Here is a 56,081-nt window from a genome sequence, read left to right as displayed (position 1 = left end):
TGGAGTTCTTATTTATTATTGAGAATCACAAATGACAAAATGCATTTCTACCTTATAAGGAGAATTATACATTGTATGCCTCTGAAATGACTATGCATTTGTGTTTGTGTTTTGTACAGGAGGCAATATTTTGTACATGTATACTTGTAAGTTGTTAATTTCATGAATATCAGTGGAATTGTGAAAAGAGGGCAAATCCTAAATATACAAAGTGAAAGTACATACCGATGTACATGTACACTGTCCCATGTATACATGTACAAATGTAATTCATATTCAGCTCTGATTTGTGTTCCACTTGGTATTAACATCCATTCTCTGTCATGTACAGTTCATGTAAGTAACTCTGTGCGAGACGCTGGTTTGTTCCCTCAAGGTACATTAGATTTCCTTAACTTCATTGCAGGACAACAAGAAACAGAAAAAGACAAGCTGCCTCTCTTGCCCCCCCCCCCCCCCCCCCCAATCAGAGTCAATCATACAGGAAGGATGATGGAGTTTGACAACGGTTGGAAGTAACTCATCAACAATCCAAGTCAGATCAAGAAGTTACAGCTCTGTGAGGGAAGCACTACATTGTCTCAAGGTTCATTATGGAGATGGCAGATAAATATCGACGCCCAGGGGAGACAAAGCAGCAAGCTGCTGCAAGGATCCATAAGGATCTCTCACGAGAGCTCTTACCCACCCACAGGGAACTGCGAAGTGAGGGGGGCCGCAGGGAGTTCCATGAACTCCTAGCACTGCTGACAAACCCTGACAAGCCCTTGGATGACATTGACCATCTGGAATGGCTCCACCTGCTCATTGCAGGGGGCAAACCCTTTGAGGAGTTTGCCTCCAGTGTACGAGAATATGATGATGCCACCGCCTGTGGGTTGGTCTGGACTGCCAATTTTGTGGCGTATAGATGTCGAACATGTGGCATCACGCCGTGTATGTCAATCTGTGCTGATTGTTTCCATGGGGGCAACCATGAGGGGCATGACTTCAACATGTTCAGGAGCCTGGCTGGTGGTGCCTGTGATTGTGGAGATCCTAGTGTCATGAAGCCTGCAGGGTAAGGAATTACCATTGACACATGTTGCTGTTTTCAGCATGATACATTGCCAAAGTGTTGTCTACTCAATCTCCCTTGCGAAGATGCCACTCTTGAAACAAAATCCAAGATGACATTTGCGTATTTAGCTTGACTCTCAGCAATGCTGAACATTTTTAGTGCGCATTGACAAAAATAAAATGGCCGAAACAAACAAAAATGCAAACTTTCATGTACAGATGTAAGTCATAGGTATTAAGAGCAGGTCTGTGTTGTACAATTTTCTGATGCCAAATCAATTTGCAAGGAATGGAGTAGAGTATGTAATCAATTGAGAACGCAGCTACATTGTACTACCAGGACAAATATTCACTTGACCTGCTGTTCGTCTACACTATTGAAATATTTTTCATTTGTGTAGTCCATCAAATTGGCTAGATGTATACTACATCTAGATATAACACTGGGTATCATAAGATGCAATTAACAGTGTAGTGTTGTCATTAGAAGTCCAACTCAACGAATTAGAATTATTGTATTATGAGATTTTGTTACCATGAGCACTGATTTTACACAAGTGCAGACATTTACTGGTTGTGTTTGCTAGGTTTTAAGTTAAAGGGGATTACTGTTAAACTGGGTATTTCTGGTAAACTGGGTGATTACATGTTTTAAATCAGCCAATCTGACCTGTCATGCCTTTCTTCAAAACTGTGTTTCCAGATATTGTCACCGTCATGGAGGTGAAAAGCCAATTCGTAAGCAGCCGCCAGCCAGTCTGCTGCTAATGGCAAAGGAGATTGTCCCAGCCCTTCTGAAGAGGCTGCTCCTACACATGAGACTCAACTACATACCAGGTATAAGATGCTATGAATTGTTGAACATATCATGAAATCTAAGAGATCTTATCATCGTGATTCATTTAGAAATGAAACATTTAATTAATAGAGAGAGAGATAAACATACAAACAAACAGACAAAGAATGCTGGGGCATAATCTTCATTACGTTTTCAACTTCTATAGGTCATGGTTTCTCTTTTTCTAGTCATCCGTGTTGTAGACATGAGTTAAAGTTGTAATTCAAGCTTCAAAGTAGAATGTCATGGAAATACCTTCACAGTGTAAGTACTTTTTGTGCTTATTTGTAATGATGCATCATAATGAATTATTCTGTCAATTCTGTTGCTGGAGCTACCTTGTAATAGAGGTGACTGGGTTTGAAATATAAAAACCTTTTTTTAATCTATCATTCTTTGCAGAGAATTGTGTAAAGTGATTGTCAAAACTTTGAACAATAGTGGTCTGAAGATTATTTTGGTCTCATCTGGATCAAATACTGTTTACACTGCATTGTGTGGTGTTTTGAGAAAGAGCCTCGTAAAAATACCCATAGCTGAAAAGACCAGTACTATGATACTGCTATTTCCAGACCAAGAATGTGTATGTTTTTCTTCAATAACAAAGTCTGTCACAAATATGTAATCTCTTTGAAGTCATATTGTGTTGTCATCATTCCTTCAGCGAGCCAGTATATGAGATCAGGAGACATCTTCCTGACAGCCATGCGAGAAGCCGACATCTTTCTTGACCTTTTGCACGACCTCTGTAAAATGGGTGGAGCCATGCGTCGAGTCCTAACAGAGACACTCATGAACAAGGACCTATACTCCAAGATAATAGAAGGTAGCAACAACTTTTTTTTTTACTAATGTTGTAGGTGTTTCAAATAGAACTACAACGAAATTGCCCTCACAAATTGTCATATGCTCTGGCTGTGAATTATGTTTTGAAAATGTTTGTGAGTGTTGTAAAAATTTGCGATGTGTGGTTAACTTTGTGAACTATAAGTGTCACGCATACAATCTGGATATATTCATATGAGTGCAATGCCATAACCCTTTTGCTTACACATATGCGCAATATGTCATCTGCCCACATTCTTATTTGCTATGGACAGTTAAAGACAATTGAGGCCGTCGAGTTGAATAAAGCTGGGCTAATCCAGAATGATATATATATATATTTTTTTTAAATCCTTGAATCTATATCTGTGTATGATAACGCATTTCTATTTTCTCACATTTTTCTTTTACCTTTCATATGTTTGTTTCGACTACTTTTTTCTTCTCTTTTCTTTTTGTTTGCGTTACACTGTGTAAACCTACCTGCAATATTTCAATATTCTGAACAAAGTGTGAAAGTGTACTTTTTACTCGTTGCCATATCACTTTTTGGCCATTATTTTTGAACATTCTGGTAACATAATTTATTTTGTTTTTGCATATGGTAATCTCCTGCTGTTTTTACTTTTAATTTGTTAATTTTGTATCTTTTTTTACTTATGTAGATTTCACATCTTGCTTGTTTCTATGTGTTCGTTTGCTTTTTTTTTTTTTTGTTGCTGTTGTATGATGTGATTTTTACTCGCAATATGTACTATTTGTAACAGGGCTCACTTGAAAAGCAGGCTCTTGGGCCCTGAACGTGACTACCCTGTTCTTTTTTTAAATAAAACTGAATAAATAAATAAATAAATATGGAACTTATTCTCTGTGTTGTAATCATGCCAGGAAGTCACTGATGCTGATATAGCCACAAACACTTCTTGATTTCAGGAGTAAAGTACACAAAAGAAAAACAAGTTGACTTGTGGAACCTCATTATTCTAGGCAATGTAGACAGAGCATTGTAGATAAGTGAGTACATTCAAGATTGTGGATGTCCATTTCGGTGGCTAGCATGGTAATCAGGGAAGGGGGGGGGGGCATTTCACGAAGCATTTTGTCTGACAAAGTTGTTGGACAGATTTGCTGTCAGCCAATCAGATGCAAGGATTTCAGTAGCTTGTAACAGTTTCTCAGAAAAATATCTGACCAAAACGCTTCATGGAATGCGCCCCTGATGTATCGCAATGGTCAGTTGCAGTTGGGATGTATTGCACACCTTATTGCTGTTATACTATTATTTTTCCCCCTTTTGGATGGGGCTCAAATGGGGATCAAATGTATAATGAGGGAGACCACTGCATAGTCAATTGAAACCTGTACATTCATCATGTCAACGTTCAAGATGGTGGTTGCTCATTCATTACTTTCTCTCCATAAATATACAGAACTCCAGAATCATCGTAGCAACAATCTCTACCAGCATGCCCTTGGAGGGTTACCATCTCCAGACCAAAATGTTGTGATTGGATGTGAGTTTGTCATCATGTTTTAATCATTTGCTTTTCATATGAAATACTGTGTTACCATGCTAAGATGTACACATATAGTCCGACCTCGATTATCCGGCCACGTCGGGACCGGCGCTCATCCGGATAAACGAATTGGCCGGATATGGGAAACACAATGTTAATGTATAATAACAGCTGCCGTCCAAGCTGCCGTCCCAGTGCACTGGCAGCTAGGCAGGTAGTGTACCCCGCAACGTCAGTGTAATCTATGCTAGCCTGCACACAAAGTTCCCGACAGATCATGACTGCTTACTACGATGATAATGTGGTGTGCATTTATGTTAGTTCTGTCGGGAATATTGTAGGTAAATCGTGTGAGTTTTGTAGAAATTCAAATTGAGTTTAAAGTCACTGTCTTTTCTCAATTTTTGGATGAATAAAAAAAGTCCTTCACTGCGTGAACGCGTCCGGATAATAGAGATTTCTGGATAAAAGGAGGCCGGATAATCGAGGTCGGACTGTATTCTCTTTTTTTTTTCTGCCAGTAACCTTGTGATGGGTGCATTCAAGTTTTGTAAGAGAAAATATTGATTACACCAAAAATTTTATTAAAAGAATAAAAAGCAATGCTATCCATCTTCTAAGGGTTCCAACAAACTGTTAGATGAGAAGCTCATATGAAATTTCTCTGTCCATTTCAAACTGTTAAATGTTATTACCAAAAAAGTCTGTGAAGGTAGTGATTATGATTGTCCTGTCTTCAAAAAAAGAGAATAATTATTCCTAATGAAAAAATACACACAGATTGTTGAATTACTTTACACTGCTATGAGTATTTGGATACATGCTGAACATAGGAGGAGGCATAGAAACTAATGGTCGATGTATTACAAACCTATGCCTGTAAAGGTTGCAAGGTGGGGACAGCAAGTTGTTGTTTTTATGCCTCCGCCACAAAGTGGTGCCGCAGGCATTATGTTTTCGGGTTGTCCGTCCATCCTTCCGTCTGTCCGTAATGAATTTTGTGGACAGTGTATTAAAAAAACCTTTTGAGGTTACCTAATGAAACTTGGCATTACATATATGTGTATTGGGGGGTGAAGTTGTGCCTATCAACTTTTGGGTGCACATGCTCAAGGTCTAAGGTCAAAAGGTCAAGGTCAAATGCATAAAATTTCACTATTTCCACCATATCTATGCAATCCCTGAAGATATTTTCTTGAAACTTAGTGTATACATGTATTACCCAATTTAGATTATCTGGTGAAAGTTTGGGGTCATGAGGTCAAAAGTCAAAGGTCAAAAGGTCAAGCAAAAATATTAAAACTTCACTTTTTTCTCCATACCTTGGAAGTTGTTCAAGGTATCTTCATGGAACATAGTATATATACATGTACTGACTGGCAGTGATTATCTAGAGAATTTGGGGTTCATGGGGTCAAAGGTCAGGGTCAAAGGTCAAGGGCAACACTTCAAAATTTTACTATTTCCCTCATGTTTATGCAATGCCAACAGGATTATATATTTTTTTAAACACGTGGTGTATGCATGTATAGCCTAATAGAGATTCTCTGGAAAGTTTTTTTCTTTTCTTTTTTTTTTGCCTCGAAGGTCAAAAGGTCAAAGATCAAGTGAAAGTGCTGAACTAACTGTTTCCTCCATATCTCGGAAGTGGCTCAAGTTATCTTGAAACTTACTACATATTTATGCATGTTCTGCCTGACAGTGATTATCCTATGAATTTTAGGGTCAAAGGCCAGATGAAAATAGTAACAATTTACTATTCAATACAGAAATTGCACTTTTTCTCCATACCTTGAAAGTTACTCAATGCATAAACGTATGAATGGGTCAAAGTCAAGTTAAAGTCCTTAAATGCCCAAATACATGCTCTCCTATTCATCCAATTAAACCTAGGTCAAGGAAGTTGAACATTCAACATATTTGTGACAAACATGTCATTTTAATATTTTGCCAATTTTGTGAAAATGTAATCACACATTGTCCACATGTACTATCTAGACCTATTAGGAGAATCATGCATTATGGCGGAGGCATACCAGTCGCCATAGCGACATTTCTAATTTCCCAAAGACTTCAATGATGAAACTTCGTATGTCTTTATATGAAAAAAAAGTAAACTCTTCATTTTCAAGTATTCAAAGATGTGAAAACCATAATGAAAATAAATGCTCCTATTTACTCTGCTTTCCCCCTCAGCTACAACATATCCAGGTATCCCAAAGAACCTGAAGCATGAGACACTGTTGGAGGAACTCATCTTCTGGACGGTCATCTATCGCTTCCCTCAGAAGATGGTCACTTTTCTCCTCAATATGCTGCCTGACAATGAGTACAAGGTACTCGTGTCTGGTATTCCTTCTTATTCTCTCACAATATATCTTTCCCCACCAGCTCATCACTAGTTTACCCAAAAGGCAATATATGATGACATAAATGGTATCCCGGGGTACCAAATAAAGATTAGCCATTTTGTTGAATTATTATTATTTTTTTTTAGGGTTGTACCCCGGGTTGCCAAAAAGTGGGAAATTATTTTGGTGCTGGAGATAGCACGCGCTAGCCACTGCACAGCTCTGCACTGAAGCACACGCTATTGCTAGCACAGTGTACCATGCATACATAGCATGACATGCAGTGGCATGGGAATGACTATGTACACGCACACACAGTGCATGCATTTCTCTGCGGCAGTCCTCGAGTGGACATGAGGTGGCGCTACACAACGTGTGATGCATCATATATCGAAAGGATGTACCAAAAACACTTGTCTGGCTGATGCAATATGCCAGGATGATGAGTCATGTTGAAGTTTTTGAGATCAAAAGTTAAGATGAATTTTGGTGTTTTTTTTTGCCTGATTTTTTTATTATTTATGATAGATTATTAAACATTATGTAGCAGTCTGTGTACACTTTAGAGCAAAAACCGACTGTTTCTACAGTCGTATGAAGACCATGTTTTACCTTTAAATTGAAGTCAGGTCTGCACAGACTCGTGTATCCTTTTGTAACTTCGTAAGGGACTTTGCTGGACAGTTTGGAACAAAAGTGCAAAAATACTTGTTACATATGCATTGTAGTCATAATGTTAAGCAATGCATCAGTGAGGGCAGTTTCACTTCTTTGGCTTCTGTGTTGCTCATATACAATACACTGATGTCTCTCCTACTCTATACGCCGAATATTTTGTGAGGTTTTAATTTTCGCAAATTTCGCGAGTCAGGTGCTATTCACGAAATTAAAGACATGCGAAAATATTGACTCTGATCCCGATGTGAATGTGTACATTTCTCCATTCAGTACAGGACTCCACGATCGTGAATTTAACCACTCGTCAAATTATTGGGAATTCCCTATTGGCGAAAATTTAGACTCGCGAAATATATGGCGTATACAGTAATAAACTTGTGGATTATTCTTCAAATCTGCTCTGATTGATTTGTCACATAATTGACAACCCCTGTATGATATGAGATTTTATTGACTAGTTCAACAATATCACGTAAATAACAAGAACAGAAGACCATCTACTTTAATAGGATGTTAACATCACAATTGGAAACTGGACCATGTCGCGTGATGAGTTGTATTTCCATTTATTGAGGATGCATTTTTCTGTTTGTATGTGTTGATTTCTTTTTCCACAACCAAGAAATTTTGGTTCACCAGTTTAGTTACTTATATTGTAATGTGTAAAGGGTATAGGTGTCTTTTTTCAGAATCTAAATCTTTGCATTTGTGTTTAGTCTTTCTAGTTACTCCGCCAAGTTTGTTTATGTGCAAAATAATTCAAAAAGTTGTAAACGGATTTGGATGAAACTTGTAGGAAAGGTTGAGAATGACACAAGTAACATGATTAAATTGTGGTAGTGATCTGGAAATTTTTATGGATTTTATGAAGGATATCATATAATTTGGCAGGTAGGGTCAACGAACTTGGGAGTTCTAGCTGTGCATTTTTTAGGTTTTCATACGCGCACAAAAGCGCGTGCTCTAGTTTCTGCTAGAGTGAGGCGCACTGCCGAGCTGAGGGTTGATGACGAAACAAAGGCTTCTATTGGGAAAGTGGGCTATTTTCGGCATGCATGCATGAGTGGGAGAACAAGATCAGTGGTTGATAAAACCTGTTTGGTGGAGGTCTGCACTCTCAGAGTGCTTTTCTAGTCTTAGTAATAGTACCCAAAGTCTGCTCAGTTGTAAATGTTGTAAATGTAACTTCTAGATAATACTGTTTGGGTGTCACATGTTTGTATCGCATTGTAAATGTTGAAATAAAATCTCTTCCCCCAGGAACTCTTCACAAGGACGTTTGTGCAGCACTATGGCTGCATTGCTATGTCCCTGGCTGAGGAGAGATCACCAAATCTCCTGGCCAATCGTGTGGTGCACATCAGTGTACAGCTCTTTAGCAATGAGGATCTGGCACTGCGTATGGCTGAAGAGATGCATCTCCTGGAGATCCTCATCAAGTGCGCCCTCAACCTGGTCATGAAGACAGCCATGACATGCCCCATGGCAGGTGTGTTTACTTCCCTTATTCTCCTGACACTGATGTACTCCTTCATTGAAGTCAAAATATGACTGTTAGTAAAATAAATATATGACCTGTCACTACAAAAGTAGAAGAAAATCAACAAACTTTGATTTCCTGATCTTCCAGCTTTTTGAGATTCTGCAGGCTAACAAGCTTTCCAATGATGTACACTTTTGGCCCACTCAATGTCCAAAAAACTAGTGCAGAAATGTGTTACCGTGTAAGCATACTTCTGAGAAAATTACATGTTCTGGATATTGGACAATAGAGAAAAAAAAAGTGTTATTTTTAAATACTCTTTGACTGTTTTATTCAACATGAGGTGCCTTAGATAGTAAAGTTTCTTTTGTCCCCGCCGAACGAGTTCGAGCAGGGGACTATGAAACGGGCTCCGTACGTGTGTATGTCCGTGTGTCCGTCTGTCCGTCCGTGCGTCCGTGTGTGATCAAAATGTTCAAAATGCTACTCCTTCGCCATTTCTAACCCGATTTTGATTCTGTTTGCTGTATATGATAGCACTACATGGGAGCTTTGAAACTTCTATACAGAATTTCAGTTGTGACCTTTGACCTTGACCTTTGACCTATATTGTACATTTTGCTTCAAAATGCTACTCCTTCGCCATTTCTAACCCGATTTTGCTTCCGTTTGCTTTATATGATGGCACTAGGTGAGGGCTTCAAAACTTTTACACAGAATTTTGACCTTTGACTTCTTTGACCTTTGACCTTGATTTTTGACCTATATTGTACATTTTGCTACAAAATGCTACTCCTTCGCCATTTGTAACCCGATTTCAATTCCGTTTGCTTTAAGTGATGGCACTAGGTGAGGGCTTCAAAACTTCTACACAGAATTTTGACCTTTGACTTCTTTGACCTCTGACCTTGATTTTTGACCTGTATTGTACATTTTGCTACCAAATGCTACTCCTTCGCCATTTCTAACCCGATTTCGATTCCGTTTGCTTTATGTGATGGCACTAGGTTAGGGCTTCAAAATTTCTACACAGAATTTTGACCTTTGACTTCTTTGACCTTTGACCTTGATTTTTTACCTATATTGTACATTGGCTACAAAAGGCTACTCCTTCGCCATTTCTAACCCGATTTCGATTCCGTTTGCTTTATATGATGGCACAAGGTGAGGGCTTCAAAACTTCTACATAGAATTTTGACCTTTGACTTCTTTGACCTTTGACCTTGATCTTTTTACCTATATTGTACATTTTGCTACTAAATGCTACTTCCGGCGGGGACATATATTACGCACCGCATAATTTCTACTTTTCCTTGTTTTTTGGGGAACAAATTCAAACTGAAAATGGTTTGTCATTTCAAAGTTTCATTGGTATTGTTTGATCTTTGGAAGGAGTGGACAGCAAGAGCCAGAACAAACACCAGGTGGTGAACTGTGACCATCGTATTCTGAAGGGTCAGTGCTACTGGCCAATCATCAGTGACCTCACCAACATCATCTCTCACCAGTCAGTGGCCACCAGGTTCTTTGGCAGTCAGGATCTGATGGCATTGTGGGCCAGGTTCCTGCGCTACTTCATGGGTGAGTGGGGATGTGGTATAAGATGAAAACTTCCATTGCATACTATTAAATTGTTACTCCTGTGCTAGCATATTATAAGACTGCTGCTCCACATTTGATTTCAACAATAGAGATTACTAAATGCTTACAAAATGATTTTCTTTCTAGTTCCTGCTGCTCCAGTTTCCTTTGCAGTTCAGATTTTTATCCATTTTTTGACACAGGAGGATAACATTTTACATCTCATTTGAATTGAATCTTTAAAGTTTTGGTAAGAAATCAAGCATGAGTGAAGAGTAAAACATAACAAAATTGAGCGGAAGAATGATGAGCCACTGGGTGATTTCAAGTTCGGTGCTAGTGCTAGTGCTAGAGCTATCTCAACACTAGCACGGGCGATAAAACCGAACTTGAAATCACGTCGGTGTTGGGAGTTGACCTCAAAATTATGATGTATTTCCGGTTGCTGGTGCTGGGCTCGGTGTTGAATGTCGTCTGCTGAACTGAACTCCGCTGTTTGTGTTAGCGATTTACATGCTTTTCCCCCATTGACTAACACTAGCCCCTAGGGATTAACATTTTCATCATTTCAAGTTCGGTGCTGGTGTTAGCGTTGCCGTGCGAGACTCATATTCACGTCCATAATAGATGCACGTTTTACGTGCAAAGTCTATGCTAATGCAGTGGTAGCCCACGCAACATACACGAACACTCTCGACATGGCTTTATAAATCTGAGCCTAAGAACAAAATTAGGATAATTGTGTATTAAAATTGTATGTGTAAGAAATTTGAATTGCTCACAGCTCATACTCCCTTTCTTAACCCTAACTAGGCCGCGCTTTTTATGTAGATCATACAGCCGGGGGGCCTCCCAGGCCCCCCCCCCCCCTTCAGATCTCGGCCGTCGACCGAGTGATCGTGACGAAAATTGGCACACACATTGTCTATGACGTAATCTACGGTACCACAAAGTTAAATATTCACAAAATTATCATTTATGCTAATTTATGCATAATAATGCATGAAATCAGACAATTTGGTATAAATCACTAAATAAAGCTCAAAATGGGCACATTTTTTGTGTAAGTATTCTTTTTAGTGTCCTGAGCAAATATAAGAGAAAAAAATTGCGGCATCAGAAAAAATTTCTGAAGTATTTTATTGTTTTTTGAATTTTTTATGTATTCCCTTGTTTTTTGACTTTATGTTTTTCATTGTTTTTTTGATGAAACTTGTCCGCGACATTGTTCCGAACAAGAAAATATGCTATTACAGCAAGTAATTGATTTCGATCAATAAAACCCCCAAATAATCATGCTTTTATGAAATTTGCCTGTAGGCACAGTTTGCATTGAAATTGTACACAAATTCACGTTTTTGAGCAAATTTTGGTCTGACATGCACGTACATATTTATGTGCAACTTCAGAACCGCGCTCCCAGGCATCGCAAATTTGGTGTCAAAAGACGCGGGAGACTCAAAAGAAAAAAGTCATGAAACGGTGCGGCGATAGCTTTTCGCGTTAGCGATACATCGCGCGGAACGTCGAGGGGGGGCCTCGGAGGCCCCCCCGGCCTAGTTAGGGTTAAAGGCAATGTTACATATTCTTTGGAAAGCCTTGATGTTCTGTGTTGTTAGTGTTCTGGTTCAAAAGTCGTGCCATTGAAATTTTCATTATTCTTTTTTTAATGTTCAGGAATGAACCTGAATGTGAGAGAGCTCAACCAGCATGTGGAGTTTGAGTCCAATACCTACTCAACAGCTTTCTCTGCTGAGATTGAGGCTTGCTCTGCTCCAATGTGGCAGATGGCGGTTCATTGTAAAGATCCTGTAAGTACACATGCAGTCATAGAAATAAGTTTGAGTCATGTTGACTCTGACTCATCTATTCCATGAGGAGATATTTGCTTACTTATCTTCGTACAATTCCAGGAATTTGTTTCTATTTTGTTTTTGAATATTTCTAGATATTTCTAAATATTTTTGCAAGTATTTTACATTTTTCAAAAAGGTTGATAAGGTTTGAAATATGTTTTGTTTATCTATGTATCATTTTTTGAGAGAAGGATGTAAACTGATAGTCAAAACCTTAGACAGTAAGATCCTAAGATCATTTTGACTTAGGTAGGATCAAATATGAGATAATTGCCTACCATAATTGATTGAATATTCCCAAAGTACCAAACTAAGTGGTCTGTCAGCTACAGCACTCCTATGAATAACACCAGCAGTTTATTGATGCTTGTTTCCTCAACCAAAAGAATGCCACCAAGTTCACCAAGGGCATGCTGGAGGCGTGTCTGAAGGAGCTCTGCCATTGGGTGGCTGACTGTAGGTTGCCTAGGAAGCTCCACCCCCTCCAGGTGTCCTTCCACCTTCCTCTCCTTCGCTACTTCACCATCTTTCTTAGCCAGGTAACGTTTGTCTCTTGGGCTGTATTCACTAATATTGACCTAAATGCAGTGCTTGGATACCTCCCTATCTTCACATTTCTCTTCCGCTGTTGCTGAAATTGATAAAGATTTTCTTTTTCTTTTTTAAAGGCATCTGCCCCAGACCTTGTAGATAAATGATATTTTGTAGAAATGATAGATAAAATATGTGTGGTATGCTACATGATGTGTAGAAATACTAATTAAATTGGTGCAAAGTTTATCAAAAGTCACTTTTGCTTAGAGTGAGATTTTCTGGCCATAACTTTGGAATGTCCAGTGATGAAATAATTTGGTAGAAGGCTAGAAATGACTGAACACTTACATGTATGCACAGTACACCAAATGATGGATGACAAGCCAAAGATCACTTGGATGCCAGAATATATGTCATAACTTGTGCTACAAACTCTAGTGATGATATTTGATACGGTGGATGGGACTAAAGGCAGAACAATTTCTGTGTGCAAGGAGGGTCAAAGGTCCTTAAGAACGATGAACTTCACCAAAATGTGAACTAAAGGCCACTAATTTGTGGCAAAATGTTATACTTGCACAAGGATACTGAGGCCTCCCATTCGACTACACGCTTTAGTTGAGTTGCTGTTATACAGATGATGAAGATGTTTTCATTGTTGCTCTGAATATTGTTGTTGTCATGCTGATGAGGATCATGAGATTTCTGGTATTGACAAAAATGTTTATATAGTAAAAGTGGAAATAGCTGGAATGATATCATCTATGTTGTTATCTGGTGCTTTTATCAGCATCATGACATGAGTTTTCAATTTTTGCAACAGTTTCATATGAACCCATACTTGTTTGTGTGTCTTTGTGGCATCAGGCTGTTAACATCCAAGGACTGGACTTTGATAAATTCAAGTTAGACAAAGAGCTGCTGACAAGACTCATGATGTTCCCTCTTCAGATACAAGTAAGAGACCAAGAAATTATCTTTACCGTGTGAAGTTCTACTTGATTGATTTCCTACTTCTCAAATGAGAACATATCAAGTGCAGTATGATAAGATAGTGAATAACATGCTGAGCATCAATGTAAATGGTCAATATGAGGTTGTGTGAATGTGTGGAAGGGAAAAAGATCATAGGACACACATGTAAGCAAGCTTGTTTAACTGCACATCCTGTTATGAATGTAATCTTTGCAAGATTACAGCCAAGGAATTGACATGTATTGACAGATCAAAATGTATAATAAGTGATGGAAGTTGAAGAATAATTCTAGAGTACAATAAACCTTTTTGTTTGCCTTCTTTACTTCTCATGTGAAATGACTTATGATGTAAAGCATGTCACACATTGTAAATCACACTGAATCTACAATACCATGTAAACAGTGATTTTTACTTGTGTCCCTGTCATTAGCATTGATTAGATTTAACTAGTGTATGCCAAAGCGTGATAGCATGATGAAATGCACCATCTCAGTGAGTGAATGGATGTGATGTTGTGTAGTGCTCAGTCACTACAGGTTTAATTCCGATGAGCAGGGTGTTATTAAAGTGCTTTCAACATCACAACTGTATCAAAAGCTCCAATATGATGCAAAAATGATTAGTATTGTTATATGATAATTGTTCAAAAATTTTTCATCATTTTGGTTATTATTGTCTATAGAAATAATGATGTTATTGCTGTTGTTGTTCTATCAGTCTTCCATACTTTTGCTTTAGTAGAGAAATACAATGTTTGCAGATCTTGGGTCGTATGATATGAAAGTGGTAAATAAAAATGACTATCTTCCTTGCACAGGCCAAGCTAAGTGAGATCTTCTGTGGCATGTGGGTGAGGAATGGGGTACAAATGAAGTGTCAAGCCATGACCTATCTCCAGTGCCACTTCTGTGCTTCCATGGGAGATCTTGATCTCTACTTCATTCAGGTGAGCAATGTTTATCATAAATGTCATAATAATGCATTTTTCTTGTTGAGTGCATGTCACGTTTGTAGCCTGTTTGCACTCAGACATCTCAGAAATAAAGGAAACACAATAATGAAATATGACTTATGTATGATATAAAATGTATATTTATATTTAGATTTGAATTGTTGCATCTAAATCCTTGATACTTTCTGGCAGAGCATTTCAAAAGTGAAATCAGATCAGATCAGATTCATCTTTTTTATTGGTCTATGATGGGACATAGAAATTTTGTTTCCATTGACATTTGTACAATAATCATGACAATAAAAAAACACATCTCACATCACTATTACTTATACCCGTAACTAAAGAGAGGCAGCCATAGAGAAAAGTGTTCATCATGGAAAATTCAGCTGGAACAGTGAAAGTGATAAAGAGGTTTCTGCTTGTAAACTTGCAGTCTTCTTCATCCCCCTCTTTCTAAGTGTCTCCCAAAAAGACCCAGTAGTTTACATTCTTTTTGCATCAGTTTTCCAATCTCTCAGGTTTGCTTGAAAGCCTACTATAGTGTGAATGAAGGAGAGACCTTTTCTGTTTCCAGGTCACAGAGGATGAAAAAGTTTTACTGAGGAAATGCTATTTTAAAATCATCTCAGGAATTATGATTTTGTGGCATAACTGTGATTCTTGTGCGTTATATTGTTGAACCTGTACAATTAAGGTACTGAGAGAGCACCTCTGCACAGATGTCTACAATGAAACCCTCTGATATAAATGGTCAGCTTTGTCCTGTTAATGAAATTACCAACCTCTTCAAGCATTTTGCTCCACCACAAGGAGTTGAGTTTTTAAAAAACTGCTTTCTTGTTCCCTTGTCATTCATTCATTCTAGTTTTGTAGTTTAATAAACATTTCGAATGAAAAGTAGATAATGAGATGTAAATAAATTTGTTTATCTTTTTTGCAGGTGTGTGCTTCACTTCTTGACCCAGACTTGTTATCAAGACCATATTTGAAAGGTTGGTGAATCATTGATAACTTTAATATTTGGATGTTATGCTTGTTGGCACCATGTCTCGTGGTTAAATTCAGTACCTTTGGAGGCATTCCCTAGGAGGTTTTGAGCACACTGGCAATATATTTTGTTTCCTGTTTGCGCCATGTATTTCATGAAGAGCTCTTTGTGTTGATGTTTGTAGTTCTTTTTCAAGTGAACATGGATTTTTATCTTGAGATATACAACAAAAACAAATGCATGAACAGAACACCCAAAACCAAAGCATACATAATTAATTTGAGTGCATCCTACCATGATTTTAACTCATATACAAGCTCTGGCATTTTTTCAATCTTCATTGGCTTGTGATGTACCATGTGCTGTGATTTTATTTTGTTTTCTGTGTAACTGTAGGTTTCAAGTGCTGGATTGGTTCTCCATGGATCCTGCCAGATCCTCAAGTCACCTAGAACCAGACCGTGTTATGCCATGATAGAGGGAGCTCTTCAGCACATTGCAATGCTTGTCAGCATCAGAACACACCTTGGTGAGTCAGCCTCTTGTTCACATTTCCTAGTTTGTACTTAAATGCAACTCTATTTTTGTCTTTAATGTCAGTTAGATGCAAGATGTTTTAGTTATGCTGCATATTGTATATACAATGACCGCATAGGGCAACTGCGGTACTCAGCAATGCCTTCATCTCTCTCTTGAGTGTATTAAAAGCTAGTCCGATTTCTCTCGTGAGGTTATTGCAAGGTACCTAGCAACATTGTGCTAAATGCTTTCTTCTTGTTTCATATCAATGTAGTTGCCAGGAGTGTTGTCCATTTTACAAGTGTTATGAAGGTTGACCCTAGTCGTATTGACTTTCTTGTGTAATCTTCCACGTACTGTTTTAAAGGTGTAGCATTATTCTTTCGTTTGTTCTTTCTGACCTTTCACCTCTTGAATTGTTAACTGTGGCAGGTATGACTGAGAGTGAGTTGATGCGAGACGAGATGGTGAGCCTTCTGTGTATGCAAGATCGCACCCACAGCCAGCTCCAGGAAAAGATATCCTTTCCTCACCATAGTATCTCAGCCATTTGTTTGTACAGTATATGGGCAGTGGTTGCTGTGCTGTACACTGATTTTGCTTTTCTGTTAGAACACAAATCTATCTACAATAATTATCTTGTATGAGGTTTCTGTTTCTGTTGTAAACATGAAATTGTTTACGTCACTCACCAAGTTCAGATGCATGAAAGAGTAATTAAGTCAGAGTTCAGAAAGCGTTACTTCTATGTGTATTATGGCCATTTCACCCATGTGCATGACTTGTACTGAGTGGCACGGCTTTGCAACTCTTAAATTCTGATACAGCATTAATATTCTGGTGACTTCACAGCATGGAGAAGAATTTAGTGTTCTGAGGTATGCAATAGTAAAGTAGAAAGAGCTCATATGAAAACAAATGCTTGTCCTTAATGCCACCATTTAACACATCCCAGAGAAGACTGGCTTGATAAATCCAGACAACAACTTTGATGAGCTGCTTACAGAGGTAAGCCATCCTGATGAGTTAATTGTGTACATGGCAGGGTTGTTATAATACTGACACTAGATTGTCATAATTTGATTAAAATCGGAGGGGTGTGCATATATTATTTTGTTATTGCAGTAATTTCTTGTAGAGTATGGTTCATGACATAAGCTTGATGGACTACTTGTTTTTTTGTGATATCATGGTCTTATCCCATTGCTATAAAGTGAAATTGGTTTCTATACATTCTGACATTCTAAAGTTTGCTAGGTGTTTTTGATAGCAGCATGTGTATGCAACTGAAGACGTGGAAAAGGAGCAGTTCTGAATTTTCATAGCTGATGGTTATCAATCAACTTTGGGGTTTAATACCCTAATGCATGAGACCCACCCACATTTTTTTTACCATCAGTTTATTTAGTGTATTAATATGTGTATGCAATAAAACAGTTATTTAGTAATAGTAGAAGGGATTGAAATAAACGGGGGTTTGGAAGAACTGAGGTAAATGTGTATCCATAATCTGGCCAGGAATATTTTGCCGTGGAGACATATTCTTAATTAGTATTCAATCCACCCCCATCCTTTTTCACAGGTTGCTGATTACAGAGACCCCCTTACTGACCTGGATGGTGTCCAGCAGGGCCAGTACTCACCCAAGGCCACCGTGTGGCAGAAGGAGTTTGACCCCCTGCGGACCATGCTAAGGTCCATGCAGAGAAAGGACTTCCAGGGGGCGCTAGACAGATACACAGACCAGTGAGTTTGCTGCTCAGCTGGTCACAAATCAAATGCCAATTCTTACAAGGGATAAAAAAACTATCAGTTATCTATTGGCTTTGATCAAAATACAATGATGGTTTGCATGGCCCTTTTATAGTGACTTTAAACCATTATAGGAGAAAACACAAAATATAGAACAAACCAATGTTGCAACAGTTTATGTAACAGTTCCATGTAAAAAATGCAAATACAGACAAGTTTTAGTGGAAACAGCAGCGAAATATGTGTATATTTCTTTTTTTTTTGGATAATCTAAGGATTATGATTGTAATTATTGTGGTTTTAGTAACGTTGCAGTGTACCTTTAATGCCTATAATTGTATAGCCAATATTATAGTGCCAATTAGGGAAAGAATTTTTCATAATTTGCTATTTTTTCATAAAGCCCAATGTAAGTGGAGGAAGATGACTGGATCTAAATGGCTATTGTCTTTTGGCCATCAAGTTGTCTTTTATGAATATGTATTAGAGTTTAATTCCAAGACTCTATTTGGACAAAAAACTTTGTAATCATTATTGCTTTAATTGTTCCCAATCCAAAGGTTAGTGTAGATTGCATAAACTCTCGCCTTCAAGACACTCTTGTGACAAGTAACTTTACTGCTGTTATTCCAAATGTGACTCCGGTCAAAAATCTCCTTTTGCTGTCCTTAACTATGCCGTCTCATCAAACTTCCCGATCATCATTCTTTATTGTACAGACTATAATTTTCTAGTGGAAACAGCCACAGCTCTTCTTTTTTATCCCATTTACCACTGATATCTTTCCAGTTTTTAGTGCATTGCTTCTGAATTTTGGTCTGTTTATCCATTGGTCTCGAGAGGTTGAGACACAATCAAGAATTATTAATTTTCTATTTATTTGTTTATTTATTTATTTATGTATTTATTTATTTATTCTATTTTATTTCTATTTTTATTTCTGATTAACTAGTATCAGTGTTGACATATTTACTGATATTTGTCAATTCATTTTACCATTCATTCTATATGTCAAATTAGTGCAGTCATTAATGTTGTGAGGAAATGTATCTGTCCTTACCAACCTCCAGCCTAAAGCAGTCAGGACGCTACCGGGGCACCACCCACCCATGGCCCCCATACCAGGCCCTGAAGCCAATCAAACCAGTCTACAAGGATCTGAGGAAGCTTCTCCACTCCAGGGTCCTCCATGCAGCAATCTTCACTATACTTCATAAAGTGAGTCAATCTGTCATCAGTCCACATCCTGTCTTCAAATCCTTGCAGCTCATTCTTTGTGTGGTATCAATGAGAAAACTTCTCAAAGTGCCATGTCACTCCATGTCCTAGTTGTGTTTAATAAAATGAGTAAAAGCAAACAGACAGAATTGTTTTGTTCCATCAACATTAACATAACACTCGAAAAGCACTCTGAGAGTGCAGACCTCCACCAAGCATCTCATTTCTTCCTTATAAACTCATGCTGAAGATCACCCTTATTTCCCAATGATAAAGAAGCCTTTCTGCTGTGTCTCAGAGTCTTAGACAATGACAGTTGAAAAAAGTCTACCTCATGCATCAGCAGTGCTTGCTGGGCGCTCAGTGCGCATATGCACACCTCAAATTCGCGCAGCTTGAGCTCTCTCATTTGTTGGCCCTATCTTAATTTGCCAATGATGGTCCTTCAAAAAAATTTATGAAAAAAAGTATCCTGGATCCAGATGGTTGTCTGGATCACTGTAACCAAAATTGCCATCTGTTCTTTCTGTCATCACCTTTTCCAGTAAGTTTCATTCAAATCCATTCAAAACTATTTGGACTTATTTTGGAAACAAACAGACAGACAAATGCTGATAAAACAATAATCCTCTTGGCAAAGGTAAGAAAGTTATAACATTTTGATGATCCTATGTTTTCATGAAACAGTGACATTTGTTACAGCCACATTATTCCCAGAAAAGTTGATGTCATCACTTTCAAAGCTATTCTTCAATTGGTATACGACTTGAATATGAAGTGGTACTGCACTCTACGTCTGGTCAACAGGACTTACATGAAAACCACAAAGAAAATTGTGTCACAAATATCCAAACTGCTTCTTCAGCTGTGCTTGACAGGAAGGCAATCACTGTTATGAGGGGATAGGTGGTGAAAGGGGCATGATATCACCCCAGAGCTAATACCTGGGATTATTCGCCTGTCAGGACTGAAGAAGGGACTTTGAAGAGTCTTGAAGTAGTTCTCCTAGTGATGTCCGGTTGACAACATTTAACAAGTTATTCAACTCAACAACTTCCTGGATGAGTTAAAATCTACATTGATATTTTTGACTTCAGGTCAAATTTACCTTTTGCAGGAAGTAGCCATCATGATTTTGTCTTCCTTGCTTGGTTCCTGTTACAGCATCAGCGGGATATCGAAATGAGAAAAAGACAATATCTTTAAGTGTAATTTGCTACATGACTATGGTAGAGACCACAGTGAATAGAAGTATCGTATAATCATAATTTTGTCTTGTATACTCAATTTCCAGCAGTTGATATGTCTCCATAGGGATGTAATATTTTTGTCTTATCCACTCCTCATTCAGTGTATATAAAGGAAATGAGTGATTTTTTAAAACAATGTGGTTTATTATTCAAATGATTTCTGTCTCTCCTTTGATTCTGCAGGCAGTGCAAGACAAGAACATCAGTGACTCAGTACTATGTTTGTGCATCACCTTGCTGAGGTTAGGTTTGCAGTGCTCAGTGGACTATCAGGTGAGATTAAGAGATTGATAGGAAAAGAATTTGCTCACACCAAGATAGTTTGCTATTGTCTCTCACAATCTGGTCTGTGGGTCACAACATTAGTTCTATCATTCATTAGGTATCGTGTGTTGGTAACAGTATTTGCCTTCATCAGATCCCAGAATACTTTTTGGTGAAACACATTTTTTTTTTCTAGTTATGTGCAATAATCAAAATCTGTCATGCATACAGGGCAAATGGAAACAAACAAGTATCATTTTATGAAAATTACCCACAGTGACTATAACTTTTGTTTTATAACCAAAAAATAAGAGGATATATATGTATAATAATGATTGTCACATGGGCGGGCTCAAATCACGAAATGATAACACTCGTGCCATTCACCTTAACATATGTACAGTTTATTAAAACGAATTGTGACAAAATATACATAGTTTAACCAAAATAATGAGCTTGTGACACCCAGAAAGCACAAAGCACAACAAGCCAAGTTTCAACCAAAAATGAATTAAATTATGACATCATACGTGGAATACAAATTGGGTTTCAAAAAAAAAATTGTTCAACTGTCTTGCCTATGTCCCACAACTGTCTCGTCGTAAACGGAATCCCGTGCTTTGTCCGGTTTCACGTCCAGAAATTCTATTTCTGAGTGTAAATTCTCACCCATCTCACATTTATCCATTGTCACTCTATGATTTAACAAACCTCACTTGTATGCTTTAACTGCTCATACCACCTGTCGCACTGATCCTGGAATGATCAGTCACCATGACAATTGCATTCATCTTTTATTGTATTATTAAACACCGTCTCCACTACCGGTGGGATCCTGTAATGATCCACATTATTTTACCACGTAGCATTGTACATTCCTACCAAGTGTCCAACCATGTTTACATCTGTTTTTTTGTTTGTTTGTTTTTCATCCATGGACTCTGTACATGTGCTTTGATAGCCATTCATATTACTCCGTCCATACGTACTCCTGGGAGATACACAATGAAATGAACTTGTTGGGCTGGGGAAACCCCAAAAAAGTATGCACCAGTAGTGGCATTATAAGATAAATATAATTTCATTCTCACTGTGACAACTACATTGTATACAATCTAGTGCCTCCTAGGACCTTTCCTTTCCAAAGCATCTTAAGGATTCAGTATACAAAAAGACTTGAAGCAACATCTTCAGGGCACTGCTGGACTGGAGCTATTTTATGTGTCTCAGTACGCATACCTAATTATTGACATGCAAAATAGTTAAAGTCTCAGTCATCAATGGCACAGTACACATAGCATTGCCACCTGGTTTACACCTTTTCTCTCTTGCTCTCTCTCTCTCTCTCTTTTCCTTACTCTCTGTCTCCCTCTTTCTGCACATACACATAATGACTTGCCTAATTGATTGACTGATATCACAGGATTAGCCTAATGTACACGAATTTGACTAGAGAAATGCATTTTCAATGTGACAATGATGTACACATAATATCGAACACCAACACCAGATGTGAGCTCAGACTTGCATACTATACTGTAAGCACCTAAATTATTCATCCTTTTCCTATTTTTATGTGAGATGTCTCAATGTGATGGTAATAATAATCTTCAACCTTGACTCAATCTGTTCATGCACTTTTAGATTGAGAAATGAAAGATACACTGAAACCTGATCTGACAGTGAAACAATATTCCTGAAAAAAAATTGCCAGAAATTGCACATAATTATCAATTTAAGTGGAATTTGCCTATATTACATGAACTGAAGAGAATGGTAAATCACCATGTTTACACTGATTTGTTTATTCTACTTGCCTTATTGCAATACATTCAGTTTCCTAGTGTGAAGCCAACCTGCCAGTCGCCACCAGTAGACAGTGATATGTCAACGTGGTTTGATTCATCATCGCTCCTAGCAAACCTTGTTCATACCATCTCCTCAATGAAGATTGTCCCTCAGGTTTCACAGAGCAAGAAGGCAAACAAGGTTAGGTCAGAAATGTGATCTAGGAGGACAACCTCAGACCTCCCACCATTCTGAATTTGGAGGAAAGAATGTGAATTTTGATCATTCCCAGCTCTTGTTTCAACAGGAGTTTGCTGTTTTTCTTGATAATTCTGCTACACACTTCTATGGGACCTACTCTTTCTTTCCTCCTTTTGAGCCAAGTCCCTATTTTTCAGTCAGAAAGGTTGGGAGGTCTGCAGCCTTGCAAAGAGTGTTGTTACATATATGGCAATTACACCTGTGACATCAAGTGACTATTACTGCCCTTTTACTGGAAATCAATTTTCAACTTTTTTTTGCTGAGTTTTTAGCAACTAAGGGTAGTGTGTGTTTATGATACGTTGTTGAGAATTTGAAGTTGAAGAATGTACTTCAACATATCAGTAGGGAAGATTTTACTTATTCAGCAATGACTTTGTAGTTGAATGAGTTGCCGTAAATGATGGAAATTGTGGTACATCTGTAAAGATTATCAATAGAGGAAGCTTTGACTTTTGATTTACTTCAAGTCAACTAAAGGTCCCCAAAACAGCAGACGGCCCCCTTGTATTCTTGAGATGCTTGGTATGCTACATAAAAAGGTTTGCAATGATTGCAAGTTGCAATATTCGTCGTCTTACGGTGATAATGTCTATGCTCACAGTTGATTGATTCCTGCCTGCCATCAGCCATAGTACAGGTACTGCAATCAGATGGAGTGTACAAGCGAGGAGTTCAAGAGATGGAATCACAACCGTCTTATTTACTTTGAATCCATGCTTGATGCCACCACTCAAAAATATTTGAAGTATGTGCTAAACTGGATCTGCCCCACAGATAGGAAGACAATTGATGCATGTCTCATTGCATAATGACCAGTCATTCTCTGAGGAAGATATGTGTTTCTGATGGTAATTACTTTTTGGCATCAGTACTTATAAGAAATGAGCGTTACATAATGGTAAGGACTTGGGAATGCCCAAATAGAAATTGAGCAAAGACTGATGAAAAGAAAAGATACTTCGCATGTTTGGACACTAATCTGACATATCTAATTGTAAAGAACTATGTACTCTATCAGTTTAATTTGTTAGAATTAATCAGAAAAGTGGTGAAGTCAGCTTTCCAGGAGGGTACAGTTTCGAGTACTTTCACAACACAGCAGATTTGCACTTTTGCACATATTTCTGGATTAGACTGATTTTTGTTTAAATACTCTATCATTATGTCAAATTTCTGCTCATTAGAAGAATAAGCAAGCAAAATATATCTGATATTATGTTAGAATTCAAAATGAATCTTCAGATTGCTCAGAAAGATGATGGCATCAAAGACACAACCTGTGGAAGTCTTTTGTGCATCCTTAGAAAACTTACAGCTGTATGAATGATTATGGCCAGTTGACATTCCATCTCTTGAACCTCCTTGGTACAAGAAGGTAATGACGGAGGCCTCAGTGGCTGGTTTTTACCTCCTTGTGATAACACAAAACTTTATGTCTAGTTTGAAACATTGCTGTGTTGTCCTCTCACACAGGCCCCTGCAGGAGACCTGGCTGGAGATGTAGACTCCCTGCTACAGCAGATACTTGACCAGGAGCTGACCTCCCTCCTGGGTGTCCCACCAGGAGGCCTGACGGTCACCCAGGTCTCTCTGACCGGAGCAGCAGCCCTTGCCAATGACATAGAGATGATGGACGAGGACACAGAGGAAGAAGATGATGATGAAGAAGAAAACGAGGAGGAAGAAGAGGAAGAGGAGGAAGAAGAGGAAGAGGAAGGACAAGGGAATGATGACAATATTGTCATTCATTATGAGGAACAAGGTGAGAGCTCTTCTTCATCCATCTTGTTTTCTTTTCTTTTGTTTTAGTTCTAAAACTGTTCACTTTCAATGAGTAAGATCACATGTTTGACGTCTGTTGTACTGAACTAAATGGTAAAGAACTATAAAATAATGTCATTGATAGTGATTTAAACTCAAAATTATATTGAATCGTGTGTGACACAAATTACAGAGTGATTGAAAAGGTGCCATGATATTCATAATGGTTTGAAGTTCAAAATTTGAACATGGTTTGATGTTCAAAGTAGTTTGATACAGTATGTTTGGAAGTGTTATTACCTCCGCCAAGGGGGGAGGTTATGTTTTCGTTACCGTTGGTTTGTTTGTTTGTTTGTTTGTTTGTTCGTTGGTTAGTTAGTTTGTCCGTGTGCAAAATAACTCAAAAAGTAGTTTACGGATTTGGTTGAAACTTACAGGAAAGGTTGAGAGTGACACAAGTAACAAACGATTAAATTTTGATAGTGATCCGAGAATTTTGGGGGAATTTATGAGGGATTTTTGATATTTTGACAGGTAGGGTCAATGAACTTGGGAGTTCAAGCTGCGCATTTTTGAGGTTTTAAACGTGCACTAAAATGCGTGCTCTAGTTTCTGCTGGCGCGAGGCGCGCCGCGCAGCAAAGGGATTATGACGTAACAAAGGCTTCGATATTGGGAAATCGGGCGATTTTTCAGCATGTATACCTATGGGTGGAAATCACTGATCTCCATGGAAGAGCCCAAATAGCTTTTCCTCAGTGGTGCAGAGGAGAAAAATTCTCTTTGGGAAGAGCAAGATTATTGCTGAAAAGTAGTTGCTTGGCGGAGGTCTGCGCTCTCAGAGTGCTTTTCTAGTTAATGTGATGTATTTGTTTTGAAGAGATACACTGTAAGTTATTTAAGTTATTTAAATGAAAGTACAAAGAGAAGGAATGGGAAAGGAGAGAGATTGATAGCAAGAAAGAGACAGAGAAGGGAAGAAAGAATAGGAAACCTGTAAGTAATCCTAGGGAGACTTTACCACTAGAGTAATCAACATCATATCTATGGCAGAAGAAGGAAGTAATCTACTATGGTCAAGCATGGTGAAATATATTGAAACTGTTTTACTAGATGATGATACATGTACTGCTTGTGAGTAATCTGACTGTGCTGAAAGCATTGCACAAATTTCTTCTCTCTGTGGTAGAAATGAGTGAGGATGAAGCAGCTAGCGAGGACTTCCAGGGGTCTGACAACGAAGTCCTGCATGAGGGTGGGCAGAGTGTTCAAAGTGCAATAGAATATGTGATGGAGCAAGTCATTGACCAGGGCCTGACACATCCCTTGGACGAGGAGGAGGTCAATGAGGACCAACCTGGTATGGTTTTAATGACTGTAATGATCAGAGTGGCCATTCCTAATCAACTTCTCAATAAACACTTGTTTCCTCGGCAGGGCTTTTTGTTGATGAAATTCTTAGCCGTATAAGCAGCAAACAAAATACAATTTTTTAAATGTATTATGTAGAATGTAATGTTACTGTTAGATTGGAATGGATCACATATATACATATATATATATATATATGTATATATACAGTACTCTCCGTGTAATCGGGTATCGCTTAAACGGGTACTCCGCTTTATTGGGTAGTAATTTCGAAATCAGTTCCAATGCACATTAAAATTACCTGATAATCGGGTTGCCTCTCCGCATAAACGGGTTAATACTTTTCTTCTTATCTAATTTCTACCCACATTTTATAGCACATATAACACTTTAAGAAATCATGAATGTCAAATTTTCCGCGGCTAATCGCCTTCTCTGCTTAATCTGCAAAGAAGACCGAATACATGTACTAGTACCTTGTACCGATTTGATACATGTAAACAAACAATACACATGTAGCTGGCACTCACAACTGCATAGACAGACAGGAGTTGAACACACTTGCGCTCCTCCCTTGCTCCGCAACAATTTATACGAGAAATTTTGAAGAAAAAAAAAAACGAAAAATGAAAAACAGGCCATGCAACAGCTCCACACCGGTAATTTCACTTTTCCCCAGTGCACGCAAAGAGACGTGTTTATTTCAGAAAACGCCTGCGTGTTTAATATCGAGGAGTCTGTAGTCAAACGACAAGGTTTCTGAAGACATATTTGTCCATAGAAAGAGTGTAAATTATTGCTCGTGACCGAGTAAGTGCAAGGTATGTATTATGTGCGGTGCAAGTGTTTGATGCAGTGTGCAATGCATATGTACATACACATTATGTGTGTCAATTGTGAATTATGAAACGTGTTCCTCTGTTAATCGGGTAATCCGCTTAAACGGGTATAAAACGCTATGCCCGAGCCTACCCGATTATGCGGAGAGTACTGTATGTATATATATATATATATATATATATATATATATATATATATATATATATGTATATATAGATATAGATATATAGATATATATATATATATAGCGAAAAGGAGGAACAGTAAGAGGAATAATGATGTCAAAGCTATGCAGCGATTTCTCCTTCCTTTCTCACATCTCACATATATATATAGATATATATATGTATAGATATATTTTATGTATAATATTAGGACATGTCACGTAAGGTTTTCAGTTTTTGTATGACATAGTAATCACAGCTATCATAATAGCCTACAACCACTCACAGCTGGGAGTATTTCAGTTGTTATTAATTAAAGTAATGCTATAACTTGCAGAAAATGGAAGCATCTATATGAAGTGGGTCCAAGAACCTCACAAATCGTGTTGGTTGACAGTGGAGAGTGGAAAGTAGCCTACCTACAAGCTGTCACTTATCTGTTCCTCAATACTATTGTGTGTATGCTTTGTTTGTCTGTTAACAGGTAGCAGTCAGAGCACCAGTAGCAAAGAAAAACCCTCGCCATCTTCATCGTCGTCACCACCTCGGCGAGAATTCAGCTTGCCCATTGAAGAGAATCTTGTGTCCCTCCTCATCAAACTCTATGCCAAGTTATCAGGCAAAGACAGGTCCTACTCACCTCCAAGCAAAAGGAGAGCTGCTTCATCTGAAAAGGTTAATACAGTGAAACCCCGTTATAACGAGGTCCGTGGGACCGGCGATATTACCTCGTTATAACCGGTACCTCGTTATAACCGTACGCATCAAAAACAAAGAAAAACATAAGCACGATGTCATACCTGTCAATCAAACTTAAGAACATCCTTTGTGTTGTTACTACACAATCATGGATCATTATTAATGAGACAATAAAGGGAAATTATTTGTGAATTGATACATAAAAAAGACGGAAAAAAGTAGGGGTTGACATGCGTTAATTCTTTATTTTTCTTCCAAAAATCTCTTTGCATAATAGTTGCACATTATGTTCTTGAGAAGTAGGCCTACTCGGCAGGATCATAGTCGTGATTCTTTCTACACCTATCTCTTCCTGTTGTATCGAACCATTCTGAAAGAATATTTTTCGTTTGTGAAAGACAGTGTACAGTGTAGAATGACAATGAACAAAATCAGATTGTATAAAATGCGTTTAAGTTTTTCTAAACACCAGCGCAAACAGAGTAACATATACATGCGTTGTTTATCGTAACTTGCGAGGTATGTTACGCTGTTGGTGCCCAGCGGGAATGCGATGATTTAATGAATCATTTCGGCTGTAATCCTATACAATGTCTGATCGTTGCGTCCGAAGGGATTAAAAATGTAATCTTTATTTTCTTCAGAAAATCTCTTCGCGTTTTGTACACCTGTTCTTGAAAAATATGCGACAGTGTTGAATTTGGAAGGTTGTGATCCTTTTTACGCAAATCTGTACCTCATAGACCATTCTGAAAGAAAGAAAAATCTTTATTGTGAAATGATAATGAACAAACCCAAATCTATTCAAACTGTTGAATACGTTTGTTTCCTTTTCTGAACACCAATTCAATCAAGTAGATTAACATGCGCTATTCAGCTATTTCATACGCTACTGTCACCCGGCGGGATCGCGATGATTTCATTAATTATTTCGGCTTTAATCATTCACACTCGTATTTATATCATTTGTTACATGATAATGAACAATCCCAGATCTATTCAAACTGTTCCATAATGCGTTTGTTTCTTTTTCTAAACACCTACATTAACATGCGTTATTCAACTATTTTTACGCTACTGTCACCCGGCGGGATCGCTATATAATTTCATTAATTATTTTGGCTTTAATCATATACACTCATAGTTACTTAGCCAGCAAAACAACTGGAAGTCGGAACTAAAAATGGAAAGGATATAATGACGAGTGTCGCTACATAAAAAATTTTTGAATGCGTTATATGGTTTTTTTTTTCTCTCGTTGCACTTTGGTCTGACCTAATATCACGCACGCGTAACTCGCGAAAAACAAAATCGAATGATTTTATTCAATAACTTAGTAGGAACATCGGAAGGTATTTCTGTGTCTTATCGCGTGGTTTAGAAGAAAACATGAACTACTCTGCAAAACGCGAAAGAGATATGGATAGCGTGACTTTGGTTTTCAATGTTCCGTATGTCGCGCGTTTGAAAGCGGCAAGTCAAGAAATGGAACCTCGCGAAAAAAGAAAATGGAATGATTATGATTATGTTATGTGGTTTAGAAGAAACATGGAATGAACGGTACTCGGTTATTCGTCACTGAAAATGAGCGGTAAGGATAACGGCGGGACTGAAACATGTTTGTTTCCGAGTCTTTCCGCTTCAGATAGTACAGAGATCGAGACGGGACGGGCACTTGTGCTGTGTGCTACTGCGTTCTACACAAACTATGTAAAACGGGGATAGCGTGAATTCGCTTTTCAATGTTTCGTTCGTCGCGTGTTTGAAAGCGGCAGGTCAAGAAATGGAACCTCGTTGTATCCGATCAAATTGCTTATGTTTTTCTTTATCATGATGCACCGAAAATGTCCTTGTTATAACCGGAATCTCGTTATAACCGAACTCGTTATAACCGATTCGTTCTGCCACAGGTTTACATGCAAAGGAAAACTGGACCGACACGATCACCTCGTTATAAGCGGTTCCTCGTTATAACCGAACTCGTTATAACGGGGTTTCGCTGTATATCTAGTGCTCAATTTGCACTCCGGGAAAGTTTGTTAAAATGCACATGGACAATGCGTTCAAAGATAATTTGCTAGCGGAACAGTAATAGTTATCATAGTGAATGTATTTATAATAATGATAACAATGGTGATGATCATGTGAATGATTCCAGTGAATATTCATAACAATATGATTAGGACTGATGCACAAAAACTTTTGTTTGTTGTGGGTGCAAAGAGGAAAAAAGACACTGAGAACACAAGCTTTTGCAAAATTCGATGTTTTAATAACAAAAACTGCTTGGAAGAGAGGAAAGTGAGGTTAATTATTGACAAAGAAAGAGAAGGCAAGCTTATTGACAATATCTTTGTTAGTGGTTGCAATGGTGTAAAGATGTTCATGTGTCCATCATTTCAAATTCAGTTGTTTCCTATGAAAGGTGTATCTTTACCTCACCAAACCAACATAGTCAAACACACATGGGAGATCATTGCTGTAATGTGCCCATGGAAAAAAAAGAAGAAATCATTCAAGAATGACTTGTAAAAGGCACATGTCATATTCATTCGTATGTTTGTCTTTTCTTTCTTTTCTCTTATTTTCTTTTGGTCCAATGATTTTTAAGCTCTAACTGCTTGTTCTCCTTCATCATTATCAAAATGTACTCACTGTAACACTCTTATATTTAGGATATCTATGGCTCTGGATCGTACTACGTTGGATCCCTGCTAGACCAAATCTGTGAGATGGACCAGACTGGCTGCACAGCTGTGGAGACCATTTGTCACAAACAGGACCAAGAGCAGGCCAAGGCCCAGTCCAAATCCCCTTCAGACTCAGCTGCTGAAAGGTGAGGCTGGGTAGAAATTATTTCTCAGCTGACCAAATAATTCCAGAAAGAGAAAGAGCAATCTAAACCAAGATGAAATTTGATCCAAAGCTTGACATGTGCTATCTGGCAAGTTAATTTATCTATGCCTAGAGAGATGCAAGACGGATGGCAAGTGGTTCCTCCTCCAAAGCTGTGCTTGTTTTGAAGCAAACAGTGATAGTATCCCAAAAGTAGAATTTTTCCTTTTGAAAGAATGCAGTAGGTCAGAGCAAAGCCATCTTATCAATGAATATAAGAAGAGTGAAATGGGTAAATATTATGAAGGCATTCATTTGAAAGAATATTGTATCCCATGTGTACTAATCTCTTAATGGTAATTTATAGCCTATCTGCATGGAATTATCCATGAGGGAAATGTCAAGACTTTTGTATCTGTAGGTGAACCATTTGCTTATAGGTGTTGAGTGTCATTTTAGAGATGTTTGACAGAGGCAGTGTGAAAAACTTGTGGGGACAGTAACAAGCATTAATCATGCACTCCATTTTATCTGAAGTTAATATGTCATTACATGGTCCACGTCTTGAGATACCATGGATGCATTAGAGAAAATGCATACCTAAGAAAGATATTTTGTTCTCAGAGTGAACATCACCAGTAGTCTTTGAACAGGTAGATATTCTGATGTCATGTGATAAAGACTCATTGTCATACTCACATTTTGTATCTCCTCTCAGGAGACGAAAGGCTCAGGAGGCTCAGAAGAAACTGGTGGCCAGATTTGCCTCACAACAAATGAAGTTCCTGGAGCAGACTTTGGAGCCACGAGGTAAAGCTGTGCAGATTTACAGACTGACCACTTGCTTTTTCCATTTCTTTTTTTATGAGCAAATTGCCAAGATAGACTTTAGGGATATCTTCTTACTTGCCAGCTGTAACTTGTGGCACATGTGCAAGTATTTGTAAATGTGAACTTCATGGTGTGTCACTGTTTGTAATTGTAAATGTGAAAGATCAGGCAGAGTAAGGTATCAGGCATTATTTGGTGAATAGTTCAGCATAATTGTGATACATTTTAAGTGCTTTATATCTGACAGGGCTGCACACTAACCCATATTCCCTACTGGTCCGAACCTTAACTTTACTGGTCCTATACTTTTTTTCAACTGGCCCTGACAATGTTATTTTTGTTATTTTACCTGTCATGTCAGACCTGTAAATTTTACAATCCCTGAAAGGTTGCTGCTCCTAGAGTGATTTTTACCAGTTTGGGACCATCGGACCAGTGCCAGTGTTCAGTGTGGAATATCATAATCATTATATCGTTGCTATTATGCTATGACCTGCATTCACCCTACTGTGTAGGCGAACTTGATGACAGCATGGATCATGATAGTAATGATGGCTCAGAGAAATCAGCAGCAGCCTCAGCGACTGTGGCCAAGGAGTATGAGTGTGTGATCTGTGGTCAGACCAGCCCCTCTACAGAGACTAAACCCATTGGTCTGGTCATTCTTATGCAGCCATCTATGGGTGAGTGAGAAGCCATGTTAAAGGTCCTGTTTACCTTTGGGAGCAGTGATTTCAAAAATTTCAAGATATTACATCTGATGCATATGTGTGGGTCTGTTGTATAAGTTTCCCTTGACTTACGTGCTAGTCAATATTTCTGATGTGTTTCCAGATTTTTTTATACCCCCGCCAAACGAAGTTTGAAGGGGGTATATAGGAATCAGCGGACGGTCAGCGGTCGGGCGGTCGGTCCGTTGCAAATCTTGCGTCGCGAACTACTTCCTCAGTTTTCAACCGATTCCCATAAAACTTGGCACAGATGTGTGCCTTGGGTTGTAGATGTGCAAGACGTATTTTTTGACAGTACCCAAAAGTACGTTGCCATGGTAACGGCATATTATGGGCAAAAATGGGTACAAATCTTGCGTCGCGAACTCCTCCCACAGTTTTTGATCAATTTTTATGAAATTAGGTACAGATGTTCTTCTGAATATGTTAATGTGCAAGACACATATTTCCGCAGTGGCAAAAAGTGCGTTGCCATGGTAACGGCATGTTGGTAAAATATAGGGCAAAATGCTTCATGGCAAAACTGCTTCATCAGTGTTCTTCCAATTCTCATGGAATTCATATTGAATGTTTGTCTTAGGATATAGGTCAGCATGACACATTTCTTGACAGTGACAAAAAGTATGTTGCCATGGTAACAGCTCACATATTATGAGCCAAAATGATGGAAAATTTTGTGTTGCAAACTACTTCCTCAGTTTTTGCCCAATTTCCATGAAACTTGGTACAGATGTGTGCCTTTGGTTGTAGATGTGCAAGACGCATTTTTCGACAGTACCCGAAAGTACGTTGCCATGGTAACGGCATATTAATGGCAGAAGATCAAGGAAAGATCTTGCGGATTTAACTACTTCCTCAGTTTTTTGACCAAAGCTTATGAAATGTTGTTTTGACCAAAGCTTATGAAATGTTGTTTGGCGGGGGTATAGCCAGTCGCTGTAGCGACATTTCTAGTTTGTCTTTGTCATTGATATGCTACACTATTCATATTCCTTTCATTGCCAAATACTTGACCCAGCAAATGCCATCGCCTGGAAGAAATTGAATGTCATCCATGGATAGCACTAGTATTCTGTTTTATCTCTGACCTGACAGAAAAAGCACTCTTTTGCAGCTTTTGATATGGGAACAGATCATAAAATTTTACGATCTTGTTCATTCTATTTGACTTGGCCCCACCCCTTGATACCCCAGTGCTAGGCAACCGGTCCCTCAGGGACAGAAGGATACCCCTGCCTGTGGGGGAGGAGCCCTCCCTGACCAGCGTGGGACGGTGCTGGAGGGAAGAGATGCAGCGACTGTCAGAAATTTGTGAGAACTTTGGCAAGGTGAGCTGTGCCTCTTGTAATCCACTGATTGGCTTGAGGAAGTTTACTCTATCACTCTGAAGCATATGATATTTTTTTTTTTTTCAAATAATTTATAGTAACTGAAATCTAATAATAGTGAGAAAACTGCAGAGAGATAATTCTATTTTGCAAAAGTACCATTGTACATATCCATACATCAAGTCTATTAGCAGCCAGGTCCAAGAGTGTACATCAATCCTTATTAACCTGTTGAAAACTAGTCCTGAGTATACTTGGGCAGATATTTATGGGAAATGCATGTTATAGAAAAATCAGTTTATCCTCTGTGGTTTTTTTTCCCTCAAGACATAAAACAAAGATACAGTGATAAATGGAGAACTGTGACATGCGGCCAACCCAACTCAGCCATACCTATTTTTTTCCTTTTATTTTACATTTTGATAATGTAAATGGGGATGTAGCATAAAATTCATATATTGAAGTAGTTGACACTAGGTACTTCCCTTGAAGCCGCAGGATGACAATGGTATGCTTTGTGCCTGCATGGGCTCAAAGTCATTCTAAACACTTCCAGGATCCTGTAGGCATTGCGAAGTTCAAAGAGACTTGACTATCTCCTTCATTTCAGGAGAGAGCTTGGGAGGCGGTGAGCACAGGATGGGAGGGAGGCGTTCACATGCAGACCTGTGGCCATGCACTCCACCTAGATTGTCACAAGGCCTACCTCACCTCACTCAGGGTAAGATATCAGGATGCCATCTGCACACCTGTCAGAAATTTACTGCATCGCAATTCATTTATTTTGTAGTATTTCCAACCTGCAGGAGACAGTGGCTTAGACAGTATCCAGATATACTTCAGACTCTCTGAGATTAAAGTAGTGGTTCTCTGCTGTCAAGATGAATTCTGATGCAGGAGACTTTAATACCTCTTGATATAACTCCATCTTCACAATAACTCTACATTTATGAACAAGTGTCAAATTTTTGGCAAGGTACTTGATACTGTAGTTTGAAGAGAATATACAGACAATACTGAACAAAATTTCTTAGAGGACTCTGTATGACATTTGGCATTGCCCCATCCATGACATGCTGGTTGTACCATTTAATGACAATTCAATATATTGATATATCTTCATAATAGACTTTTCCTCATCCATTTATCCTGTAGTCAACAACAGTATGAATTGGTTTGTACTGTACCAATGCCCTCCTTGAAGGAGGATTTATGCCACCAATCAAAGAGAACAGTTTTCAGAATATATATGGTAGCCCCTATGGCCTTCCCAAATCTTCTGAAGTATCTTTGTATAAAAAAGCTGATTGCACCATATAAGTGAAGTGGACAAAAAGAATTTGATCTTTATAAGATGCCCTCATTTGTTTTCACTGGTAGGGTTTAGAACTGAGGTATGTCCTTCAGTCTTATCGAAATCTGACAGTTTTGTCTTTTCCTTCTTAAAAGTTCACAAGATTTCTTGGTAAGCTAAATCCATTTAATCTGTGAATACCCTTCATAAAAAGGTCAAAGTCATGCTGTCCTATCACTGTTCTGTAAATGCTATCTTTCCCTGAAGCATGTCTACTTGTTACCTCCATAAATATGGTTCTGATGCCATGACAGTCTTGTTTGTTGCCGTAGTACCGGTAAATGTAGAGCATTGGAGAACTATATTCATCTGTTCATATATCATAAATCATTTTGTGAAGGACTAAATATTTAGGCTTGGAATCCAGTGCATTGATCATCACATGAAATCACCTTTCCACTTCTAGTCCTTAAAAAACAGCACTGACAAATAGATGCAGCGGGAGAAAGCTTTGATACATGTACAGATCTACCACATGTGCCATCACCCATCAAGAGCTGACATTCTAGTTCACCAACAGCACTCGGCACTGTTAATAACCATTGCTGAGGCCTCTTACTCTTCTTTTGTGATGATGTAATACAAAGGAGTGTTTACTGCAGTCTATGTGTGTTCCCATTCTTAGCCTCGCCTATTATGATATAAACAACTCAATGTAAAGCTAGGTATGCGTAATATGCTAATTTGCCAAGAATGATGATATTCGTGCAAATAATTGGTATTGAGTCACATAGCATTCTTTAAACCCCCAACATTTATTATTGCATTTATGATGTAGAGATGTAAGAATTGTTAAGAAATGAAAATACTGATATACCATTTGTACAAGTAGTGGCTCCAGTGTTGTCGTGCGAAATACACATATCCTGACTTTCAATGAAGGTTTGGTATGTCTGTAATCACCACAGGGTCATAACTACCAAGCCCAGGACCTGGATGTCAGGAAACGAGGGGAGTTCCAGTGCCCTCTCTGTAGGCAGCTGGCCAACTCAGTTTTGCCCTTTGTCCCCCTGAAGCCCTCCCAGCCCTCATCCCTGGAGAGAAGGAAGACCCTCCTCATGAGGGTGGCCTACCTCCTCAACATCAGCAAGAAGCCTCAAGTAGAATCAGAGGTGAGATGGCTGCAGGTTCAATGCAAAGTTCTCAGAGTACAAGGAAAGACTCAGAGTAACTTGAGATTGTGTCCAGTAGCTAAATTGCTACTGAATATGAAAGCAGCTTACTGCCACCATCCGAACCAGAACTTGCTGTTAGATTGGTATCTCTCTGCTCTGTGATGGTGATAAAAGTCATGGATTAGGAAAAAGGTTACAGAGTTTACCCTTGCATTCTTAGCTCACTTCAGGCCTGTCTGATGTCTGTCATGTGATGCATATTATGTATTGTCCATAAACTTCTTACATCACTATCCTCTTGAAAACCCATAGCAAAATTTCAACCAGATGTGTCAATAATTAAAAACCCATCGCAGAATTTCAACCAGATGTGGCAATAATTATTCATTGGTGTATGGAAACAGAAATAGTATATCCCTGTGAAAAGGTAGTTATAATTCAATCAATGTCAAGGGATCCCACAAGTAGATATTATAGGGGTCATATGTTTCCTGAATCTTAGGTTGCTGTTTGTTTGTTTTTTCTTTGGTAGTCATGTGTCCTCTTGATGAGAATTTACACTCTAATCATGTGGATACTCACACAATATGTCAATATGCTTACAGCTTTCTTCAAAAAATGACTTGACGACATGATGTGTGCGTGTTCTGAAAGTATATCTCTATTTGTTTACTATATCCATGTGCTAATTTGATACCTGTAGGATGGGATTATCAGAAGAGTTTTCTTTTTTTTTTTGGGGGGGGGGGGTAGTGAAATCTATCTTTGTGTAATGAAAAGTTTACGGACATTAACAGTGGAGTTCTGCTTGCAGTGCTGTGTGTTTGATAGTTCTCCATGTCTTTATGTTTGTAGGTGAGCCAGGAGCAAGGAGCAGCCATCCAGACATTTATCCATGATATCTGGAGAGAGAATGAGTGTGATGAGCTGGAGGAGATGAAGAGTAACCCACATGGATTGTTTCCCCGGGTCTGCTCCATTGCCAGGTGAGTCAGACTCCTGCAATGCCTTGCCCTCTGGTCAGGTATAATGGTCAACTCAGTTGAGCTACTGCAGGTGGAGTACTCAGTGTCTGTCCATGATATTTGTGATGTCATAAATTGCATTTCATCTTACTTTTAATAGCTGTCAATATGCTTTCATTGGTGCAGTCATCAAAATGTACTGTAAACGTCAATATTTTCGCGCGATTAATTTTTCGCGCTAAGCGGCTCGAAAACATATTCGCGGGTTCTTAAATTCGCGCTCCGCAGTGGGTTAATACACAGTCGCTGTTTTCATCCAGCGATGCCAGCGTATGAAAAGCGACGTAGCGAGCGGCGCGAGTGTGAGTACAAGCGCTCAACTACGTAGTACACTGTACATGTATTTTACTAGATACATGTACTGTAGTACTAGTACTGTAGTCGCGGAGATGTAGCACACCAATCGGCCGTGGGCTCGGTGCGTGCGGTGCGTGCGATGATACTGCTATATGCGTAAACGTAGCAGTATCATCGACGAAGCGCACGCAATTCAGGCCGTTCAAAATGTGCATAGAAAATTGCGAAGATATATTCGCGCATTTTTGAATTCGCGCTAGCCGAACGTAGCGCGAAATCCGCGAAAATTAATGTACCGCGAAAATTTCCACGTTTACAGTAGTTTTAAGACAATGTCTTGACATTTTGATTTACAGAGGAATCAAAGTAGTAGTGGGTCTTGTAATATTTGGAGTGATGATGACATTTCTTTGAAGCTGTAAATGTCTGATTTTAATCAGGTTGTGTGAGCGGATTTTTTTGTTTTTAATCAAGAGACAGGATACTGTAAGTGTTGGATGTAGTTTGTAATGTATATATGTGTTGGAGGTAAAAAGTAGGAAGCTGTTAATGGATGGTCTAGTGATACTCCCACTTGCCCTCTTAGCATGACTTTTGAATGGATAAGCACTGTGGATATTACTAGTACTTGAATTTACCTTATAGTATTAATATTCTCATAAATGTAACATGTATAGCCAAACTGCAGGTTTGATGTTGAGGACAGCAGAGCTGGCAGGTTCTTCCTTTAGATAAAGAAAATTATTATTCATGGGCAGTCTTACTTTGGGTCTAGTTTGGCCAGAGGGATTAGTGTGATCCAGTGGGTCTCCATATGGTATATGTGGGTTTCAGTTTTAAATCTTTTAGCAGTGTATAATGATACTATGTCTGTGGAAGATAACAATGTTAAAATTCAGCTTGAGTTGGAATGTAACAGAAACAGATTGATTGTAATCATTTGTGACTGTGTATTGTGTATGCTCTTTCCAACAGGATAAACTTGGAGTTAGAGATAGTGTCGATGGGAGGGAGGCTGTCCAACCACTCAGCAATAGCACAGAAGCGCAGCTGTATAAGTAAGTCTTCTATTTTTCTCTCTCTTAAAATAATGGCATATCCTTTGATGCCTCAAATGTACATACAGTTGAATCTAGCAAAGGTTGGTTCATTCCATGGAATTTCTATAGTCAGTGCCCACTCTTTGTGCAAGATTCTCCCCTTCTGTCAAATAACGTACTAAAGATATCATCTTTGCGTTTAGATGTGCATTGTTAGGTAAGGAGTAGCTAAGTGTTTAGCACAGTTGCTGTGATCCTGATAGGAGTCATTTCCTGGAGTCACGGTATCCATGCTACACTGGCTGTAGTAGGCAGGAGTGGCAGTCTTTTTCTTTCTTTTTATGTTTTTGCTCTCTTTTTTTTTGTTTTTTGTTTTCATTGTAGATGTGTGTTGATCTTTGCAACATATCCCATAATTGTTCCACAAGAATATCAGTGGAAAGCCAGTGGCGTGGCCATAGAAGTTGATTTGTTTGTGAGCAAAATGTCTCAAATAAAGCCTGCAGTGTTTTTAAGAGTTCTTTTATTATTTCTTGGATTCTTTTGAGCTTTTCTGACCACATTTATTTGTATAATTTTTTAGACCCTTAGATTCTTTGTTAGCCATCTACTTTGCAGACCCATTTTCTTCGTCCTGTCATTTTCATAGCTTCCAGAAAGCCTTCAGTCATCCCTCTTCTTTCTTTACAGGTGTAGTACAAGTACCATATCGTTGGTGGGGTGACAAAACCTTGTATCTCAATATTTGGTGAAAATGAGTTTCTTCATTATATTGAAGCTAGGAACCATTACTATGTAATTCCCAATCCTTATATGCCCATCTGCAAAAATAAGGTCACAAATGATAAACAAATGTTGGCTGTTTCCATTGACTTACAAGTTATGGCAGCCATGTTTTTTAGCTCTCCTGAACATTTGACATTTTTGAGATACGAGGTTTTGTCACCCCACCAACGATATGTTCAGAGACACTGCTAGATAAAGAGGGATGGTTGTTCATATGGCCCCTTTAACAGACAATTACGACTTAACAAAGTTTATGACAAAGGGCACCATAGAGGGTTGTAGTAAGGTCAAATCTATCTTGAAGCCCAAAGGAGCATCAAGCCATAATTGGCTCGTGTAACAATGCATCCATGCTCTAAATGTCCCTCGTTTTAGAACCACTTCTACGCATCTTAGACATCCATGCACGGGAGATCAACCGAAGACCAGACATTGTGAAGATGTGGAACAAACTCATCAATGGCTCTGGTGGGAGCTCTTCCTCCTCCTCATCCTCCTCACTTGCATCTTCTGCATCTTCATCCTCATCGTCATCAGCAACAGAGATTGAGGTTCCTCTCATGGTGTGTGATCCAGCTGCTCTTCTTCTTCTTCTCGTCTTCAGTATACCTCAGCCTATCGACAGAGGTGAGAAAGCCAGACAGCGACACTGGACTTTATGTTGATCATTGTCTAGATACTAGATAGGGATAATCACAATGATATGTATTCATTCATTCAAGCGTATGGTACAATGTGCCTGGTTGATACCATTAGCTATCTATTGCTTGTCACATGGGGCCTGTTTTCTTGTACAGATGTGTAGGGGACCACTTCACCAGGTTAGCACCCTTCCCTTGGCGATGAGTGAATGAAGTAGGATTTTTTCCATGTGCAAGTTGTGGCTAACTCACACATAGGACCTCCATTTAATGTTCTATCTAAGGGAAAGAATGTTTTGCCTCTTTACTAGAGGGGGCGGAATGCTTACACACAACATTGCTCAGTGAGACTCGGGAATCAAACCCAGTATCCATAGATTGGAAGGCAGATGTACTTCGACTGAGCCATATCACCACCCTCAATGATAGTTTATGGTAGAGACAATGGCTGTTATTATGATGATCAGAATGACTGTCACAGTCATAACAGGGGTCTTGCATGACGAGATGTTTCTGTATGATAATATTTGCAATGATTGGTTGTATGATTCAAACGAGAAAGTGTTATTATCAATCACCTTGATTTTTTAGTGCAATTTATTCAACCACCACACAGAATTTGTGCCCTGTGCTTTGAGATCTTTGCATTTATGCTGTATATACTCTCTGCACACTCTGCCTGCATTATAAAGTGCCCTGTAGGAAGCAGACTGTTCTGACATGTTCATAACAATGAGTTAACTGATCTTATTTAGACAAAGACCAGGGACTTCAAAAGAAAAAAAAAAGAACATTACTGACACAGTCTGTGTGCTGCCCCATGATGATAGTGATAATGAAAGATGAAAAAGATGAATGTTGTTGGTGAAGGTAATTAATAGTGGATGAAGCAAGAAGATGTAAGTGGTAATGGTAGTTAGTTATGATGATTGAGATTAATTCTAAAGGTAAAACATAGTTTCCATATGCTGGCAGAAACTGTCAATTTTTGCTCTAAAATATGACACATGTATAAGACATGTGTAAAATAACACTGATAACACAAGATCATTTTGGTAGCAACTAACTTGCAAAATATTTGCCAAAAAGGTATACCAACAATATTGCAATCTCAGAGCATATCTGAACATGGTTGTTACAAAAGTTTTATAATCTATTACAAATCGGGCCATAGCAGTATCTATCAATCTTCCAAGCGAGAGTGAATTGCACGCAATTTGTTAGGAAATACTACTGCAAGGGCATGGCCGATCATCACATCACATTCTACCTACCCACTGCTGAACAGGAGGGGACTTCAGGAATAAAAATTGTTAGCTGCAATTAAACTTTTTACACTTTTGATCTCAAAATACTAAAAAAAACCTAACAAACAAAAAACACTCATTATCCTGGCAAATAGCATCAGCCAGACAAGCTTCATGGTAGAGCCTTTCGATATATTGGAAGCAAATTCCAAATGGTGGATATGAATTTTGAGCCCTTTTGAGAACTATTTTATTACCTTTAATGGCAACAGTCAATCTACTGAATGTGTTTTCTGTTATTGGTCTTTCTATTTCAGCTGTCTTCCAGTGTGTGGTCAGCTCTGTTTATAACCTTGTCTATGTACAAGCTCTGGCTGCTTTAAGCTGTCGACTACCAGAGTCTGAGCGAAGAGCTTGGCAGAGCAGTGGCAAGCCATTAAAGGTGAGAATCTCACCTACTGTAGACTTCAAATATCACTCATTTTATCGTCTTCTGCATCATAACCATAGACTTCAATGCACTGCAGGCACAATTGCTAGTGGAGCCAAATGTGAACAGAAAAATGGATATTTGTGACGTCATTACGTGTATCTTTGATAGCAACTGTCACAGATGATTATGCTGGAGTTCAACATATTTTTGTTTTTCCAGGATAATGAATGTTTCTTTTTATCATTGCCCTAATGTGATATCAGACATTGTTGTATTCTCTTTATCCAGCATTAAAAGCGCATTAATCTTACCAAAACTTCACCTATTCATAACACTGATCAGATTGTCAAATTTTCCTCAGTCTTCACTAGAGTGTACTACTGATATTTCTGTAGTTGTTGATTCCTCATGAATATTTGAGGCAAATCCCCCTTTGTTTGATATAGGTGAGCTTGTGTGCCTTGTCTGTATCAAAAGATTGGTATTTTTTATTGCTCTGAATGCTATTGTAGTGCACACATCTCAAGAGTGGAGAATGATGGTGTTACATATTAGTGTGTATGCTAGATAAGATACTCCACTCGACACTGATCCATGGAAAGAAAAAAAAAAAATCCAGAGCTGCCAGCTAGTATGTTTAGATTCATCAATTTTCCCATTTTTTTAGCCAAAATCGGATTTTTGATTTCAGATTTTCTTTTTCTTTTCTTTTTCTTTTCTTTTTGAGCATCTGTATGTGTGTAGATCAGCATTGGTTGTCATCTCTATATCATATTTCTAATGAAGAGAGTATGTAAGAGGAGGAACCAATCCAAACAATGATCACTTGCTTAGTAGAAATTTTCTGAGTGGCACCACATAAAATGTACACATACCGTAATAATTTGCCATTTGGTGTTTTCATTTTTTTCTCCCCATTATTTGTTCGGAAGTCCGAGAAGCAGGAGAAAGAAGTCAACATGGCCTGGTTGCTTAGCGACGTCATCTCTCGCCTGAGTCAGACCAGTCTCTACCAACATGCTGACTTTGTCACAAGCAGTGCCCTTCATGTATGCTTGACTCTGAAGTTTTTCTCTCTCTCTGTATGAGTAAATGATTTGCATGTGTGGAGTGAAAATCCTTCCTATGTATTTGATAGCTTTGATATTGACTGACCTGTGAAATAATATTCAAAATGGATGAAGAATCACTCATGGATATAAATGATTGAAAAGACTGGACTGTCATCATCAAGATATCACTGAATAGATATTCCCATGTTAATTAATGTTTTGAAATTGGCTATTTCAACATTTTGGTCAGTGGGAAGTAGAGTATACTAAATCACAGGCCTGCAACTTGTATTTTATGGAGGGAGAGGTTTCATAATAGGAAATGATGGACCTCTCTGAGGCAGCGAAGCAACTAAGCAGGATAGGGTCAAGAAGGGGTGTATTTTCAAACTTTAAAGTCACTTGATTGTTCACCCTTGTCAGCTAGATTGACAAAATTCTGCATTACCCATAAAGAAAAGTCTTGTGTCTTCTTTGTGCCTATATTAAATTGTTTCTTATGGACTTGCCTGTTATCTATACCAAGTTCAGCGTCATCCTTCTTAAATTTCTGTTGCTGAAGATGTCATCTGTGACTTCTTTTAGGTCGATCACTTTCTGGCAATGAATGTGAAGGATTGCAAGAGATGTGAGTTGAGTTTGGGTCTAACTGGCTCTCAAGTATGTGTTGAGACACCATATTGATTAAAACACTTCTCTCGCATTCACACAATGTAACCAGCGTGGTGCAGGCAATCTGGAGGAGAACCCTGATGTTGGGAAAGTGTTTGGAATTGCAGACTTTGGTAGCAGCTGCTGGGCTCTGCTGGCAATGTAGATACTGGATCAGTAGAGAACCTAAGTGTGCACATTAAATAACAATGAACGAATTACAGGAAGAGTCTTGTGCTAAGAACACAACTTTTCTCAACAAAATACAAATGAACAAAGGTGTTTGACTTTCCTACTATCATCATAAACAGCAATCATTATTACCATCTAAACCTTGTTTCTTGTTGCAGCCATACCAGGCAGTCTGGTCACCCCTGACAGTAGAGGGAGCCCTTGTTCATCACTGTCTCACCTGGCTACGTATAGCTTCCTTGTTGCAGCACTACATGTTTGAGGAAGACCTCCCTGTGTGTGCGGTAAGTTAGAGTGGGTTGAACGTTATGTTAGTTGTAGTATGGACAGTTTCACTATTTGCAAATAACATTTTTTTTCTTTCATTGTTGGTAGTTTCACCATCACCCACAACCCACTAATTGTCCTTGATCACTCTCCAGTCTAGCCTACATTGTCTGCAGACCTTAAAGAATACATTCTATTTCTAGATGGTGTTTAACAGTGAAATCATGGCATTACACGAGCTAGGACAAAGTACAGATTTTATGTTATACACGTATTGCCTTCTAAGAAGCGTTATTTCAGCACTTGACATCACTGTGGGAGTTATGTTTTTCCAAGAGATTATGTTATCTCCTAGCTGGCAGTGCTGAGGGCAAATATTGTCTTGAACAGAAAATATTTACCTCCCAAGAGACTGCCAAGTATTACATGATAAACAGGGCAATATTTGTTACATTATATGGTTCTAATCAATACACAGTTTTTCATTCTAGCCCCAACAGTAGTCATTTATATTCTGGAATTATATCACCGGCCGTAACGTCACTGCACAATTCAACAATTTTGATCCTAGCAGCATTAGTCACATTATTGCATTCTGACCAATCACCGACCAGTATTCATACAGACCATTGTTGTGATACTGTTTTGTACATTCATTCCTATGGACTGGTGTGCAACATTGTTCTTTGCCAGGCTGCTGAGGAAGAAGAGTTCTTGAGCCTGGCTAAGTACCTGTGCCTGATAGAGTCACACCAGGCCCCAGCCACATCCCAAGGCTTCCTCACTGCCCTCTGCTTCAAGGCCCCTCCTAGGAGAGATCCATCCACTGTGGTAGCAGCTCTCTGTAGACCTTTCTGTGACTTTGTCAAGCAGAGCCACACAGCAGCTAAGGTAAATATCTGCTGTTATTTTTGTTATTATTATTATTATTATTATTTTTGGTCTTTATGTGATTGTACTAAGTCTGCTTGCCGATGACAAGAGAAAGATATGAGAATCATGTAAAAGTCTAAAAAAGTATATTTTATATCATCCATTCCATGTCATGATAAAGAAATTTGTCATATTTCCAGTTTGTGTTTTTTCTTGTTTTTTGTCAGAATGTTTCTCTACAGCAAGGCAGTGTTCCTGCTCATTTGTAACTTTAGAACCAGTGTTGCTATGTATTCATGTTGCTACATACAGTCAACCTTGCTCGCATAAGTTTAATAATCACCTATTAATGTCAAAGGTCTTTTCAAGTCCTCTTCTCTTTATATTCTATTGATCTTAATCCTGTAAGTCGAAGCTATTTCTTCAGTCCATATAGATTTGACTTAGGCAAGGTTGACTGTATCAGGTACTGGTAACAAGATGCCACTGTGTTGTATGAGAGAAAAGAAAAAGTGTATGTCAGAGAGATATTAATGCTTTGGTGAAGTGGTAACTCCAAGCTCGTCTCTCGTCTCTCTATGTCAGAACCTGTTAATGGTCCCACCCATCTTTGGCCTGCCACGCCTCCTCCAGCTACCAGGAGAGTACAATGCTCTCTTCCAGAGGTACAACCAGCAGGTGTGTGTGATGTGTAAGAAAAGACCAGACAAGCCCCTGGTCTGCCTGGTGTGTGGCAAGCTGGTCTGCTGGGGCAGCTCCTGCTGCAAGTCTTCTGTGAAGGGTGCTGACGCTGGTGAAGGCATTGCAGTGAGTACCTTGACCCTACTAAAGGGAAGGGGAGGGGGAGAAGGTAGAAAGGTAGGGGTGGTGAAGATTATTGCATCCCTTTTAAGGTCACCTGCAGTGCTCTGCACTGTTTGGAAGGTAAACTCAATGAATCACAGTGTGATTAAGAAGTCTTCATTACTCATAACTGAATTCCACGGTGTAGATGTGGACAAGTGTGTGGGAACTTACAGAATGCTGATAAAAAACCAAATCAATTCTTTATAGTTTATCATTTCATATCATTGGGCAATTGTGTACTTGCAAGCTGTCTCCCACAGAATATATCAAGGTGCTTTGTCCATGGGGGACAAAGAATACAACCTACTCTCCTGTGATCACCTTTTAATATTGAACTGGCAGTAGTTTACCAACTCGTGTGATATTCAGAGCAGGCACACTATTTCTATTTAATAGCTTGTGCAGATATATTTTATCGTGTGTTTTATACCATTGCCCATTTTGATAACCCGCCTGTTTGTCCTATGTCCTGCTCAGCATGCCATGTACTGTGGCAAAGGAACAGCCATCTACCTGGATGTAAACTCTTCGGCAACTCTCTTGATCAGAGGAAAGCGTAAATGCACCTGGGCCTCCCTCTACCTTGACAGTCATGGGGAAGAAGACATCGACCTCAGGTTGGTGTCTTTTCTCATCAACACCCTTCCCCGACCACCCCACACACCACAACACACAAGCACCCACATCTCCTTTAAAGTTCTTTGTAGTAAAATGGAATTTCATGTACCAGTACTGTAGAAGTGGTTTCTTTCGCGTACAGAAACTTTCGCGGTTTCCATCAGTGCCAATTTTTTCGCATGTGTTTAAATTCGCGGTCGGTAATGATAGCGTTGTAACAAGCGACGAGTTCAAAACATTTTCGCGTGATGTTAAATTCGCGGTTCAACCTCAAAGCGCGAAAAGCGCGAAAATAAAACCACCGCGAAAGAAACCACTTTTACAGTATTTGATTTGCCATCCAACATGGACTGTCGCACAAATACCCGGTAAACACTAAGTAAATGCATGCATTGCACCATACCCAACTAAAGATTATCTGCTATTACGGGGTAGATTTAAGAATTTTGATTCACTCAGCAAAAATGTACTTTAACCTTGTCATAATTATTTCGTGTAATAATGTGAGATAACAACTTATGCACTGAAATACCCTTAGCCGTGAAATTATATACAGGTCCATTTTTCACCGAAAATGGTCCATCATACACCCATAAGGATGTGTGGAGTGAGTCATCTGTAATCCATGTGTGATACGTTTGTGTGGTGCAGCAGTCCCAAATTTTATTTCTGGTGTAAAATTTCATTGATTAGAATTCTAAAAGAGTGTTGGTTAGATATAGCAGTGGGAATTCCCTCTTTGAAGTTAACAGTTGCATGCATTTTTGTGTAAGTACCAGATCCTTTTGAAGGAGGAACTTTTGTGCAGTAAATTTTTCTTGCCCAGCCAATTTTAGTGAACTTGACTTGTAGATAATTATGTAGTTGTGGGTATTACCCCAAATATTGAAATGTTCATATATTTGACCTATTTCTACATCATGATTGCAAAGAGACAGAATTAAGAAGACAACAGCTTCTGCCTTGTTTCGAAACTCTCTCATTCTTGTTGTTTTCTATTTAACTACATTCTTTTTATTGATATTCCTCAAGCTAATTTTCCCATGTCCTTTTTTATCTCTCCTCTTTCAATCATCCATCCCTCTCACTGCCTACTTCTCTCCTGTTCTCCTCTCTTCTTTCTACCTTTGCTTCTCTTACGATTTGTCTCTCTCCTCTATATTCTCTCTATTAAACTCTATATCTCTTTTGCTATTCTTTGTTTAACTATCTTTCTTTTACTCTCGACTCCTCTTTTCCATTCTTTTTTCCCCCGTTGTCACTCTGTGCTCTCTGTCTGTATGTTTGTCCTCTACCATTGGTCTGTGTCTCCTTCACCCTGCTTCATCCACCTTTCACTGTTAATGTTTCAAGGAGAGGCAAACCTCTGTTCTTGAGTCAGCAAAGACTTGATCTGCTGGAGCGCCTTTGGAGGTCCCACGCTCTAGACCACAACTGCAAGAAATGGGAATGGCACTATGGAGGACTGAACAGGCATCGGATCTTTCCCATGTCTGTTCTCAACTAAGTCTTGAGAGAACCCTGATGTGGCAAACACAGTGGATTCTCCACACCTTACATAGATAGACTTCAATTTGTGTATTAAACAAAAGAAACAATTTCAAGCTGTCATGAGACACTGCACTACCATGAAGGTAAACTGTACATGATTTGTGCGTAGGGTTCCAGGTTTGGTGGAGGCCCCTGTCTTCTACGGAGCTCATTGCATGCTAAAGGTTTGCAGTGCATCACATGAAATCATTGAGTAGCGAATGACTCTGTGGAGTGTGTGGAATAGCTGTGTGATGGTAAGTCTGTTCATTATGCCATTTTATTATCAGTCCTTTGGATGAAGCTGTCTCACTTAGAGATGAATGATGGCATAAGGACATCACAGAGAGTATCTAATTGAGTTATGGTGTCTGCCTTGATTAGCATTGCAGATTATCCCTGTATTTGCCTTTGTCCTTCACGCAAGCAGTTTGAATATCAAGTTTATTATGGTATCTGAAAAATGCAGGACACATTTGTGATGCTAGGTACAAGTAAAATGTTGTGCTCTGTTTGCCAAGTCTGTTATTTTCTGTGCATACCCATATTCCAGTACAGGAAGCACTGTAGTTCAAGGAGGTGAAAGTATGTTCTAAGAACACTTCCCCTGCTCTGCTCAATTTCTGCTATATTTGATTTGTAAGAAGCATTAGTATGGAAGTGATTAACATGGAAACATGCAAGATATGCTCAGTCTAGAAGAAGGTGCATTCCATTGTGCTTTGTTAATCATATTAGTGTTCTACCAGTGATTGATACAATATAGATGATGTAATTGACAGAATCTTGATTTGGAAGGTTTTGTGTGGGCATATCCAAGTAATCCGAGGAAAATTAGTAACAAACAAATATCATAAAATATTTGGCACATATTTACATATTCTTTTGGCCCATAAAGTGATGATCAGGGTATTATGAATCAGTACAAGTCAAAATGTATTCACATTGCATAGTTCGTATAAAGACACTCGTGACCACTCCTCAAAGAAAAAAAGAGTGACCTTGTATAAAAACAGGACAAAGCTACTGACAGGGTTATAGCGCAATGCTTTGATGAGGGTATTACATCCTGTAGAGCTCATGATACATTGACAGTGAGAGGCACCAGACGCCATCCTCAACACCCATGTCCTTTCTATGCAATATACAAAATCTCTAGGTTGCCATCTCAATTGGAGAATGCAAGGGAGACGAAGAACTTCAAAGTCACTTTTTCAGATATTAATGTTCTTATTTATTAATCTAAATGCCTTTAAGAAGGTACCATCATCATCAACGATGACAAATGTTCTTGTACTTGTGTGTGCAAAGCTGCACACAAATCTCTGAATATGTATCTTTATTTAGTGCTGAAATCAATCACATGTATGTTTAAACATAAGAAATATACTTTGTATTCAATTGTGTTTACTTGATGTGGATCTCATCAACTGGACATCAAAATGGATAAGTCTGAGTGTGATACTATGAGTCATATTAAATATGATGGGCAATAGGTTGTGCCTAGTGTTGAATGGGACGTTTGTGATGTTTTATATTATACTACTTTGTATTGATCTGGTATGCATTATATATCTTATTCTTGTGAACCCTAATGGTTTTGAGTATGTAACTGACATTCACACTGCTGAAAAAATAAACAATTGGCACTGATAAAAGGGACTTAAAGTATGAGTGCATCATCAAAATGTATGGAATCATACATATTCTGCATTGATGTGCCTGAGAGTACAAACACACATACACTCAGACCGACAATGATATGGCTGTAAAGGATCATTTCTCATCATGTTGTATGACACACACATTAAAAAAAAAGACATAAATCTTTAGAATGATGGGAATTCCCTAAGTCATAAGACTAAGAATACAAAATCAAATGACATTCACTTGATGGTGTGTGTTAAGGAATTATTGAATTACTTTCTCAAAAAAATTTTGAAAGAAGGGCAGAGGTGGGTGTCAGATTGAAAGTTGTAGTATACTGTATGCCAAGTATATTTTGTTATTTTTCACTGTCATGAATTTCACTTGTCAAATGATCTGTGCAAAATTTACAACTCACAAAGATATTGCCTCCTGTGACACAAGTGCACTGTATATCATCTCCAAGGTGGAAAATCCCTAACGCTTCTCTTGAAAAAGGATTGTAAGTTCTCACTCTGTCACTGTGATTCTTGAACATTAATTCAACCACTCTTGAAATTGCCTCATAAGTCCCAGTTTATGAAGTAATAATGCTTGCAAAATATATGGCCTGTACAAAATGTGTGCACCCTTTCCATTTCCATTGTATCACCAGACCTTGTCAGAGTAGTAGAATGAAAATTTAATTGGCTTGTCAGATAGAAATGACAACATTATCTCTTCATATTTTGTGATGATTTTTGTGTCAATATGTAAAAGTCATCAGTTGCCATAAGTTAAGTCATGGGTTACCATAAGTGTCTGCAAGAATATAACATCATGATTTTAGGAGTGATTACTGTGATATGTGTTGTAGGTGTGTTATCAAGCCATATTACGCTTGTGATCTGTTTCAGTATCTTTACACCGGACAGGACTGGTACCACCAACATGAATTCCTTGTGTATATCTTGCAGATGTACCCTCTTGGATGAGTCGTAGGTGGAACACCTTTACCATGAAGGAAAAGGGTAACATGTTTGAGAAGTTCAACAAGTACATTTTAGGGTGGGTTTCTTGTAATGCCAATGCAATGAATTTGAGTACAAAGGGTAATCAACCTCCTAGGATCAGGCAAAACCTTGTTTGAAGTCTGTGAGAAAAACCAGTTTGACATCTTTAGGTGTATATTAAAGATTGAGACAAAAGGGATCTTAGAATTTTCACTGCATGATATCTCCCAGCTTTTCTTGAATATTTGCATAATTATATATTTCCCAGGCCACTCAAACTTTTTGCCCAATATCTGAAGTATTTGGTACATTGTGTTGGATCAGATTTTGCATAGGCATGGACTTGCAAAATAAGTGGACCATGTCAATTGCTCTGTGGAAGAGATTGGTTCATTGCAGTGCAATGACTAGGTGACATTTCAATCTCTTTAAATGTCCAAAATCATGTACATACAGTGCATTTTGAGGGAATGCATGCAAGGTGTAGTACATAAAGTATTGTTATTCTTGCATCAATTTTGCTGACTGTTGTGTGAAATTTTGTTATTGTCAGCCTTCTGTATAAGTTTTGAGGATAGATGGAAACGGAAGATTGCTAATAAGTAGTCAAGCATACAGAATGATTGTAAAACAAAAAATAATAAATTTCTTGTCCTCAGCTTGGTTATATTAGGTGGGGAAAAACATGTCTATAATCTCATCACGTTTGCAGCTTAGACCTAATACCTTATCATTTTCATTGCCCTATCATCTTTTTTCACACACTAATGGCACTGTGGTACACATTCACTTGACATATAACAGTGTGAGGAGAGCAATGTGGTGAAGGGAACAGCATAACCCCTCTAGCTTCTCTGGTACACTGAGTTTAATGGAAATTCATTTTAAACTCATTCAAATATTCATGCTACTGACGTAATAGTTCATTTTAAATGGATGTTACATGCAAAGAATAGGATAATATATTTATTTATGTTTTGTATTGATTCAGAAATGAAAGGTATATGTTTAAAAAAAAATCTATATTAATGTTTCTTCACCTGGTGGTGTATGGATCTGCAGGTCATAATGATGTTTTTTGAAGTAAAAAGAAACAAAAGTCTGTATGTCTTCATAGTGTATTGAAATATTTGAAGTGCAACAATCTTCAAGATTTATGACACATTTTTTTTCTTCTATTGTCATGCTCTGTTCCTGAAATAAAAACTTGTTTTGAGTGAGCATGTACTGCTTTGAGTGTTAAAGTAGTTAAGGATTTTTCTTTCTCAGAATACATGTAAGTCGTACCAATGGTATAAAGTAAAATGTAAATTGATAGAATTCTGGAATAAAAGAAGTGTCAAGTTTGGGACCTGATGCTGACAATTGAAGGTCAATGGTTGCATGGCTGCAAACTCCAGAGCTGAATGAACCAGAGAAGACATATTAAATCATTGAATGGGGTAATGACAGTGCTATTCATGTCCTGTAAACTCAAATGGAATTCATAGATTTCTGTAATTTTTCAAGACACTAATTGTTGTTACAAGTTATATTAACATGGTAGACATGATTTTGACCCCTTAATTCTCCAATGGCTCTTCATATAAAGTTGATGATAAGAAGTGGATCTTGTGCTGGACATGAACATATTTGTTTCTCTCTTTGTGGAGAAATTGAGGCATACCAGTAATCACTCTAATTCTACAGTAGACAGCTCTATGTTAGATTTTGTTTATTGTAGAAAGACACTTAATGAAGACATGTGCAAAACTTATGCTGTATCACACTGTTTTGAAACTACATTGCTCGCTTGCACACTTTATGCGATCAATACATGCATCAATGTTTTAAGACAAATTGTGCTGTTTGAGATTTGAGCTCTCAAGATATTTGCTTGAGAGAAGGATCTCACTTATATCCAAGTTAAAAATATTTAGCATGGACTTGACATGTGTATGTACAAGAAATTCATGAAACAAGCCTTAAAAATAGTGAGTGCGCAGATATTAGGTCTGTATATTCCAATGACAGCTAGATTGTGAAATTTCACATAAGATATGCAAACATTTATTTTGCTTAACCCCAAATTACACAATGTTTGCTTAACCCCAAATTACATTAATGTTACGAGGATTATTGTTTTTTAAGTCTATTAACTATTGTTGCAAAGCAAACTATAGATTATCTGTGTGCACAGAGTGTTGAAAAAGACAACACTTGTGCTGTCTCATTTGTGGTAAATGAGTGGCAGTTGTGCACATATTATTTGTAGTGATTTTGATAGGATTCCTTGATGCATTTTGTTTAATTATTGACAACCATACTGTCAGAGAGTGCATGTTTCTCAAATTTGGATCATTGCTAGCTCAATGACTTTCCACTCTCTAGCCAAATATGTATGTATTTATTGTTCCCATCATGCATATGTTTGTGCTATTTACTTATAAAAGTAGACAGGGATGCACACAATTTCAAGAGGTGAAGACCCAAGATCCCTTCCCTGCGTTCATGTTCAGAATTGCTGGGTTTTGTTTTTGTTTTTGTTTTTTGTTGTTTTTTTTTTTGGGGGGGGGGGGAAGGGAGGGAGGGAGGTTTACATTTTTGTCATCTCTTTGGACACTTCACAGCATTTGCTTTTGCATTTTCTGTAGCATGCTTGAGGATTAAGGCAGTTTTGAAGATTAAAAGAATTTCATTGCCAACGCATTGTGCATATATCAGTTTAAGATAATTATTGTAACTTCTGTCCTCCACAAAATAGAACTCTGTGTTGTTGTTTTTTAAAGGACAGCAATGCATACATGGTGTCAGATAAAAGAATGTGGGCAATGTATATGTACTACAACTTATTATAAATGATTTTGATTCATCTTTTCTTGGAATGTTTCGAGAATGTGTGTCATGATATCATTTTGCTATGTAGAAACGTAAATGTCTGAGGACAATATTATCTACTTATCCCTCTGTACACTAAGATATTGATTAAAATTTGTATCTGTCTCAATGAACATCCGAAAAGAAGAGAAAAAAAAAGCTACTGCTTGTCTTGTACGTCTTATTTTGTCACATGATGGCTGTGTTTGTGGACTCACAATACTAAATGAAATGAGTGAATCAGTTTTGAAGCGTTCATGTGATGCTGTTTGACTTTGACAAGGACAGTGCTAAACATCTTTGGAATGGCAGTTACATGTGATATGATCCAACATGATTTCATTTACTGACAGGACTTTTTATGTGATATGCAACTATCACAGCAATGCGATGATGATCTCCTCAATATATTGTGTTCTATACAGGGGCTGCAGAATTCCCCCCCCCTTTTTTTAAAAGATGTGTGATGTGTGTGTGTGTGTGGGGGGGGGGGGGCTACAGGGGGTCAATGGTGCCCCATCCCCCCCCCCCCCCCCCCCCCCCGCTTTTCATACTACACACCTATTGATCTACGTCATAACAGGATATGCTTTACTTAAGTTGGCTCTGCATTTAACTGAAAGAATATGAACAGAGATGTACAGTCATTTCAAGTTTTGTATGTATATAACGTGACAGAAGCCCAATGAGAGTAGCTACCCTACTAAACATATTCGACATCATACTAAAGAATAAAGAAAGACTGGAGAGTAGACATCAAAACAGCCTACTGTATTAGAGTCTTCAGAAATTACCAGTATTGGCTGCCTATAAGAGACCACGTTACATGTAGTTATATTGCAGTATATACAAAGTCTGTATTGCTAATGTTGCCAAGTTTCTTACAAAGCCATTTATCTATGATTTTGTTAGTTTCAATAGGAAGGACTTTCTCATGTATTCTTTATTGCTCAATGAAAAGATAGTACATGTATTCAGAAAATTTACTCTGTGATCCAATTTTCATAGTTTTACAATTAGGCCTACGTATGTGCCGATTTTAAATGAAAGGTACAAGTTAGGAATGTGGAACAGTGGAGAAAACATGTATTGTACCTGCAATTTTTTTTTTTTTTTTTTTTGGGGGGGGGGGGGGGATATGATCCTGTGTAGATGATTCAGAACTTCATTGGTCGAGTAATACTTACGTATAGTACATTGATGGAGTGTAATTTCCTTTCATATTGTCCTAAAACCATTTTCAACACTAGACATTTACACAGAGGGGCGCCATATGGATAACTCCAGTAACAAGTTTAGTTATGAGCCCCATAAGCTTACAACAGACGCCAGTTTTCAACGGTCATTTGAGTTCAAATAGTTTTCGTAGCAATGAGAGTTTAGCCATAAGTAGGCCTATATGGAAGTTGCCACCGTGTAGACGAGATAATTCCTTCGCATTATCCAGAGAAGGCGAGATATGAGATCTCGTCTTCTCAACTTCTCGCGTCCTAAAAGGCCAGACGATGATATCTAAATTATATAAAACTATGTGTACTATTAAGTAGACTGTAGTAGTCCTATCTCGCCTTCTCACTGTGTCGGACCCGAGATGTCGAGAAGACGATATCTCACAACTCGCCTTCTGTGGATAATATCACGTCTGTGGTATGCTTGAAGGACAACACTTTTATTATGATGATGATCCACAGCATTTGTATAGAGCCATAGGCCTATATATTTGTAAACATTCAAAGGTGCAGGGTTATAAGTTATGTACAGAATTTGCGTTCCTGATCGTGAATAAGCCAGTTCAGGGTTCCACTTTGCGCAATAGCAGCAAAAGGTCATGTTATTTTCGTACATAAGGACAAGTTGGCTGTAAATTCACTGAGATGAACATATGTGTGGTATCATGATCACTCAAGTAAACCGTATATCTATGATGCTTGTCAGCACATCCACCTGACAGCAATAGTGGTATTTTATATCATTTAGCAATATACCGTATGTCCAAAAAAAAAGAAAAAGAAGAAGAAATACAACGGGACCCTCCGCAATGATACTTTAAAAATAGTGAATCAATCCAAATACCCACGTCTTGCACAAAACCCATCCGATTTGCTTCAGTGGTCAGAGAGAAATGAGGATTTTTGTAACGCATGTCAGGAATCCCTTCCCTCCCAGTTCTGTCCATTGTGTTCACACATTCCAAGAGCATCCAAGTGCGAAACTTGGAAGAATCACATCCACGACATGCTTCACAACGATTTACATTTCTCTGTGACATTACACCAAATTGATTGGGGTTTTCTGCAAACTATAGGTAAGATGTTATATTTTTAGATCCTGAAATAACATTCAGACATTTTAATCATATTGGAATTATCAATTGATGCAAAACTCCGACTGCAATTTCTCTCTCTCTCTTTTTTTTTTTTTTTTTTTTTTGGGGGGGGGGGGGACATACTGTATAGGCCCTACATGTATACACATGGGGAAAATTGTTAAAAGGGACCTACATTCAAAACAAACTTATCTGTCTAATGAAATGGCTGCTTTCTCAAGTGTCAATATGGACCATTCTGGTCACCTGGTCTACGCAAGTTCATCCTTTGTTTGAACATGATAACTGTTTCCATGAATTTTACGTCGGGTAGGCTTATGGCCTATGCATGTGTCGCTTTGAAAAAAAAAACACACAACAACAACAACAACAATTGAAGTGCCCAACTAACTGAGAGAGAGGGAAAAAAGGTCTTTTTTATTTTGTACCCATTTGCACATGAGCTACCTCCGAACTGACGTGATATTCAATCATCTGAGAAAATTGTACAATTCCCGATTCGCGGAGTAGTATGCGTACCAGCGAAATATATTTTGCATCTAAAGTAATATAGCATACTTGTTCGAGCCTCACTCACTGGCATAACGGATATATAGTAGGTCCTATAGGGCTGGATTGGTTTGGCTTATGTAACCAATACTGCTCAGTGAGACATAGGGAGAGAGGAGAGAGATTGAGGGGGATAGGGAGAGAGAGATGGAGAGGGAGAGAGAAACAAACAGACAGACAGACAGACAGAGACAGACAGAGAAAGTGTATTACAATTTGTTCCACCTTCATGCTCAGACACAAATTATACAGTTCGATTTATACACAATTAGCAATACTTTAACTCCGACATCAGTCATTAAATTGTTTGTAAACATGATAAAATCGGCAATCACATCAAATTCTGGTAATAGAGAATGAATGTTCCACATTCAGGCCGAAACAAATCGAAATAATAGGCACGTCAACCACAGTTCATTACGATATTCCAAAGGTTTGCCAATCCGTAAATGAAATAGAGGTTCGTTTACATACTATAGTTCAAAGT

At 38.3% G+C, this 56,081-nt stretch overlaps 1 protein-coding gene across 1 annotated transcript; it reads left to right on the top strand.

Moving 5' to 3' along the window:
- The first annotated feature begins 493 nt into the window (after positions 1-493).
- On the top strand, positions 494-49,779 carry LOC139714461 (E3 ubiquitin-protein ligase ubr3-like). Its single transcript, XM_071626171.1, is given in 40 exon segments — positions 494-1,060; positions 1,763-1,896; positions 2,562-2,723; positions 4,153-4,236; positions 6,436-6,575; positions 8,529-8,757; positions 10,144-10,332; positions 12,010-12,143; positions 12,575-12,727; positions 13,590-13,679; positions 14,518-14,646; positions 15,596-15,620; positions 15,623-15,647; positions 16,040-16,110; positions 16,113-16,172; positions 16,595-16,682; positions 17,113-17,170; positions 17,745-17,908; positions 18,985-19,132; positions 20,566-20,655; positions 22,483-22,635; positions 24,172-24,460; positions 25,648-25,818; positions 27,318-27,508; positions 30,208-30,368; positions 31,086-31,177; positions 31,714-31,881; positions 33,124-33,257; positions 33,868-33,978; positions 35,520-35,723; positions 36,582-36,712; positions 38,024-38,106; positions 39,250-39,501; positions 41,080-41,204; positions 42,128-42,244; positions 43,249-43,374; positions 44,051-44,248; positions 44,816-45,037; positions 45,554-45,693; positions 47,048-49,779. Coding segments are annotated over 40 exon segments (5,862 nt in total). The 5' UTR covers positions 494-593; the 3' UTR covers positions 47,202-49,779.
- Positions 49,780-56,081: the final 6,302 nt, after the last annotated feature.

The sequence above is a fragment of the Diadema antillarum genome, unplaced genomic scaffold, assembly GCF_040938485.1.
Source record: "Diadema antillarum isolate AM-2024a unplaced genomic scaffold, OU_Dant_1.0 seq00002280_RagTag, whole genome shotgun sequence".
In the NCBI taxonomy this organism is placed as follows: domain Eukaryota; kingdom Metazoa; phylum Echinodermata; class Echinoidea; order Diadematoida; family Diadematidae; genus Diadema; species Diadema antillarum.
The sequence above is the reverse complement of the archived record's forward strand: the minus strand, read 5'-3'. Positions and strand labels throughout refer to the sequence as shown.